The sequence below is a fragment of the Tamandua tetradactyla genome, chromosome 7, assembly GCF_023851605.1.
Source record: "Tamandua tetradactyla isolate mTamTet1 chromosome 7, mTamTet1.pri, whole genome shotgun sequence".
NCBI lineage: Eukaryota > Metazoa > Chordata > Mammalia > Pilosa > Myrmecophagidae > Tamandua > Tamandua tetradactyla.
Window position 1 is genome coordinate 116059195 of NC_135333.1, and position 56210 is coordinate 116115404.

Below are 56210 nucleotides of genomic sequence, written 5' to 3' on the forward strand. Positions count from 1 at the left end.
CATATTGTCCTTGAGTTCCCTGATACCCTGTTCAAATTTTTCCATTCTTTTCCCTATAGTTTCTGTTTCTTTTTGGAATTCAGATGTTCCATCCTCCAAATCACTAATTCTATCTTCTGTCTCTTTAAATCTATCATTGTAGCTATCCATTATTTTTTCTATGTTTGCTACTTTATCCTTCACTTCCATAAGTTCTGCGATTTGTTTTTTCAGTTTTTCTATTTCTTCTTTATGTTCAGCCCATGTCCTCTTCATGTCCTCCCTCAATTTATCGATTTCATTTTTGAAGAGGTTTTCCATTTCTGTTCGTATATTCAGCATTAGTTGTCTCAGCTCTTGTGTCTCATTTGAGCTATTGGTTTGTTCCTTTGACTGAGCCATATTCTCAATCTTTTGAGCGTGGACAGTTATCTTCTGCTGCTGGCGCCTGGGCATTTATTCAGATTTCTCTTGGTGTTGGACCCAGCAAGGTTGTAATATTTTTCTGTGAAATCTCTGGGTTCTGTTTTTCTTATCCTGCCCAGTAGGTGGCGCTCGTGGCACCCGTTTGTCTGCGGGTCCCACCAGTAAAAGGTGCTGTGGGACCTTAAACTTTGGAAAACTCTCGCCGTCCTGGGGGTTCGCTAGCCGAAGCGGCTTGAGCCGGCCCGGGGTCCGAACGCAGGGAGGGTTGCTGGTCGCCGCAGCCAGGGAAAGAGCCCGTCCGAATTTCCTAGTCGGCCCTGGGCAACAAGCGTGGCGGGAGGGCACCAGCGGCAGCGGCCCGCCCGAGAGAGTGCACGTTCCCCGGGAGTCACGGGGTCACCGTTCTCCGCGGCCTGGGGGTTTCCGATCCAATTCTCTCAGTTGGTCCGGGGGCTGCGCTTGGTGTGGGCGCCAGTCGCCTTGGTTTCAGGGGACCACCTCTCCAATTCTCCCAGCCGGCCCTGGAAGGGGGAAGGGAGTAACTCCGGCCGCTTGCCACCCCGCCCGGTAAGGCCCGCGCGCCTCGGCGATCTCACCCGAGCTGCTTCTCTCAGCCAGCCAGCCATTCCAGGATGGGGTACGCTGTCTTTTTTTATCTCTGTTGTGGCTTTGGGCGCTTTCTGTATTGTTTCTACTCCCCTAGTAGGTGTCCTGGAGAAGAAACTAAGATCCGCGCGTCTTACTAAGCCGCCATCTTCCAGGAAGTCCACACAAACACTCTTAACATACGACCATTCCGTTCTGCATATATAATCAGTAATTCACAATATCATCACATAGTTGCTTATTCATGATCATGATCATTTCTTAGAACATTTGCATCAATTCATAAAAAGAAATAAAAATACAACAGAAAAAAATTCATGCATACCATGACCCTTACCTCCGCTTTCTTTTTTTAATTAATTAATTTTTAATTTATGATACATAACCACATACAAACACAGACATTCTTATACGATCATTCCATTCTTGTTATATAATCAGTAACTCACACTATCATCACATAGTTGCATATTCACCATCATGATCATTTCTTAGAACATCTGTATCAATTCAGAAAAAGCAATAAAAAGAAGACAGAAAAAAATTCATACATACCTTACCCCTTACCCCTCCCCTTCACCAATCACCGGCATTTCAATCTACTAAGTTTATTTTAACATTTGTTCCTCTTATTAGTTATTTATTTTTAATCCATATGTTTTACATGTCCATTGATAAGGTAGACAAAAGGAGCATCAGACACAAGTCTCTCACAACTACACAGTCACACTGCGATAGCCATATCATCATACAATTCTCTTCAAGAAACATGGCCACTGGAGCACAGCTCCACATTTTCAGGCAGTTCCCTCCAGTCTCTCCATTACATCTTGACTAACAAGGTGATATCTATTTAATTCATAAGAATAACCTCCAGGATAACCTCTTGACTCTGTTTGGAATCTCTCAGCCATTGACACTTTATTTTGTCTCATTTCTATCTTTCCCCTTTTGGTCGAGAAGATTTTCTCAATCCCTTGATGCTTAGTTCCAGCTCATTCTAGGACTTCTGTCCCACATTGCCAGGAAGGTCCACACCCCTGGGAGTCATGTCTCACATAGAGAGGGAAAGGCAGTGAGTTTGCTTGCTATGTTGGCTGAGAGAGATAGGCCACATCAGAGCAACAGAAGAGGTTTTCTTGGGGGTGACTCTTAGGCCTAATTTTAATTAGGCTTAGCCTATCCTATGCAGGATTAAGTTTCATATGAAAAAACCCCAAGATTGGAGGCTCGGCCCATTGCTTTGGCTGTCACCACTGCCTGTGAGAGTATCAAGAATTCTCCACTTGGGGAAGTTGAATTTTCCCCCGTTCTCATCATTCCCCCTAGGGGACTCTGCAAATACTTCCCTATTCACTGTTCAAACTGTTCTGGGATTTATCTGGGAATCACTCTGTACAAACCTACAAAATTTCATGCCCTACACAAGCTTCCAAGTACTATGGTGTTTGATTAAGCTGTCTACATAAGTTATATTAGGAAATGCACTAGTTAAAATATAAATTTTGTACCAAATAAACATTTTTTGCTTGTTTCACACATACATTAAAGTTTTAAAATGTTAATTACCATCTATTTTCAACACCCTGCACTATTGACATTCCTTTGTTCTTCCTCATGCAGAAACATTTTTAAATTTGCAAATTTAGTCACTATCATTATACACTCTAGACATTCCTATGTTTTACCATCTTAGTCTTTATTGTCTATCTTTCCGTCTGGTTTCATTGTGCTCCTCCCTCTATCATTCTCACATTCAGCTTCATTCAGTGTTCTGACATTATTGTATTAAAATTAGGCAGTATTATGCTATCTATTTCTGAATTTTTACAATCATTCCTGTTGTGCAATCTGTATCCCTTCAGTTCCAATTACCCAATATCTACCATATTTCTATCTCCTGGTGGTCTCTGTTACCAACTGAAATTCTCCAAGTTCATTAGCTAATGTTAGTTCATATCAGTGAGACCATACAGTATTTGTCCTTTTGTTTCTGGCTAATCTCACTCAGCATAATGTCCTTAAGGTCCATCCATGTTGTTACATACTTCATAACTTTATTCTGTTTTACAGCTGCATAATATTCCTTTGTATGTATATACCACAGCTTGCTTAGCCACTCATCTGTTGATGGACACTCAGGCTGTTACCATCTCTTGGCAATTGTAAATAATGCTGCTATAAACAGTGGTGTGCAAATGTCTGTTTGTGTTCTTGCCCTCATGTCCTCTGAGTAGATACCTAGCAATGGTATTGCTGGATCATATGGCAATTCTATATTTAGCTTCCTGAGGAACCACCACACTGTCTTCCACAGCAGTTGTACCATTTAACATTCCCACCAACAGTGGATAAGTGTGCCTCTTTCTCCACATCCTCTCTAGCATTTGTCATTTTCTGTTTTATTACTAATGGCCATTCTGGTGAGGGTGAAATGATGTCTCATTGTGGTTTTGATTTTCATTTCTCTAATAGTCAGGGAAGTTGAGCATCTTTTCATGTGCCTTTTGGCCATTTGTATTTTCTCTTCTGAGAAGTGTCTGTTCAAGTCTTTTGCCCATTTTGTAATTGGGTTGTCTGTCTTTTTGTTGTTGAATCGAACAATCTTTTTATATATTCTGGATACTAGACCTTTATCTGATATATTATTTCCAAATATTGTCTCCTATGTGTAGGCTGCCTTTTTACTTTCTTGATAAAGATCTTTGATGCACAAAATTGTTTAATTTTGAGGAGTTCCCATTTCTTTCTTTCTTTCTTCAATGCTCATGCTTTGGGTCTAGGAAACCACCTCCTATTATAAGATTGATAAGATATTTCCTTGCATTTTTTTCTGAGAGTTGAATGGTCTTAGATCTAATGTTTAAGTCTTTGATCCATATTGATTTAATTTTCACATAGGGTGTGAGATATGGATTCTCTTTCATTCTTTTGCATATGGATATCCAGTTCTCTAGGCACCACTTACTGAAGAGACTGTTCTGTCCCAGGTGAGTTGGCTTGACTCTCTTATCAAAGTCCATAGATGAGAGGATCTATATCTGAACACTCTATTCGATTCCATTGGTCAGTATATCTATCTTTATGCCAGTACCATGCTGTTTTGACCACTGTGGCTTCATAATACACCTTAAAGTCAGGAAGTATGAGGCCTCCAGCTTCATTTTTCTTTCTCAGGATATTTTTTAGCTATTCAGGGCACTTTGCCCCTCCAGATGGGGGGGTGGTTATTGGTTTTTCTATTTCTGAAAAGTAAGTTTTTGGGATTTTAATTGGTATTGCATTGGACCTGTAAATAAATTTAGGTAGAATTGACATCGTAACTATATTTAGTCTTCCAGTCCATGAACACGGTATGCCTTCCATCTATTTAGGTCTTCCGTGATTTCCTTTAACAATTTCTTGTAGTTTTCTTTGTATAGGTCTTTTGTATCTTTAGTTAAGTTTATTCCAAAATATTTTATTCTTTTGGTTGCAGTTGTAAATGGAATTTTTTCTTGATTTCCCCCTCAGATTGCTCATTACTAGTTGTTCTAGTTTGCTAGCTGCTGGAATGCAATATACCAGAAACGGGATGGCTTTTAACAAGGGGAATTTAATAAGTTGCTAGTTTACAGTTCTAAGGCCAAGAAAATGGCCCAATCAAAACAAGTCTATAGAAATGTCCAATTTAAGGCACCCAGGGAAAGATCTCTTGGTTCAAGAAGGCAAGTGATGTTCAACATTTCTCTCTCAGTTGGAAGGGCACATGGCAAACATGGTGGCATCTGGTGGCTTTCATGTGGCTCTACCAAAAGAGGGACTCTCTCCAAAATGTTTCCTCTTTTAAAGGATTCCAGCAAGCAACTCCACCTTCAGTGGGTGGAGACACGCCTCCATGGAAATCATCTAATCAAAAGTTACCACCCACAATGGATGGGTCACATCTTCATGGAAACAATCAAAATGCTCCCACCAAGCAATACTGAATGAGGATCAAAGGGCATGGCTTTTCTGGGGTCCACCACAGATACAGTCTGGGACGCTAGTGTATAGAAACACTATATATTTTTGAGCATTGATCTTGTAACCTGCCACTTTTCTGTACTCATTTAATAGCTCTAGTAGTTTTGCTGTGGATTTTTCAGGGTTTTTGACATATAGTGTCACATCATCTGCAAACAGTGAGAGTTTTACTCCTTCCTTTCCAATTTTGATGCCTCGCATTTCTTTTTTTTTTGTCTAATTGCTCTGGCTAGAACTTCCAACACAATGTTGAATAACAGTGGTGTTAGTGGATATCCTTGTCTTGTTAGGGGGAGAGTTTTCAGTTTTTCCCCATTGAGGATGATGTTAGCTGTGGCTTTTTCATATATTCCCTTTATCATTTTGAGGGAGTTCCCTTCTATTCCTATTCTTTGAAGTGTTTTCAACAGAAAAGGATGTTGAATTTTGTCAAATACGTTTTCTGCATCAATCGAGATGATCATGTGTTTTTTCTGCTTTGATTTGTTGATACGATGTATTACATTAATTGATTTTCTTATGTTGAACCATCCTTGCATACCTGGGATGAATCCTACTTGGTCATGATGTATAATTCTTTTAATGTGTTGCTGGATTCAATTTGCTAGAATTTCGTTGAGGATTTTTGCATCTATATTTATTAGAGAGATTGGTCTGTAGTTTTCTTTTTTTTGTAATACCCATGTCTGGCTTTGGTATGAGGGTGATGTTGACTTTGTAGAATGAGTTAGGTAGCTTTCCCTCCTCTTCAATTTTTTTGAAGAGTTTGAGCAGGATTGGTACTAATTCTTTCTGGTATGTTTGGTAGAATTCACATGTGAAGCCCTCTGGTCCTGGACTTTTCTTTTTGGGGAGCTTCTTAATGACTGATTCAATTTCTTTATTTTTGATTGGTTTGTTGAGGTCGTCTGTTTCTTCTTGCGTCAAAGTTGGTCATTCATGCCTTTCTAGAAAGTTGTCCATTTCATCTACATTGTCATATTTATTAGCATAAAGTTGTTCATAGTATTTGGTCATTACTTTCTTTATTTCTGTGGGGTCAGTGGTTATGTCTCCTCTTCCATTTCTGATCTTATTTGCATCCTCTCTCTTCTTCTTTTTGTCGACCTCAGGAAGGGTCCATCGATCTTATTGATTTTCTCATAGAACCAACTTCTGGTTTTGTTGATTTTCTCGATTGTTTTCATGTTCTCAATTTCATTTATTTCTGCTCTAATCTTCATTATTTCTTTCCTTTTGCTTGTTTTGAGGTTAGTTTGCTGCTCTTTCTCTACTTTTTCCAAGTGAACAGTTAATTCCTCAATTTTTGCTCTTTCTTCTTTTTTGATATAGGCATTTAGGCTAATGAATTTCCCTCTTAGCACTGCCTTTGCTAAAATCCCATAAGTTTTGATATATTGTGTTTTCATTTTCATTTGCCTCAAGATATTTACTGATTTCTCTCGTAATTTCTTCTTTGTCCTACTGGTTGTTTAATAGTGTGTTGTTGAGCCTCCATATATTTGTGAATTTTCTCACACTGGGCCTGTTATTGATTTCCAACTTCATTCCTTTATGATCTGAGAAAGCATTTTGTATGATTTAATCTTTTTAAATTTATTGAGACTTGCTTTGTGACCCAGCATATGGTCTATCCTTGAGAATGATCCATGAGCACTTGAGAAAAAGGTGTATCCTGCTGTTGTGAGGTGTAATGTTCTATAAATGACTGTTAAGTCTAGCCCACTTATTGTATTATTCCAATTCTCTGTTTCTTTATTGATCCTCTGTCCAGATCTTCTGCCCATGGATGTGAGTGGGGAATTGATGCCTCCAACTATTATGGTAGATGTTTCTATTTCTCTTTTCAGTGTTTGCCTCATGTATTTTGGAGCATTCTAGCTTGGTGCATAAATATTTATGATTGTTATGTCTTGTTGAATTGTTCCTTTTATTAATACATAGTGTCCTTCTTTGTCTCTTTTAACTGTTTTACATTTGAAGTCTAATTTGTTGGATATTAGTATAGCTACTCCTGCTCTTTTCTGATTGTTATTTGCATGGAATATCTTTTCCCAACCTTTCACTTTCAAGCTATGTTTATCTTTGGGTCTAAGATGTGTTTCCTATAGACAGTATATAGATGGGTCCTGTTTTTTAATCCATTCTGACAGCCTATGTCTTTTGATTGGGGAGTTTAAATCATTAACATTTAGTGTTATTACTGTATGGGTAGTACTTTCTTCTACCATTTTGCCTTTTGGATTTTATATGTCATATCTCATTTTTCTTCTTTTTACCTTTACTGATAGTCTTCCTTTCTACACTCTTCTCCATACCTCTCTCTCCTGTCTTTTTGTATCTGCCTCTAGTGCTCCCTTTAGTATTTCTTACAGAGCTGGTCTCTTGGTCACAAATTTTCTCAGTGAGTTTTGACTGAAAATGTTTTAATTTCTCCTTCATTTTTGAAGGACAATTTTGTTGGATATAGAATTCTTGGTTGGTAGTTTTTCTCTTTTAGTAATTTAAATATATCATCCCACTGTCTTCTCGTCTGCATGGTTTCTGCTGAGAAATCTATGCATGGTCTTATTGGGTTTCCCTTGTATGTGATGGATTGCTTTTCTCTTGCTGCTTTCAAGATTCTCTCTTTCTCTTTGACATCTGACATTCTGATTAGTAAGTGTCTTGGAGTACATCTATTTGGATCTATTTCTTTGGGGTACGCTGCACTTCTTGGATCTGTAATTTTAAGTCTTTCATAAGAATTGGGAAATTTTCAGTGATAATTTCCTCCATTAGTTTTTCTCCTCCTTTTCCTTTCTCTTCTCCTTCTGGGACACCCACATCATGTATATTCATGTACTTCATATTGTCATTCAATTCTCTGAGTCCCTGCTCATATTTTTCCATTCTTTTCCCTATATTTTCTTTTGCTTGCCAGATTTCAGATGTTCCATCCTCCAGTTCACTAATCCTATGTTCTCTCTCTCGAAATCTACCATTGTAGGTTTCCATTGTTTTTTTCATCTCTTCTACCATGCCTTTCATTCCCATAAGTTCTGTGATTTGTTTTTTCAGACTTTTTATTTCTTCTTTTTGTTCATTTCTTGCCTTCTTTATATACTCTCTCAATTCATTGATTTGATTTTTTTATGAGGTTTTCCATGTCAGTTCAAACATTCTGAATTAATTGTTTCAACTCCTGTATCTCATCTGAATTGCTGGTTTCTTCCTTTGCCTGGGCCATAGCTTCAATTTTCCTAGTGTGATTTGTTATTTATTTGTTGGTGGCTAGGCATTTAATTACCTTAATTAGTTTATTTTGGAGATTATTTTCACTTCTTTTATGTAGGATTTTCTTGCTGTATGAATTTGTCCTCTATCTGTTCTTTGACATTCAGTTCAGCTTATTCTAGTACTCTAGCTCAGATTTTGTTTACTAGATCAGAATTTTTCAGTTCTTGTTTTTTTGTTTCTTGCCCTGCTGGTATGGTGCCTTTCCCTCACCCCTCAGGAGGGTCTACTTAGTTATTATGGGCCCCAGTCAGATATTCCCAGACCAAACTGGTCTCCTCTCAGGAGGAAAGAGTAAATGCATCATTTTTCCCTGAGGGTGAGACCCAGTAGATGAAAAGACTTTTCTATGAAGCCTCTGGGTTCTCCATTTTTCCTATCCTTCCCAGTATGTGGTGCTCGTCTGCCTGCAGGTCCCGCCAGCGAAAGGTGATGTGGTACCTTTAACTTCAGCAGACTCTCCCTGCTGGGGGATGGTGGAGACAGAGGAGAGGTTGTAGGGTGGATTTAATTGCTTCCCTTTTCCAGACCATGGGGTTTTAATTCCTTGACAGAGGGATTCCACCTGAGCTGGGCCCCACTCCTGTTCTGGGGAAGGCACAGGCTCCAGACAATCTCTTCACCAAGCCTGTTTCTGCCTATGCCTGGGACAATGGAACCTGAGAAGCCTTGCAGCTGTATCCAAAGAGTAATCAATCCATAGAAACACAGCCACAAAAGAGAAAAAGAAAAATCCTTTTCCAAGCAGGATCCCATTCCCCAGGTTTGCCAATCAAGAGCTTAAGTTGGTACGTTTCTCTGTGTATCTCTAGGTCCTATGTGCCCCCTCCTTTCCTGCAGGGCTGAGACTTTTCAGATCCAAAAAACCCTGTTTTTTCTCTTTTTTTCTTTTTCTGTCAGCCCTGCCCTCTCTGTGCTGGGGCAAAAACCAGCGACCTCCACTTTTACTCGAGGTTCAGCTGAGCTGGGGGCCTATTTTTAGAAGTCAGAATTTATTAATTAATTCCACAATTGGCATTTGGTTGGGCTCAGCCCCTGCTGCTAGTAAAGTCTCTTTCCTTTCCCCTCTGGGAAGCAGCCTGTGGGGGAGGAGTGCAGGCCACTCTGACTTGGGTAACTCATGGTTCTGGGTAGGCTTGCAGCTGGTCCAGACTGGGGTACACTGTGTGTCCGGTCACTGACATGGCCCCAGCAGTTGTTCTGTGTGGTTCCTGGTTATTTATTAGCTGCTCTGGAGGATGAATTAAATCCCACACCTCACTAAGCCACCATCTTGGCTCCTCCCCCTCGCTCAATTTTGAAGGACAGTTTGGCTGGGCACAGAATTCTTGGCTTGAAGTCTTTCTCTTACAGGATCTTGAATATATCATACTGCTGTCTTCTCACCTCTGGGGTGCTAGTTGAGCAGTCTGAACTGTCTTATTTGGTTTCCCTTGTATATAGCAGATTGTTTTTCTCTTGACACTTCCAGGGTTTTATGCTTCTTTTCAACATTTGACAGGCTGATTAGTATGTGCCTTGGGGAAGGCCTATTTGGATTTATTCTGTTTGGAGTTTGTTTGGCTTCTTTGATTTGTATTTTTGTGTCCTTTATGAGGGTTGGAAAAATTTCCCCCAATGTATCCTCAACTACTCTTTCTAGCCCTTTACTCCTCACTTCTCCTTCTGGGACACCGATGATTCCTATATTTGTGCACTTTGTTTTGCCTATCATTTCCCTGAGATCCAATTCAATTTTTTCCGTCTTTTTTTGCCATTTGCTGTTTTGGGTCTTCGAAGTCAGTTATCCTATCCTCTATATCACTTCTTCTTTCTTCTGTTTCTTCACATCTGGTGTGCGCCTCTAGTATGCTTTTTGTTTGGTCAACACATTCTTATCTCTGTGAAATCTGCTATTTTTCTATTCTTTCAAATTCCTCTTTATACTCTTCTACTGTCTTGTTGCTCTCCTTTATGTAATTTCCTATCCCACTTATTTTATTAAGTAGAGTTGTATGAACATCTTTGATTAGTTTTTCCAATGTCTGTGTCTCCTCTGGTGTTTTAATTTGGTCATTAGGCAGGGCTTTATCTGTCTGCATTGTGATATGCTTAGTGATCTTTTGCTGCCTTTATGGTATTTAAATATCTTGATTGATTTACTTTGGGAGTTGATTTCTTTTGGTAGTCTAAGGCCTTGTGTTTGCAGGGTGCTTGTACAGCAGAGAGCAGGGTATGGGGTGGGGCACTCAGTGTGGTGATTTCTTTCAGGGCAGGTACAGGCGTAGGCTGAGGATGCTATGCTTATGCTTGTGAATGTGGGCACCCAGCGGTCAGGGAGGATGTAGCTGTGTGGGTGCATCGGTCTGGGGGCATAACCCTGGTGTGCATTGGTCTAAGGTACTGGGCCCTTTATGCATGTGCATGGAAGTATGAGAGGTCGGCATTATGCCTTCACAGATTGGGGGCAGGTGTGACTTGTCTGCGTAGGTCAGACCCGCACGCATATGGGGGTCTAGGAGTGCCATAAACTGATGCGCAGACCTCAGGGGTGGGGTGGGGTGAGGCTGTGCAACACTATGGCGGGGTGGGGGGGTGCCCAGATAGCCTAGGTATGGAGGTAGTGCCCACAACCTTTATGAACTGGCAACAGCCTGCAGAGAACAGGGAGGGGGAGGTAGTACTCAGGAGGGGTGCAGGAGAGGTGGGTTGGACTGCGGGTGTGGGGCAGGTATATGCACTGGGGTCTGGTGGGGTGGGGGTACCTGGAGCATGGGGAATGGGAGTGGGTGATGGGGTAGGGTGCATGGGGTGTAGGGTGAGTCGCCGGTCATGGGGCTGCGCTGGTTAGCGCATCCAAGGAACATGGCCTGGCTTGCTTCCTTGTCCCTAGCTCCCATCTGTGCGCTCCCACGGGCTCTGTGCCTCCGTGCAAGGGTCCAGCTTTCCGCCTCTTAGTTCTTCAGCCTCTGCAACAAGGGCTGCCCCACATGGTGCAGAAGGCTCTCCCAGGTCAGCCGCACTCCCGAATTGCTGCCTCAGTTGCCCTCCTGTCCCTTCTCTAACTTTTCTGTGGAGCAGGGCTAATCTCAAGCTACTCTATTTGGACAGCTTCTTGGAAGTCTGTGTCTATTTATTTATTTTTAATCCATATGTTTTACTCATCTGTCCATACTGTAGATAAAAGGAGCATCAGACACAAGATTTTCATAATTACACAGTCACATTGTGAAATTATACAATCATCTTCAAGAAACATGGCTACTGGAACACAGCTCTACAGTTGCAGGCACTTTTCTCTAGTCTCTCTAATATACCTTAAACTAAAAAAGGGATATCTATAAAATGCGTAAGAATAACCTCCAGGATAACCTCTTAATTCTGTTTGAAATTTCTCAGCCACCGACACTTTATTTTGTCTCATTTCTCTCTTCCCCCTTTCAGTCAAGAAGGTTTTCTCAATCCCTTGATGCTGAGTCCCAGCTCATTCTAGGATTTCTGTCCCACATTGCCAGGGAGGTTTACACCCCTGGGAGTCATGTCCAGTGTATAGATGGGGAGGGCAGTGAGTTTGCTAGCTATGTTGGCTGAGAGAGACACAGTTCACATCTGAGCAACAAAAGAGGTTCTGTGGGGGTGAGTTTAGGCCTAATTTTAAGTAGGCTTAGCGTATCCTTTGTGGGGATAATTTTCATATGAACAAACCCCAATATTGAGTGCTCGGCCTATTGATTCTAACCACTAATCTTTTTTTCTCTTTTTTTAAATTTATTAATTAATTTATTAATTAAAAAAATTAACAACGAATAAACAAAACATTAAGATATCATTCCATTCTACACATATAATCAGTAATTCCTAATATCATCACATAGTTGCATATTCATCATTTCTTAGAACATTTGCATCAATTTAGAAAAAGAAATAAAAAGACAACAGAAAAAGAAATAAGATGAAAACAGAGAAAAAAAGATTATACATACCATACCCCTTACCCCTTGCTTTTGTTGATCACTAGCATTTCAAACTAAATTTATTTTAACATTTGTTCCCCCTATTATTTATTTTTATTCCATATGTTCTACTCTTCTGTTGATATGGTAGATAAAAGGAGCATCAGGCACAAGGTTTTCACAATCACACAGTCACATTGTGAAAGCTATATCATTGTTCAATCATCCTTAAGAAACACGGCTACTGGAACACAGCTCTACATTTTCAGGCAGTTCCCTCCAGCCTCTCCATTACATCTTGAACAACAAGGTGATATCTACTTAATGCGTAAGAATAACCTCCAGGATAACCTCTCAACTCTGTTGGGAATCTCTCAGCCATTGACACTTAGTCTCATTTCACTCTTCCCCTTTTTGGTCGAGAAGGTTCTCTCAATCCCTTGATGTTAATTCTCAGCCCATTCTAGGGTTTTTCTCAATCCCTTGATGCTGAGTCTCAGCTCATTCCAGGATCTCTGTGCCACATTGCCAGGAAGGTCCACACACCTGGGAGTCATGTCCCATGCAGAGAGGGGGAGGGTGGTGAGACTGCTCGTCGTGTTGGTCTAACCACTAATCTTTTGAAACACTGGTAAGCATGATCTATCTCTCTTTCTTTGCCCACTCTTCAGTCCCCCTTATTCACTTACCTTTTCCTCCCCCTACAATGTTCTGCAGGGTTCTTTTCTTACCCCTTTTCTCCTCTCCTTTTACACATTCTCCTTGAGCACTTCCTTCTTGGAATCATGTTTATGGCGCCCAACTTTTCATTCCAACCCAGACTCCTCCCTGAATGTAAATATCCATAAACCAATGGGCAAAAAATGGATGGATTAAAATTCCACCCAACCCTATAGGTAGAAAATCCACCTTCCCTATCACATGCTCATCCCCCTCCATTGTTTTCTGTTCTGATTAACAGCACTAATATTCAGCTCATGATATAAATAGAAATCCAAGAGTAACTTTACCCTTTTTCTTCTCTCTGGCTATCTACATTATAAGGATATGGAGGTCTATTGAGCCTCCCTCTTCACATGCTGCCTTTTTTTGTCATTTCCCAGGCCTCTTCCTCAGCTCTGGGCCTCACTGTTTTTAATCACCACTTAAAAAAAAAAACAACAGCTTTAAAAATGGTTTTCCCACCGATAGTTCCAGCTTCCCTTACCTGATGCTTAAGTGATTTCTACATTTGCTTTGTAGCAGAGAACACATGGCCTTTCATAAGCTGGTTCCTTCTGATCCTTCAATTATACTCCTCCTCACTCTCAAATCTGGATTCCGCCTCAGTCACATCACATTTCTTCCAGTTTCTTGCATAGATTTTTTTCCCTTGCTTCTGCCTATTCATGTATTTTCCTTCACATATTGCCTTTAATGCCCCCACAAATTTAGATAGCATGTGGCTTCTTCCTATTCTCCTTCAAGATTCTTTTCAGGAATATCTTTTTCCTGGAAGATTTCCTTGGCATTCTTGTTGTCTTCCTTCCTGTCCCTACCAACTTAGGTCAGAGTTCTGGGCTAGGTGCTCCTATAGGCTCCTTGTGTTTATCTCTGCCTTTTCTTCTATCAGCCTGTACTGGCACGGTCTGTTCAGTGCTGGGTCTCCCACACTTGATATTCAGCTGTGCAGTACAGAGACCACATTTAAATTGTCTATCCCCCAGCCCAAATCCAGATGCCTGATATATAGTAAGAATACAGTACACTTTTGATGCAGTGAGGACAAATGAATGGGATTAGATATCTTCAGCATTTGAACTAAAGAGAAATAAAGCTGGTGGGTAAAGCTTGGTTAAACTAATACCATTAATCTGTTGGAAACTGGGAAATTTACTTAGATACCTATCTGATTGTGTTGATGCACTATTTACTGGCCCAGTAGCCCCCTCTGTCTTTCTAGGAGTTTTTGTATCCATAGGAACTTCGGTACAAGGAAGCTTATAAACTTCCTTGAATCAGCAAAGAGAGCATACATGTTCTCAAAGGGGTGGAGAGTCTCTTTGGAGTTTCATGGTGAAGAGGGATAGTATTGGGCCTCAAATTCTATAGGGTTCCATGGTAGGATTCCTCAGGAAGATCTTGAGAACAGATGAAGATATGGGGAATACATGGCTTGGGAGAAAATGTTTCTACGTTGTTTAACTGATGGCTTCTGACAGGTAGTTCAGAAGAAGATCCCGTAGTTCAGGGTGGGAATAAAGTAATTAAGAGTTGGGAATTAGAGGGTGAATCAGTCTCAGATCAGAGGTGAGTGATAGAGACCTGGAAGGATTGGAGCAGGGAGAAATCAGAGAAAGGTAGACTGTGACTTCATTCCTTCTGCAGATACTGGGCACTGGCCTCAGAGAGATAAGTATAACCATGTTCCTGCCTTCATGGAGCTTACCGGCTGGTCTTGGTAATAAAGTTAAACTAAAAATATTGATATTATTATGGCCTGTAATGGCGAGTACCCAGGAGAGGAAAGAATGAAGGTCTGAATTAGTTCAGTGATGGTGAGGGTAGGGAGAAGAGGGGAAATGTTAGATGAAACACTCAGAGGCATTATGGTCAGGAGAGGCAAGGAGAGAGGGAATAGCCATGTTCCTGAAGATCTGAAACTTAATGAGTGGGAGGGTCAGAAGTGGGGAAGACCAAAGTGAGACAAATGTTCTAGTTGTAGGAGAGCACTAGTGTGTGTTTATTTCAATGGGAGGCATGTGTAGGTGGTGGGAGGAGCTCTCATCCTAAAGATCATTCTAAAAGTCATCTTGGTCAAATCATTACACAACTCACAGAGAAATTCCTTGCTATTTGCACAAGTCTTTTCCAGGATGAAATTAGCTCTCAGGAATCTGGAATCAGCACTGCCAACTTGCAGCTTCTCTGCACCTCTCTTTGCCTCCCTCCTTTTCTTGGGCCTCAGGAATTAAAAGGGAAAGTACTTCTAGGAGTAACAGTGAGGTTTGTATGGTAAATATATATTTTTTCATTAATTTAAAACAGGCCTGTAACCATCTGTTACCAAGTTGCAACGGTTACCCAATGTGGTAGTTAGATTCAGTTATCAACTTGGCCAGGTGAAGGCACCTAGTTCTGTTGCTGTGGACATGAGCCAATGGTACGTGAACCTCATCTGTTGCTAATTACATCTGCAGTTGGCTAGGAGGTGTGCCTGCTGCAATGAATGACGTTTGATTTAATTGGCTGGTGCTTAAATGAGAGAGCTCAACGTAGCACAGCCCAAGCAGCTCAGCATACCTCATCTCAGCACTCGCAGCTCAGCCCAAGGCCTTTGGAGATGCAGGAAGAAATCACCCCAGGAAAAGTTGTTGGAACCCAGAGGCCTAGAGAGAGGGCCAATAGAAACCATCCTGTGCCTTCCCTGTAAGGAAGAATGTCGGTTGAAAGTTAGCTGCCTTTCCTCTGAAGAACTAATGAAATAAATCCCCTTTTATTAAAAGCCAATCTGTATCTGGTGTGTTGCATTCCAGCAGCTAGGAAACTAGAACAGATTTGGTACCAGAGAGTGGGGTGCTGCTGTGGTTTGCAAACACCAGATATACTGGAACAGTTTTTTTGGATGGCTAAGGGGAAGATTTTGTAGGAACTGTAAGGAGAATGATGGAGATGTCCTGGAGTGCTTGACGAGACTGTTGGTATAAATGGAACCACTGCCAATCTGAACAAAGAGGGACACAAAGGGACAAGCTGGAGTTTGCAGAGTGAGAACCATGGAAGCTCAGGTCTGAAGCCAAGAAACCTCAGCCAGCAGAGTGGATGTACCCATATACATGGAGAGGGTGAGTTTGCTCTGAGGGCAGAGAATGAGTCTCCCCTCTCATTGCAGTGGAAGAGTTGTGCAGCCTCAGGCCTTGGAAAAGGTGTTGAATGCTCCTTGGGGGACTGGGGAGAGCCTGGCTGCCACCACATGGAGGGGTTGAGCGTGTGCCCCAGAAATGGCAGAGAGCCCAGATGTGGCCACAATGCCTGGAGAGGGTGGAGCCAAGGAAAAGGTGGTCTCCTCAATGTTCCCTGAGGTTGATTTGGAAAGAGGTGGGCCACTGCATACGCCCTTGGAAGGGGTGGGACTGCCACTTTCTAAAGCTGAAGGATAAATGACTTTCAGACTTTGAAATCCCATGGCGCTTGCCCTGCAGGTTTTCCATCTGTGTTTCTTCCAATTTCTCCCTATGGAAATGAAAACCTGTATCCTGTGAATATCATCCTTTGCATGTTGGCACCAGACAACTTGTTTTGAGATTCACAGGTCCCCAGCCAGAAGAGAACTTTTTGCACCTTAATATTGTTTAAGGTGATGGTGTAGTTGCCAAGTTGACAAAGGGTGGACATGTGGTAGTTGGATTCAGTTGTCAACTTGGTCAGGTGAAGGCATCTAGTTCTGTAGCTGTGGACATGAGCCAATGGTACGTGAACCTCATCTGTTGCTAATTACATCTGCAGTCGGCTAGGAGGTATGCCTGCTGCAATGAATGACGTTTGACTTAATTGGCTGGTGCTTAAATGAGAGAGCTCAACGTAGCACAGCCCAAGCAGCTCAGCATACCTCATCTCAGCACTCGCAGCTCAGCCCAAGGCCTTTGGAGATGCAGGAAGAAATCACCCCAGGAAAAGTTGTTGGAACCCAGAGGCCTAGAGAGAGGGCCAATAGAAACCATCCTGTGCCTTCCCTGTAAGGAAGAATGTCGGTTGAAAGTTAGCTGCCTTTCCTCTGAAGAACTAATGAAATAAATCCCCTTTTATTAAAAGCCAATCTGTATCTGGTGTGTTGCATTCCGGCAGCTAGCAAATTAGAACACCCAATATGGAGGAGATGGGAAGACATGGGATGGTAGTGAGGAAGTGGCCTCTCTTTAAGAGAATGGGAACAATGCTTTCTGTATCTAAGACATGGACATCAGTGCTTTATCTGGTCGTCTCATGATGATTACTTTGACTGCCATCACTGGTCTTTCTGTCATGCACCCACTGGAACTGAAGCAGTGAGGTATTTCCCTGAACTGGCAGAAGCTGACCGGTTACTTTGGTCAAGTGCACTAAGTATGACCTGAATGAAAAGAGGTTGAATTTTATATGAGCTTGCCAGAAAAATGTCCTCAGAATCAATGTTCCCAGCCTTGAATAATCTCAAGGTGACACATTATGCACCTCTGAAAATTGAGTTAATATTTGGAAACAGTCAACTGTTATTAAGAAGAATAGGCAAGGAAGGAGGGGGCAGAGATTTCTTTTAAAAATTCGACTCATCATAAGGCTACCTTTCTTTTTCTGGTTCCTAAACTGGTTCTGAAAGTTAATTCAAAAGGAGAGTTTCCACAGATAATTTTGGAGTAGTGGAGATCCATTTGATATGAGTATGGCTTCCAAAGGTGACTAGTTTGAAGAATATGGTGCTCATTTACATGTAGAAGTTCTGTTTTTTAATTTTTTAAAATTTTCTTTAAGACCAATGAGTTTTCTCTTTATTATCATCAAGTTTGGACTTGGCAAGTGTATAAGCACTCTGGCACACTTAGTACTTTCTAAATTCCTTTGTCTATGGAGAGTTGAGGAGTCATCAGACTTTGAGAAGTGACAGTGGAGGGAATTAATTTTGGGAGACTTCCTGAACTAAGAGGTTTGTGGAAAAGAGATGGAAGTGAGAGCCTTCAGTGCTGGGGACTTGTTAAATGTGAAGCTTGAATGCAGAACTGGTGCACATGAGGTGGTGGAATTGACTTTAGGAACTCTTAATATGAAGGAACAACAGAGCAGAGGGAGCAGATGATTGAAGGCTAAGATAAATCGTTACAGTGGAGTTTAAACAGGAAGAAAGGGATGTCATCTGGATCACTTGCCATTCCCTGCCATTGAATAATTGGAGCCAATTCTAAAGTACTCAATGGGGCCTGAATAGGGGTCTGGCTCTTCCCCAACCCCAACCCTTGTGACATTCTTCCTTAATCCCCAGAGTGGCCAGGGGTCAGGCTTAGCTGCAGGGAGAGCCAATTTCCTCATGGAAAAGATTTGGGCAAATAGGATTTTTATGTTTTTCTTAATTCATACGTAAGCCTGGGGCGCTGTGCAGCTCGAGTTGAGGAAAGGCGTGGCCGCTGAGGATCGCAAGAAGCAACAGATCTTGTTCTCTGCTGAGATTCTGAGAACTCCAGGAGGCTGCTGTCCTGAAAACACCCCCAATTATCCACCAGCCCTGGCTCCTTCTGGTCCTCTGCTGTCTCCTGAGTAGAATTCCAACTTCTCCATTCTTCCTGTTGAGAGTTAATGACAAGGAAGATGTCTGCTGGGGAAATGGGAACATTTAACCTCTTCAGAGACTTAGAGACCCAAGGGGAAGAGGCACTCAAGAAGATCTCATGCCACCTATTGCCATCAGACTGACAGAGAGAAGGGAAACAAATGGGCTAGGCCGTAGCATAAAGGAGAGGGCGAAAGAGTAATTTCTTTCCTTTGGCTCTGCCATTTACTGTAAGTGGGTAGTTCTTTCTGTATCATGTATTCTTTTTTTTTTTAACTTTTAAAATTGTATAGTACAACATATATGCAAAACAAAGAAATAAAAAAGCAATAGTTTTCAAAGCACTCTTCAACAAGTGGTTACATGACAGATTCCAGAGTTTGTCATGGGCTACCATATGATCCTCTCATATTTTTTTCTTCTAGTTGCTCCAGAATATAGGAGGCTAGAGGGCTTAAATACTTTTTCATCATCACAATTGACTTTTTTTCCTTCTTTTTTTGTGAACAATAACATAAATATAAAAAAGCTATAAATTTCAAAGCACAATACCACAATTAGTTGTAGAACACATTTCAGACTTTGACATGGGTTACAATTTCACAATTTTAGGTGTTTACTTCTAGCTGCTGTAAAATACTGGAGACTAAAAGAGATATCAATTTAATGATTCAGCATTCGTGTTCATTTGTTATGTCCTATCTTCTATGTATAATTCCTCCATCACCTTTGATCTTTCCGTACCTGTCTTTGGAGTTGTTTGGGCTATAGCAATCCTAAATTTTTGATATTAGAAGGGTCTGTCACTAATATGGGTAGGGAAGTGGAACTATCTGATGTTCTGGAGAGGCTGGGCTAGGTTTCAGGACTTATCTGGAGGTTGTAGGTTTCTGGAAAGTTACTGTAGTGCCTGGAACCTTGTGGAATCTTATATATTGTCCTAGCTGTTCTTAAGGATTGACTGGAATGATCCTGGTTCGGAGTTGGCAGGTTATGATAGGTAGCAAGGTCTACCTTGCGTAAGAGCAACCTCCAGAGTAGCCTCTCAACTCTATGTGAACTCTCTCTGCCACTGATACTTTATTAATTACACTTCTTTTCCCTCTTTTGGTCAGGATGTAATTGTTGATCCCATGGTGCTAGGTCTGGATTCTTCTCTGAGAATCATCTCCCTGTATCATGTATTCTTGATTTCATACATTTGTAGTCCAACTTTTTCAATGTGGGGGTAGTGGAGGAAGGCTCTAACTCTACCTGCTTTCTCTAATATTTCTTTTAAAACATAATAATCAGGCTGGCCTTCCTTTCTATTGAGAGAAGTCCAGCTACCTTGTTAACTTTGGTGTTGGGGTGTGGGAATGGTAAGAAAGTTAGTCTTGTTAGAGAAGAACATGTGCATGAGAAGTGGGAGTGGTAGAATGGAACCCACAGGTAGATGGCTGCTGTCAGAACTGTGAAAGTATTCAGGGTCTGGACTGGGGCTGCTCCAAGCTTAAAGCAGCCAGCCTGGTTTTCTTATTCATCAACCAGAGCACCCAGTGCTACTTCCCCTCTTTTGTCTTAGAGTATTTTTAACTTTTGTTGTAGGTGATGCTTAGAAGCTGTACATTTCTGACTACTGGTAACATCAAGTGTCTGAAGTCTGGTTCCCCTTTGGTCTGTGAATGTCATTCCCTGGGAACCTGTCTGAGTGGCTGGGAGAACCTGGATCCTTCTAAAGACTTTGCCACTCGCTCCCTGGGCTCCCTGGGCAGCCATTCCCGCCCTCCCTTAGTCTCTGATACTTCCCATAAAAGAAATGGACTTCACTAGATCCCTCTCAGGCTTCTGCCAGTTCCAGCATGTGTGCTGGACCCTCACCAGTTCTCCCAGTGCTCTCTGGCTGACACAGAACTACTTGAGACTCAGGGGCTGGAGACCTGCTGAGTAGAAAGTCCACCTTTTCAGAAAGGATTGCTTACATGCTCTGGACTGACAGTTTTCATCCCTCTGTGCCACCTCCCCTAGCCCCAGCATACTTCTGCCTGAGAGAAATGCTGCTTTGAGAACAATTTTCTGCAAGCGTTGTGCATTTTCTGCTTTTCCTAGGTCCCAAGTGCAGAGGTTGTCCCTGTGTGAATGAGAATAAAAGTATGTTGGGGGCAGCACTTCCCAGGCTCTTCCCCCATCCAGGAGCATCTGCAGTTCTGTCTTAATAGCCATAGCACAGCCTGGACTGCACAGGGTGCTGCGGGAACAGGCTGACGGACTGTCAAGGCTGACTTGCTTGCAGAAAGTCACCTCAGGCAACGCTGGTCTTTAAACCATACTCTCTTTCACCCAGCTCTGTCCAACCCCTACCTGTTTCGTTTTTGTCATTCTCACAGTACACTGTTCATAGAAGGCACTTGGTGTATGTGTGCAAATGAATGAGTAAATGAAAGAAACAGAGATCCCTGTCTCCACCTTCTCTAGACAAAGAAGAGATGCCCTTTTCTCAGCTGGCCACCAACTGCCTCTCTGGCTTTGTTGGTATTCTGAGGTGTGACTCAAAGCCTGTTGCTTCAAAGTGGCAAGAAGGATAGGCTGCTACAGACCACAGAAACAGTTGAGTTCTGGAAAGTAGTATTGGCTCACTCCTCTGGGTCTGTGCAGGTTCTGTTCTCTACTTGACCAAATCCTAGAGAGCGCTATCCAACTTCAAGAATATCCCTGAGGGAGGCACCTATAGAGAGGCAGTATCCAGGGATATACACTTGGGTGATGAAACCATATGCAAACACAAGGAAATAATTATGAAAATTAGGATAGTGGTTACTTTTGGTGAGAGAGAGGGAGTTGTGTTTGGGATGTGTCACTTGGGCAGCCTTCTAAGGTGGGGGGCAAAGTTCAGTGATGTGAGTGGTGTGTTATATGTGTGTTTGCCTGAAAATAAATCATTAAGCTATACATTAATTTTGTGTAGTTTTCTGTATGTGTGTTTTATTTTGCTATAAAAAGGATTAAAATAAGACGAGCCCTTTTCTAGAAAGTTCTCCTTTCCATACCTTAATCCCATTCTCCCCTTTGACTTCTCCATTCTGAGCACAGATGGCCCTTCTGATAGTATTCTTTCCCTACATGGCTTTGTATGACTGCTCCTTTTGCCTGGAAAATCCTCCAGGTCACTCAGCTAATAATGGCACTGCACCCCTGGTTCGCTGATTCCAAATCTTGGCACTTTCCACTGTATTTGCATGGTTCCTCTTTCATAATCTCAAATCAATCCAGAAACCTGCCATGGCCAGCTTTACTACTTCTTAGGTGATAAGTCCCCTGCATTTGCTATGTGGAGGATATTTCACTGCCTGCTTAATTTCTAATGAGCCCCATCTTCTTTCAGGGCCTCTGGCTCTGGAACTTAGGACCACATTTTCTGTCCCCATTTCCTTTTAAGTTTATGGTTTTTGGCACCTCTCTCCTTTCTCTTGGCAAGCTGGGAAGTTCTAATCTTCTTAGTTTTAACTTCAGGCAAGGACACACCATATGTAATTTGGCCTGCTTTTCAATCTTTAGGCAACTCATTTAGCAATTTCCTGCCTTAAGTTCTTGCATTAGAGGGGCAGCCTGTGTGGTATATGACTAAGAATCACACTACAGGAGCAGGGCCAGATGCCAAAGTCATGGCTCTTTTTGTTGACTTTGCACCCTGTCCATGGTCTCAAAACCCAGCACCAGGCCAGGGTTCTGGGCTAGAGGGTTTGTTGGCCTCGGCCACATGCTGAGCTGCAACCAATTCCTCCCACTCCCCTGGCTCTGGGTCTTGTATAATAAATTCCTTTTTGGGGTGCCCTGGTGTTCTTTCTGTCAACAGAACCTTGTTGGGGTGACCTCTGTCAATGAGAGGGGAGTATACTTCTATTAAATGCCACGGGGAAGGGGCAGTGTCCTGATCCTTTTCTTCTTAGATGCCTTGTTGCCCTCTGTGCATATTTATCCAGATTCACTTCGGGGATCTGCTCTTACTATTGAGGGTCATGAATCAACTGGCCTTTGTCCAGTCACAAATAAAAGACCTGATGACACCATTTCCCAAGGACAGTGTGCACTTATTCATCTTGCAACTGCATAATGAAAATAACTCTTTAGGGTTGCATGATGTGTTCAAACCATTCACTAAGTTGCGGGCCTGTGGATTTCTGCTACTAGTTCGTTGATCTTTTTCTTTGCTTATTGAGTTTAAGTAATTACATGAATGCCTGAAATACCCCTTCACTTATAATTTCCTGATATGTTAGTTTTTTTTCTCATTTTCTCTAACAACTTTGCCTTCAAATGAACTTTGATATAAATAAATCTAGGGAATCTTTTAAAAATGAAGAGCTATTAAGTGATTCCTGCCATAATAAGAAAATCTGCTTAGAGGTGACACTCTTCTCTGTAGAATTAGAAGACTCTGAAATCTTAAGCTCTGTGTTCTAGACACCCCATTAGATAAGTAATAATTTGATCTAATATTTGTATTAACCAAAGCATTTATATCTTGATTAGTATAAGCTATTTAGGATTGCAACATTGATTTTACATAATTTAAAATGAAAGAAGAGATGTTTTATATTTTGTTTTCTACGCATTCTTATTAGTTGCATGTGTGATTATTGTTAGGGTTTTTGAAACACTGTAAATGATTGAGGAAATATACATCATCACCTCTATGAACTACTAGAGACCTGGGTAGCCCAGGTAAGGAATTGTTTTATTCGACATAGAGCTACAATACGCTCCACCTCAGGGCTTCCTACAATGATGCACTGCTGGTCCTGAAACATCAATGTCTTGCTCTGCATGATGCTTGTTCATGTCTGTAGTGAGACCCTGCTGGGGCTTTTGGACTGGACACACAAGCCTGTGTGTGTGTGTGTGTCTTTGTGGTATATATATTTTGGCATGAACATAATGTTTATGTTATAGGGCATTCATGGGGGAAATAGTAACTAATATTTCTAAAGTAATTTAGAATTTCAAAATCAACATAATTTCACATACATCAGATTATTTGAATCGTCTCCACCACTACCACCACAACTAAAAAGTTCTACAGGAATGGAGTAAGGCTTGAGGTTCTCCAGAATTTAGTCAGGCTTCTAGGGGCCTGAAATGCTGGTGTTGAGGGAGTGGGGAAAAGTGCCCTATGTGCACATATGTTTGTGCGTGTTTGTGTGCACTTGTGTGCGTGCCCACATATCAGAGGACTCACCAAGAAGGGCATTACTCACATGGTAATGGCACCAGTGTGTGCTGGTTTGAAATAGTTATGTACCCCAGAAAAGCGTTGTTCTTTAATCCTGATTCAATATTTTAGGGTGGAAACTTAGATCGAATCATTTCCATGGAGATGTAACACATCCAATTGTGGGCATGACTGTTTGATTAGAAGTAGATATGACTATACCCATTCAAGGTGGGTCTTGATTCATTTACTAGAGTCCTTTAAAAGGGAAATATTTTGGAGCCCATAGAGAGTAGACACTTGGAGAACAGTTGCTTCAGAATCGACAAAGGTGCAGACATTTGAAGATGCCTGGAGTGCTGACAGAGAGCAGATGCCTAGGCACTGATATTTGGAGATGCAGAGCCCAACAGTCGTCACCATGTGCCTCCCCATGAGATGCTACGCAAGCCAGAACCCAGAGTTGTGTCCTGGGGGAGCTAAGTGAAGGCCCACAGACACTTAGAGAGGAAACCACTGACATAAAAAAACTGGAAGCAGTGGAACTGGGAACAAGGACCAGCAGATGTCAACCATATGTCTTCCCATGTGACAGACATCAGCTTTCCTTGAGTCAAGGTATCCTTCTCCAGATGCCTTAGTTTGTACTTGTTTATGGCCTTAGAACTGCAAACGTGTAACTTAATAAATTTCCTTTTTAAAAGCTGTCCCATTTCTGGTATATTGTATTCTCACAGTGTTAAACAAAAAACACAGGGGTTGTGAAAACCACTTGAGACCAAGAGTCCACTTGGTTGGAGACTCCCTCTCTCTCCCTCCCTCCCTTCCATAAACAGTGTACACTCATTGAGCTTCCACTATGTGCCAGGCATTGTATTGGTCCTGGGGATTCAAAGAAAAAGAGACTCATTTTCTGATCTCAAGAGTCATAGTCCAGGGGGAAAGACAGACAAAACCCATGACTATAATACCATTTAAGAGAATCTACAACTTATTTGCTGGATAATCTTAGGAAAGTTACTGAATCTTTCTATGCTAATGGGTAGAATGTAGCTCATAATAGCATTTCCTTCTATCTGTGTTTTTCTAAGGATGCAACTAATCATGGATGTAAAACACCTACCATAGCACCTGGCATGAAGTTAAGAGCTCAATAAATCATAGCTCTTATATTATGTGCTAAGGCAAGGCCAGGGTCTTATAGGTATATTAAACCTTGGAAGACCAGGAAGAATGTTCAAGGTGATGTAATGCTTGATTTGAAATTTGTCTGTGGTCAAGCCATTTAATCTTCCTGAGTCTCAGTTTCTTCCTCTAAATATATAGTATGCCCTCTTCTCATTAATGTTGTCATGACACTTAAATGAGATAATAAATGTAATATCTGACCCAGAGGATGTACCTAGTGCATGACAACTTCTTTTCTTCCTCTCCCCCCTTCTCTTCCTTTCTGTAGGAAGGAGACCAGTGGTTTACATGTGGCAGAGATTGTAGATGTAGGGGACAAATTTCTTGAGGAGAAAAGCTTTCATACACTGTGGCTTCTGGTAGCAATGGATCAAAAACTATTGTACCTCTAACTACTCTGGAATTTTGTGACTTTCCTTATATTAATTATTATTAGTTTTACGCCTAATTATTAATTTAGTAAAACCTTTAAAAGAAAAGGATGTCAGAGGTAGCTAGCTGGGGAGATGGCACCCCATTCCACAGCCAAAGTTGGGGGAAGAAGAGCCCCTAAAGGGCTGGGTAGGTGACAGGGACATGGAGGTGGAGTGCAAACCAGAGTGTCAGGAATTGAACCAGAAGGAAGCCCATTCATGTGGCTTCTCAAGATTTTCCTGCCTCCCCAAGTCTCCTAAGTGACATTCTGGGCTCAGGGCTTAAGCCATGTAGGTTATCTTTGGAGGGGAAACCTGACCCTAGAGACCCAGGTGACTCAGAAGAAAGGTCTATTACCCCCAGATCCATGTCTCTACCACTACCGCCAGCCCAGCCCAGTGCTGCTCTGACCTTGGCCACAGTGAACTTCAGGAATCAGGACTGCCAAGGCAAATACCAGGCTGGGGCTGACTCTCGTTCCTGGCGGGAAACTTGGAAAAGAACAAACAAATGTCTTCAGGCAGCGAGAAATGGATCAATGGATTTTTGGGGGGTGGGGGAGGAAGGTAGAGAGGGGAAAAGGAATAGCAAAGTTTCTTTGTGTGATTTGGATGGTGCCCCTCATCTGGGGAGGACTCTCTTGGGCTTCCAGTGAAGATTTCAGAATGAATGTGTGTGCTAATAATAGAAAATGTTTGGATGAAGCACGAGATAAAAAACATAAACAGAGTTTGGGGTGGGGCTGAGTGAAGGAAGGTGGGGATGAGCAGAAGCATGGAAAGAGACAGAGACACATGCAAAGAGGGTTAAGAAGAAAAGAAATGGAAGAAGTGAGTGGGAGAGACATGCGGGAATGGAAAAGGAGGAGGGATCCAGAGGGAAAGAGTCAGCAATGGAGAGGAAGAGGCAGTAAGAAGGAAATTCTCCCCACTTCAGGCTTGGCTTCCTGATAGAGACCTTTGTGATTTGTCCTAAAAGCCCCAGCTCTGATAATCTTCCCAAGTCCCTGAGAATTAAAACGGTCCTGGAGAATGATAGAGATCCCATTAAAGGCTGTAATGGATCCCATTAAAGTCCTGGAGGAGAGAAGATGAGGTTGGGGATGGGATGAATCATTTCACTGAGGTTGAGGTTCTGCTTCTCAATGCCTAGAATTTAATGCTAGATGGGATAAATTTGAGGGGCACATCTCCCTACTTTGATGATAGGGAAACAGATCCTGGTGATTGAGGGAGGTGATAAATATCACCTTATTAGGGTGGTGGTAGAACTTATAAAGGAACTCTGTACCTTCCCCCTTTTCTCCAGGGTTTTCTTGGGAACAACTGACAATGTTCAGTACTCCACTGAGTATGTGTTATATACCTGCTCTGTTTATACCCAAACTATCTGTGTAATCTGAACTTGAATCTTTTGTATAATACCATTAGCAGGCCCTTCTCGCTTTCCTGAGAGAGACAGTATGATGAAGCATCAGAACAACTCTGGACTAAAGTTCCACTTAGAACCGTGAGGCTTTCCATGCTCTGCCTCATTTTCCTCTTCCATCCTTCCACAAGTCACATCAATAGCTTAGGGAACAAACTTACTAAATCACCCAACTTATCCTTTTTCTTTTTTTTCATCCTCTGATAGGTTAGTTAACTTTATCTTCCATATGCCTAACTTCCTGCAGGCTCTTTACAATTCCCTCCTTAAACCATATTTTATCACCAAGAATCTCTTCTACAAACTGCCCTTCCCTTGGGACTTTCCTCCACCACCTAACTTGACTGATACTTGCCTACGTTCTGGCAAAAAAGCAGTAGCAATGTGGTGTTGTATGAAAACTTTGGGCTTCCCTGACACAGATGTGGGTTTGAATGTTAGTACAGCCATTATAATTTTGAGCAGTGCCTTTTCTTCTCTGAGTCTGTTTCCTAATCTATAAAATAAAGGTAAATGCAACCTACCTCTCAAGGTTTTGTAAATTAAATGATAGAATGGATGTAAAGTGTCTGCCATGAATCCCAGTTCTACCCCTCAGTAGACAAGTGGTCTCAGGGAATTTATTTATCTCTAAATTTCATTAAAAAAATCATTAACAGTGGAGATCCTAGTAGTTTTTCCTTCATAATTTGTTTTGAGTATAAATGAGATAATCCATTTAAATTCTTGATATGGTGCCTTGCCCAGAGAATGTGCACCGTACCTGGTAGCTAATGATGATGATGATGTCGATAAGTTTCTGCTCCATTCCCTCCAAGTCCTCTGGGGATGAAGCAGTTTCTCTCCCACCTGTCATCTCCTTGGGTTGATGAAGTGGAGCTGACCTCTTCTTATCCCCACCTTTCTGCCCTTTCCTCAATGCCTTCCTGACCATAGCTCTACAATATTCCCTTATCAATCCCTTTTTCTAAGGGACAGCCTAACTCCTGTGCCAATTTCTCGGTCTGGAACTTCTAGGAGTGGGAGGGTAGAGTAGAACAGAGTGTGATCTATTATTCCCCTCAGATCCAAGTATTACTCAAGAGGCCCTGCGGGCCATGCAAGCTAGGGTCTACGGTTAATAGTAACATTGTAATACACTTCCATTGAACGTAACAAAGGCAACATGTCAAAACTGAATGTCAACCAGCAGGGCATATGGGGGAGGGGTATGAGATTCTTTGCAGAATAAAGGGAAATGTCCTCAGATAGATTGTGCTGGTGAAGGCATGGCTGTGTGATTATACCAGGAACCACTGATTTTTTTTTTTTAACTTTGGTTGGATTGTATGATATGCAAATAAAAATGTTTAAAAATAAACAGAGATACAAGTGCTGAAGAAAATGTGGAGATAGAGAGGTACCTATTCACTGCTGGTCGAGAAGCAGAGTGATGCAGCCCCTCTGGAGGGCAATGTGGTGGTTCTACAAGAGGCTGAAAGTGGGGTTGACATATGATCCTGCAACCCTGTTGCCAGGTACATACTTGGAGGAACTAAGATGGGGGACACGGGTGGACATTTGCACCCTGGAGTTTATGGCGGCATTCTTCATGATTTGCAATGGATGAAGGTGATCTAAGGATACAGCGACTGGGGAATGGAAGGGGGAACTGTGGTACTTTCACACAACAAACTACTGAGTAGCTGTAAGAAGGAATGAAGTTGTGAGACATGCAACTAGGTGAATGAAACTTGAGGACAGTATGTTGAATGAAATATCAGAAACAAAAAGATATTATCATGCCTCACTCATATGGACTAAGTATAATATATAAACTTGGAGAATTGAAGTTGAGGGCATGGGTTATCATGTTGTGGCCTATTGTAAAGGGTCCTAGACTGTAAGATCTTACAGGAGTCACAGCTATTCCAGAGTTGTAACTGTATTTTCTATTTGTGTACAACCTGGTTGTTGGGACTTCAGGTATTTGTGTGACACCTGAGACTCAGAGTTAGAGCCTTGAAGCTATGAAAGTCTGCATTACCCCATACAGAAACTGTTAAAAAAAAAGTAAAAAAGTTATCAGGTTACAAGTAGAGATATGAATGAAGTTTATGTGATTAGGACTAAGGTAAATCAGAATACAGGGTAAAGGATAATGCGGTCTATATTTTAAAATTTCAACTTCTGTGTGAGATCAAAGGAAGATATATTTACTTTCTACAAAATTTGAGAGCGTATTAACGAATTTAATGTATGTGGTCAACTTATTCGAACATCATAATTACATGGTATCTTGCATAGGGAGTGAGATCTTGTTGGTTTGTACAGGTTTGTGTAATGCCTTAATACATCCCAGACTAGTGTGGGTAGAGAATAAAAAGGTATTTGCAAAGCCCCCTTGAGGGGCTGGGGAGAAAAGAGAAAATATTAAACTTCCCCATCTGGGGAATTCCCGGTATTCTCACAAGTAGTAGGGACAACCAATTCAATAGGCTGGGCCCTTGATCTTGGGGCTCACCCCTATGAAACTTATTCTTGCAAAAGAGAAGCTAAGCCTACTTATAATTATGTCTAAGGGTCACCCCCAGAAAACCTCTTTTGTTGCTCAGATGTGGCCTCTCTCTCTAAGCCAACTCAGCAGGTGATCAAATTGCCCTCTTGCCTATGTGGGATATGACTCCCAGGTGGGTAAATCTCCCTGGCAATATGGGACAGGATTCCCAGGGGTGAACCGGAACCTGGCATCACGGGATTGAGAAAGCCTTCTTGACCAAAAAGGGAAATAAAGAAATGAGACAAAATAATTTCAGTGGCTGAGAGATTTCAAACAGAGTTGAGAGGGAATCTTGGAGATTTTTCTCAAGCATTATATAAATCCCTTTTTAGTTTGTGGTGCCTTGGAGTGGCTAGAGGGAAGTACCTGAAACTGCTGAACTGTATTCCAGTAATCCTGATTCTTGAAGAGGGTTGTATAACTGTATAGCTTTTACAATATACCTGTGTGATTGTGAAAGCCTTGTGGCTGATGCTCCTTTTATCCAGGGTATAGACTTATGAGTAAAAAAAAATAAGGATAAAAATTCATAAATAATAGCAGGGGATAAGGGGTAAAAAAATTGGGTAGATTACAATGAGAGGTCAATGAGAAGGAAGGGTAAGGGGTATGGGATATATGTTTTTTTTCTTTTGTCTTTTTATTTCTTTTCCTGGAGCAATGCAAATGTTCTAAAAATGATTATGGTGATGAATACACAACTATGTGATGAAAAAAAATCGATATGCACAACTATGTACAACTATGTGATGCTACTGTGAGCTAGTGATTGTATACATTCGATGGTTTGTATGGTGTATGAATGTACCTCAATAAATTGGAACAAGAAAAGGATGGGAATTAACCGAATAATTCACATAAAGAAAATAAATAAGCCTGTGGGTATAGGCTGTATGAAAAACTAGGGGCTCATCAGTGGGAACCAGGTCTAGCTCTTATACAGTGTTGTTCATATCAAGCTGGAATTTTTGCTTGTATCTCAGACATCCAATCAGACGACAATTGTACTGGGAGATCTGTACAGGCTGGAAAAACCTTAGCAATGGAAAGAACCTATTCCAGTGGGGTAGGGGTGAGGGACTGTAGCCTGGGGTTCCATTCCTCTGCTCAGTCTCACAGTTTAGGATGATTCATGCAGATTTTTGCTAGGACACAAGCAAAGGAAGAAAGGAAGGTGGGGCAGACAGGACAAAGTCCTGGACACCCTGCTAAGGTGCTCTGCTCACAGTTTTCTCTCCACCAGAAGTGCTGATCTTATCCATTCAACTTTATTATCTATGTGGATGATCCATTCCACATTTTTCTCTCAGAGATCCTTGCCCTCTTGAACTAAGGTGACCCTTTTTTTCAGCTAATATCAGCATGACAGATAATTAGCTTGGTTTGTTGGAAGCAGAGTCTGCTCTTTGTTGAAGGTCATCTGACAAGAGGTAAACAAATCACCAGGCCTCACGTAAGCCATCTGGGGTTTTGTGTACGACCTGGAGTTCATTTTGTATTTGAATTGTTGTTACCTACTGGCTTCTTAGTAAGCCCCGACATTCATCAAAGTCATTGGTATTTGGTTCATAGTATTCATCTGTATCATAGGTTTTGACTTCATGCTCTGTGATTTCATTATCCATTTGGATGCACCAATTACACGTGAACTCACAGAACATGACTGCCTTAACTCCAGTGACTTTTCTCTCCCTTGTTTCAGCTACCCACAGCCATGGCCAAACTCTGAATCTTTTACTACCAGTAGTTGCTCCACCTGGCGATCTTAAATCTAAAATCTACTCTTGAATACTGTCTAATCTTTCCCACTCTCTCCTGTTATCATTTTCACTATGTTTGCTTTTCCATTTTATAGGCATGTCTCAGTTTTTCTTGGGTTTTCCCATTCTTTCATTCATATCTCTTGATCTCACTTACTTTCCTAAGTGTTCTTAGCACAAACAGCTTTTTGTATTCCTGTCTATAGGTCATTGTGGTAGATTAGATCATGTCCCCCACAAAGACATGTTCAAGCCATGACCTCCAGTCCTGTGGGTGTGAACTCAATTTGTAAATAGAATCTTTGAAGATGTTAAGACCAAACTGAATCAGGGTGGGTCTTAATCCAATATTATTGGAGACTTTATAAGCAGAGGAAATTTGACACAATAGTCAGTAGAAGCCACGAGAGGTGAAAGGAGACAGATGATCATGTGATGGAGGAGTGCCAGAAAGCCACACCAGAACATTACAGAGTTAGGAGAGATCATCAGCTTGCCAACATCTTAATTTTGGTCCTCTAGCCTCCAGAACTGTGAGCCACTAAATTCATGTTGTGTAAACTGACCAATTTGTGGTATTTGTTACAGCAGCATTGGCAAAATAAGGTAGTCCCAATGGATGGCAAAAACCAACACTAGTTTGCTAGTTTGTGTTTTGGGGTCAGTATGCTTTTGTGATCTTGAATCTCCTCATTATCTCTTGACAGTTGTACAGCTGTTCTTTTCTTCTTAATTGATTTTTTATTATCAAACCAAAACTACATACAAACATGAACATTCTTAACATGCAAACATTCTGTGCATGGTGTACAGTCAATGGTTCACAATATCATCACATAGTTGTATATTCATCACCATGATCATTTTTTTAGAACATTTGCATCACTCCGGAAAAAGAAATAAAAAGTAAACAGAAAAAACTCATACATGCCATACTCCTTATCACTCCCTCTCATTTACCACTAGTATTTTCATCTACTCAATATATTTTAACCTATGTTCCCCCTGTTTTTTTCTATAGCCCTTACCACTCCCTTTCATAGACCACTAGTATTTCAATCTACTCAATTTATTTTAACATTTGTTACCCCTATTATTTATGTATTTTTAATCCATATTTTTTATTCATCTGTCAATATCATAGATAAAAGGAGCATCAGACACAATGTGATTTTCACAATCTCATAGTCACATTGTGAAAGTTATAACATTATACATTCATCTTTAAGAAACATGGCTACTGGAACACAGCTGTACAGTTTCAGGGACTTCTCTCTAGCCTCTCTAATACACCTTAAACTAAAAAGGGGGTATCTATAAAATGCATAAGAATAACTTCCAGGATAACCTCTCGACTCTGTTCGAAATCTCTCAGCCACTGACGATTTATTTTGTCTCATTTCTTTCTTCCCCCTTTCAGTCGAGAAGGTTTTCTCAATCCCTTAATGCTGAGTCCCAGCTCATTCTAGGATTTCTGTCCCACGTTGCCAGGGAGGTTTACACCCCTGGGAATCATTCCCACTTAGAGAGGGGGTGGGCAGTGAGTTTGCTTGCTATGCTGGCTGAGAGAGATAGGCCACATCTGAGCAACAAAAGAGGTTCTCTGGGGGTAACTCTTAGGCCTAATTTTAAGTAGGCTTAGTCTATCCTTTGTGGGGATAAGTTTCATATGAACAAACCCCAAGATTAAGGGCTTGACCTATTGATTTGGTTGTCTCTACTGCTTGCGAGAATATCAGGAATTCTCCAAATGGGGAAGTTAATTTTCCCCCTTTCTCACCATTCCCCCAAGGGGACTTTGCAAATACTTTTTTATTCACTGTTCAAATCAATCATCTATCTTTCCTTCTGGTTTCATTTGTGCCCCCAGCCCTCCTCTCTCTATCATTCTCACATTCAGCTCCATTCAGTGTACTAATATTATTGTACTACATTAGGTAGTATTGTGCTATCCATTTCTGAATTTTTACTGTCAGTCCTGTTGCACAATCTGTATCCCTTCAGCTCCAATTACCCAAAATCTACCCTATTTCTATCTCTGATGGCCTCTCTTAACTGAAATTCTCCAAGTTCATCCATTAATGTTAGTTCATATCAGTGAGACCATACTGTATTTGTCCTTTTGTTTCTGGCTAATCTCACTTGCATAATGTTCTCAAGGTCCATCTATGTTGTTACATGCTTCATGACTTATTTTTGTCTTACAGCTGCGTAATATTCCATCGTATGTATATGCACAGTTTGTTTAGCCACTTGTCCGTTGATGGACATTTTGGCTGTTCCCATCTCTTGGCAATTGTAAATAATGCTGCTATAAACATTGGTGTGCAAATGTCCATTTGTGTTCTTGCCCTCATGTCCTCTGAATAGTACTGCCAGATCATATGGTAATTGCATACTTACGTTTAGCTGTTCTTGATCAATTCCTTCTCCCCTTCCCTTCAGACGATTCTGAACCTTCCCACTATGTAACTCCTGCTTTCTTCCTTCTCAATGGTGGGTCTCACAGATGAAGGGAAAATCAGAGGCTGGTGCTTTTCTGGTGAGCAGATAAAGGGGGTCAATGGGGGCAAAGTAATGGAGATAGTGAGAATAAGCACTGTCAAGAAGTTTGGCCTGGGCGATGACAGATTTGGGAAGTACTCTGTCTGTTCAGGGATGTGCTGCTGAGGGAAGGTTTTTTCCAAGACGGAAGAGCCATGGTTATATTTAAATGCTGAAGGAAAAAATGTTATTGTTTTCTTATTTACACAGTCAGACATGTTTCATTATATAGTCAATCCTCATTCATGAATTCAGTATTTGTGAATTTTCCTACTTGATGAAATATATTTGTAATCCTCAAATCAATACTTGCAGTGCTGTTGGGGACATGTGCAGAGTGCTGAAAAATTTGAGTTGTCCAAAGTTCATGTTTCCAGCTGAAATCAAAGTGACACTCTGCTTTTGTGTTTCAGCGCTCATGCTGTAAACAAGTGTCCTTTTTTACTGTAAATCTAGTGCCACTTTCTTTTTTCATTTTTGCGCTTTTTTGTTGGTGATTTTGCTGTTTAAAATGGCCTCCAAGTAAAGTGTTGAAGTGCTGTCTAATGTTTCTTAGCATAAGAAGGCTGTAATGTGACTTACAGAGCAGATATGTATGTTAGATAAGCTTTATTCAGGCATGAGTTATATTACTGTTGGCAGTGAGTTCAATGTTAATAAGTCAGTGATATATAATAAGTAAAGTTTCTTTAAACAGAAATACACATAAAACAAAGTCTTGTTTGATCAATTGACGAAAGTGTTGTAACCAGAGGGTCATGGAAACCCAACCTTGTATTTCTCCTAGGAGCAAAGGGTCAGTATCCAATTCACTGTTCAGAGTGATTTTACAGAATTTAACTACTGCATATAATAAGAGTTGACTGTATTTCTGTACATATGAATATTATGGTAAATTTAGAAAAATTAAAAGTAACATATAAAGAAGCAAAAAAGAGTAAAGAAAAGAATGAAAATGAAAAGGGAAAAAGACAGTTGGAATGTTAACATTCAGAGGTAGCTGTTAAACATCTCAGTTTTTCCCTGGATATATATGTGTGATGGGATACATATGCATGGTGGAATGTATCTATGCCCTCGCAAGGATTTATCTTGAAATATTAATGTATGTGCTCTTTCTCCAATTTTTTTTTTTTTTTTTTTTTTTTGCATGGGCAGGCACCGGGAATTGAACCCGGGTCTCCAGCATAGCAGGTGAGAATTCTGCCACTGAGCCACAGTCACACTGCCCCTTCTCCAATTTTTTTAACTAGTACCTCAAGGACTGTTTCTCCCCTTCCCCCATTCCACATTGGAGTAGATAAAAAGACTTAAATCTCCACCTAAGTTCAAGACAGAAAGATATAGACACATACTTGCAGAGCAAGGTTTTCCTCTCGCAGAGACCAGATGAAACAGGGCTGGAAGAGAGAGGGAGGTGTGGGAGTGGAGTTGAAGAAGAGGAGGGATTGAGGTCTTCCTGCAGGACCTAGGATTTAGGGCTGATCCGGTCCTTGAATGTGGACCTCCCATTCCACTGACTCTGCAAACAACTGCAACAATCCTGGACACTCAAAAGCCTCCCTGAGCATAGGTCTGTAATGCCTAAGTATCTAAAATATCCGAGCCAGAAGGGAAACCCTCACCTCTGGATCGAAGGGTAGCTATAGATACTTTGGGAATTTTCCTGTGAGCTGGCGCAGCAGTATAATCAGTGCCCCTGTTATATGTTTAAATGGTTTATTGAACGAGTTGGACTTGATAGAAGGGTACAAGAGAAGCTTTATTTTTTCTCACCACCATCTTTGGAAATTTTCTCAGTGGAATCATTCCTCCTATCTGTGGATGAAATTGTGAACAGTTTTTATAACTTTTCAAACACTGACAGATAATACAAAGTCTAGTTGAGTGTAATGTCAAAACTCTAAACTTATCCAGTTAAAGTGTTAACCTTCCTGTTGGGAATGTTTTTGGCTTGGAAGCTTATAGTGGGTGAGGGAAGGATGGGTAAACTTTATCTCTTTTACCACCTTGTTCTTCTACTCCTTCCCCATCCATGAGACGGCATCCTGCTCTTGTATGTGTGGACTAAGGCAAGGGGTGGAGATAAGAGAATGAAAGGTCTTAATGTGAAGCGGGGAAGCATGTTCTTCCTCGGCAGCACTCAGTGGGTCCTCTCCATGGCGGCACTGCTGCTCTCTCCCTTCTCTTCTGCGTTTTGTTGATTTTGGCTTCTTGCTTCTGTGGCTTTCTCTCTCTCTCTCTCTCTCTGTATCCATTCTGTTTATAAAGGACACCAGTAAAAGGATTAAGACCCGTCCTGAATGAGGTGGGTCACACCTTAACTGAAGTAGCCTCATCAAAAGGTTCTATTTATAATGGATTTACAGCCTCAGGAATGGATTAAATTTAAGAACATGTTTTTCTGGGGTTCATACAGCTTCAAACAGGGAATTTTACCCAAAGACAAAAGATCTCCCTCAAATATCCAAGGACCTACACAAAAACAGATACATTCGAAAGAAAATTGTCATGCTATAATACTGTTTTGTAACCTTTTTTTTTTAATCAATGGACATTACATTGTAAATAATTTTCAATGCTAAATAACTACATGAGTACATACCTATCTTAATGAGGTATGTGTTTTTTCATTTTGTTCAAAAATTCAAATATTTTTACATTTGTCTCGTAAAAATTCAAAAGATACGGAAAGGTGAAATTTCCCTTTTCCTTCACTATTGAAATTCTTCTCTATGCATAACTTCTTTAATTTTACATGTATCTTTCCAAATCTTTTCCCACCAATTTACAAACATACACACACACACACACATACATATAACTACTTAAATAAGAACAGGATTATATTTTTATCTACTGCTCAGTGTCTTAATGACTTGACTTTGGCTTCTCATCTTATATATCTTTCATATTATACATATTTTTGGTTGTTTCCAATTTTCCCTATTATAAATAATGCTGAAGTGGAATTCTTGTGTACATGTGTGAATATTTTTTGAAAGATAGATTCTTAAAAGTAGAAATGATGGGTCAAAACATATGTACATTTAACATCTTGATAGATATGCCAAATTGTCCTTTAAAAGTTATTTCAGTGATAACTTGACCAACAGTGTAGAAAGTGCTTGTTTTTTACCATTGCCAGATACTATCAATATTTAAAATTTTGGCCAACTTAATGGACAGAAATTATTTTGTTATTTAATTTGTATTTCCCCGATTACCAGTGATTTTGAACATCCTTTGATAGGATTATGTCTCTTATATTTTCTCTTCTGTGGATCATTTGTGTATCTCCTTTGTCTTCTTTGCTATTGGTTTGTCTTCATTATCTCTTTGATAGCAACTCCTTAAATACTTTGACTACTAACCTTTGTCCTGTGTTATTGGAAGAGGGATCAATTTTCCTGCATCCTTAAATTTTCTTTACATGTTAAGAACTCCCCATGCATAAAACTTGTGGTGCATCTTCATCCTTAAGTAGGAGTGGCTTAAAATTATAACAGAGTTTGGAAAAAGAGACTGGGTAGGTGTGGTGGGCCAAATGCCCCGTTCTCCTCTTTCCCTTTGAACCCAACCTGCAGTGGGCAGTAAAAGTATTCTGCTGTTCTCCTTCATGCTAGCAGCCTCCTGTGGTGGAGCAGGAGAACTACTAGTCAAAGAAGTAACGGAAAGAAATTTCCTTTTGTGAAACATACACTAAGGATTAGATCCAAAGTAACCACTGAGGGCTAGGTATGAACACTGAAAGAAGACATTCATACCTAAACATGCTGGGTCAAATTTCTGAGTTTTTGGGGAAAGAGAAAATCTCATTAGTTTCCAGGAAAAAAGCAAAAGTCATATTGGTCTTCAGGCATCAGATCTGCTCAGATGCTGAAAGCTAGTGGACAATGGATCCAAGCCTGCCAATTCTGAAACTAGAATTCCGTAGGCAGTTAAGAATTATGAGGGCAAAATAAAGAACTAGGGAAATATATTGCTTATACTCCTTTTCTGAAAAAAAAATTGTTCTATGAACAATAAAATTTCAAGAAAAAGGAACATGCTATGCAAGAAATAGTGGTAAGGAGAGAAACCAACAGAATATATAGTTAATTCTAAAAAAATTATATTTGTAAGAAATGATACCTAAAATAGAAGTATAGTACAAAAGTTAACAATATCTGAAGTAAAATTTTAGATAATTTCATTAAAATTTGGATTCACTGAGTGGGAAGAGTGGCAAATTATACCTGACACAGGTCTCAATTTTGGGAGTGGGGAAGTTAGGAATATTAATCAACTATTGATACTAATACAAAATATATTTGTTAGAAATGTAAATATATCTATTAGTAAAATGGATATAGCATGTAGATTGTGGTAGTGATGTCTACCTGTTTACTCAGTATCCATTCTCACTTTCTTCCTTAGTAATAGAGTTTTTATTAGGAAGGTGTTTTGATTTGTTAAAGCTGCTGAATGCCATATACCAGAGATGGAATGATTTCTAAAAGTGAATTTATTAAGTTGCAAGATTACATTTCTGAGGCATAAAAATATCCAAACTAAGGTATCCAGAGACAGATACCTTGACTCAGAAAAGGGTGATGTGTCCAGAACACCTCTGTCGGTGGCTGGCATCTGCTGGGGCTTTGGCAAACAGCTTCCCCAGAGTGTTTATTTTCTGCATCTCCAAACTTCTGGGACTCACGGTGACTCTGAACTGTCTACAAAATGTTTCTCTTTTTAAGAGTCCAGTGAACTAACCAAGACACACCTTAAATAGGGGAACCACAGCTCTATCTAATCAAGAGGTCATGGTCACAATTGGGTGTGTCACATCTCCATGGAAACAATCCAATCAACATTTCCACCCCACAATATTGAATCAGGTTTAAAAGAAACATGGCTGCCCCCACAAGATCCAATCAGGAAAAAGAACATGGCTATTCTGGGGTACATAACAGCTTCACACCAGCATGGAAGGTAATATGGCTAATTAAGAGACAACTTTTCTCAGCCATGCTTGCGGTCAGTAGTAGCTACGTGACTAAAAGTAAATGGAAGTGCTGTGTGAAATGTCAGGAAAGGCTTCTTAAAGAAAGCTAACAGACCTTTTGTGCCCTTCTCCTTTTTTTCTTCTTGGAATTTGGGCATGATGGAGGGAGCCCTAGCAGCTGCCTTGTGACTTTGAGAATAGAAGTTATAAGAGTGGTGGAGGAAAAAGAGAAGTGGCTGGATTCCCGAGGACAGTGGTCTCTCCCTACTGGCCCTGGTGTGTTTCTCTAGATTTCTTTTACTTGGAAAAAAAAAATGTCTTTAAGACATTTATTTTGAAGTTTCTATTCCAACTAAAAGGAATTCTAACTCATTTATAGATTTCCCGAACTGGTAGAAGAAAAAGAGAAACAACAATAAAGAACTCGAGCAAACCAAGCAAAGGTTAGGAAGGAAAGGAAAAAAAAAAAAAAGAAATAAAGAAAGCATAATAAATAAATGGCAGGGTTAGAAAGTGAACTGCAGTCCTAGATTTCTTTTATTAGAGACTCACAACATGCAAAGGTTGAAAATAAAGGGATGGTTAGAGAATGTTAGGTAAACGAGGTGGCATTATTAATATCTGGCAAAATATAATTCAAGGCCCAAATAATTAAGGGAAATGCAAAGCCCTCTTTTAAATAACATAGATATAAAAAAGGTAAAATTCTCCATGGAAATATAATACAAACTTTCACACACCAAACTTGCATTGAAATAAAGCAAAAACTGTTATACATATGAAGACTATCTGTCAAAACCTCAATCTCTGTAGGAGACATCAATCTATATTGTCAGGAAGTGACAATTATGTGGACAAAAAAATGCAACTTTGTATATAGGAGGATTTAAGTAACACAATGAACAAGCTTGCTTTGAGTGTTATACCCAATGAAAAGAGAATAAACAGTTTTCAACACCCATGGGGCTTTACAAAATGGATTAAATGTTATTTACCAAAGAAAACCTCAATCGATTCTCCAAAGAAGAAATTGTACAGGACAGATTCTCTTACCACAATATAAGACATATTAGAAATTTGGAATAAAAGGGAAATGATAATAAAAATAACTAACCACCATGGGGGAAAAATAGTTTTTGGAGTAATTCCTGGGTCAAAAAGAAAACCAAATCTTAAATTGGAAATGGACATTTATGAACACTATACACCTTTATCTGAATCACACCAATGTGGTGCTTAGTACTTTTATGAGAAAAAAAATGTAGCAAAAATGAGTTCAAATTTAGAAGCTAGAAAATAACCAACCAAACAAACGTAAACAAAACAAAACAAAACAAGAGCAGGGGATTAATATATAGAAAGAGAAATGAAGTAAAATTAAGAAAAGGAATCCCAGCAGGAACCAGCTGGTTCTCCCCAGGAGCGCCCCTTACCTCTGAGGTACCACTGACTCACGTGCTGCACCTGTGCTCCTCAGGTGGGCGCAGGAGAGAATCACCTTACTGAACTCTGCAGAGCCCAGGTGTGTCACTAACAACCCCTCCTCCAACGAATCCATGGCGACACTTCTACATTGTTTCACCTGCTGACCACCCATTACTCCCCTTCATTCACGGAAGACTGACTCCTGGATCCTGGATTTCCTTCTCTTGACAACTTTGAGAATTCCGAGCATGACCCATCAGCAGTCTGGCTTCCCAGTTCCTTGACCTCATCATGCATAGTGACTCTCTATCAACTCTCATGGCCAATCCCCTAGAACCAAAGCCCTTCTGGAAACACCTACTCCCTGACCATAAACTCTTATCTTTCCAACTCTCTTATTTAGATACTTCTTTCATATGTATTCTTCAAATTTCAGTTCTTTGGCCTTTAAATTTTCTCTTTATATGTAGGTATATAGTATGGATAATATACAATAATTAATAATTTATATATAATATAATTATATAATTACATAAAATAAAATTATTATATATATATGTAATATACAGCTACGCCGGTTTTCATTTGCTTCCTTTTCTAGGTTAGATTATGTGGTCCACCACTTAGACAATTCTTCTGCCAATGTATGTAGCTGGCCCCATTTTTCACAAAGTCTGGCAAAACTCCTACCCTCTATTAATCCGGTTATCCACCTTTTCCATCCTATTCCAGGTTGAGCACTGCTGGAAACGAAAAGACACAAAGCTATAAAGCTGGTCTATTATAAACCTCTGGCCTGTACCCTCACTGGGCCCTCAGCTCTTTCCAATCAAGTCCATAATGTTCCCGGTTGGGGCTGCCTTCGGTTCGCCATCGCAGCTGTATCAGATCTTCAGTCTCCTCAGCCACCCACCCACTACGTCCCCTCTTCCCCTCAGTTGGTGACCTCATCTGCTTACCCAAGAAAATAGAAGCTTTTTGACATAAATTCTCTTAATCTCCTGCCAATAAATTTATAATCTTACATGTACCTGTATCCACCATTTGTCCTTCTTTCCCGTATCTATGTGAAAGCTTTTCTTTTTCTTATCTAAGACAATCCTTCATTTGTGCTCTGAATCCTCCCTCCTTCTGCCTCCTTAGATTCCTTGCTCTGTAAATATCTCTCTTACTCTCTTCTGCATTTTAATTTCTCTTAGTGCTTTAAAAAATAACATAGTGGCTGACAAGTTTCTGACTAATCTGCCTCATCCTATCACCTCACCAGCTTTTGTCTTCTTCCACTTCTCACCTCTTGGTCTGTGCCCTAACCATGTAGGTTTCCTTTCCATTTCTTGAGCATTCCTTGTTCTTACTACCCCTTTGCACATGCTGGTCCCTTCTTCCAGAATATTACCTTTCCCTTCTCCTCTAATCCCTACAGTCGAGTAATCCTTTTGTATCATCTCATAACACTTTCTCTGAGAAATATTTTCCTATCCTGTAAGTTTCGGCTAGGCATGGTTTTCATAGGCTTTGCATGCACTGTATATACATAACCTATCATAGCACTTATTTTTCTGAAATATAAGATATTTAATTTTTAAGATATTTAATTTTCTGACCATCCCTCACCCTTGTTCCTCTGTGAAGGCAGAGGTAGAAATTGTCTGTTTGGTATTGAATTCCTGGGATCTAGAACATATCTGGCACAGAGGAAGCATCAATATATTTTTACATGGTAAACCTGAAAGACAGCTAGTCATGAACTTTCTTCTTTACAACATTTGTACGTGCTACTTGGCTAGCAACTATAAAACACCTGTAGCTATTCCATTTCAAAGATGGCATGTAGGGTACTTCCTGATTAAAAAATAGTGTACATAGTTTGGGCAGGTAGGGTCGGCCATCTATTTGAGGTCCTGGATGGTGGTGGGAGAAGTATTTGGCACTGTTCTTCCCCGTGTCGGCCACTTGGCTTGATGGCATGTGAAGTGATCTGTGAAATGTGCAAGGACATCAGAGTTTAGGCGGACAGAGCCAGTAGGAACTTTGGGAAATTGTATGAGGTATTTGTGGAAAACAGAGACTGCTGAGTTTTGCAATGGGCATACAGAAAATAGTCTGATTGTTCTTGATTAGGTAGTTTTATCGTTTATTATATGAGACAAATCTCATTAACTTATTATCTTTCTGTTTGGTATTGCTTTTTTATTTGGTAACATATATATAACATAAAATATGCCATTTAATCTTTTTAAAGTGTACAATTCAGTGGCATAAATTACATTTGCAATGGTGCGCTACCATCATTACCAAAACATTTTGATCATCCTAAACAGAAATTGTACCCATTTAACAATAACTCACCATTTCTACTGCTCCCTGTCCTTGGTAACCTCTAATCTACTTTCTATCTGAACAAATTTGCTTAATATAGATATTTCATCTAAGTAGACTCATACAATGTTTGTCCTTTTGTGTCTGGTTTATTTCACTTAGCATCATGTTTCCAAGGTCCATCCATGTTATAGCATGTAGCAGAATTTCACTCCTTTTTATAGCTAAATAAAACTTCATTGTATGTATATATTACATTTTGTTTATTCATTCATCTGTTCATGGACGCTTAGGTTGTTCCCATCTTTTGGCCACTGTGATTAAAGCTGCTGTGAACATGGGTATACAAATATGGCCTGGCTTTTAAAATTTTCAACACTTTTGGCAGCAATTAGCTAAAACCAAAACCAAATCAAACCAAAACCAAAACCAAAACCCAAAAATTAAATACTGGATTTAAAAATATGTATTTTTATTGTAAAGAGCAAACATACAAACATTCTTGATATGGTCACAATCAGTGGCTCATAATATCATCAGAATATCTTCAAACCATGATCTTTTTTTGAGCATTTGCAAAAAATGTTCAAAAAATTTGTAAAAACTCAAACATACCATACCCTTCATCCCTCCCTCTCATTGACCGCTAGTATTTCAATCTACTCAATTTTAAATACTAGATTTTTAAAGAAGATTATTGATGAAACTTGTAAAAAATACTTCTTAATGTTTACCGTCTGCTATGAGACCTTTGTATAATACTCTCACTGCCCACGTGAAAGCCGTAAGATGCAAGTCTATTGAAGAAATATCACTTCATATTAGTAGTTATTTAAGAAGACTATATCCAGAGACAATAATTTAACACCTGCTGTGCTGTGAAAGGTGTTTTCATATCATTCTGAGGAAGCATGATTTTTCATTTACATTAAATGGCTGTTTTAAATAAATTTTGCTAATTTTCAATTCCGTGTTTTTTTGTGCATGTGTTAAAAGTAAACGTGCAGTTGTTAATTTATTGTATACATTAGAAAAAGAGCTTTGCTGATTTTATATCAGTGTTATCAGAAGTCTCAAATGGAAATTCAGTTAATTACAATAATGGTTCCATTTTTCCCACATGCAGTTCATGGAATCAAAGTAAGGCTTTTAGCAGTTCATCTGACGTTATTTAAATGTTATTGTAAACTTAGTTAAAAGGTTTAACTTTGAAGAATAAAACTACTTGTTTTTTTGGTGATAATATCAATAAAAATTTTGGTGGAGTATCATGTTGCAGTAGAAATTTAAAAAAATAAAAAAATCTGTAGAGTACAAATGTATTTGAAGTGTCCACATAATTTATAATTAAGGCCAAAACAGTAGCAATATTCTACCAATCCACATAAAGCTGAAGTTATCAAAATTAAAAAATACTGTTATATATACACAGAATATAAAATATGTAAGGAAGGTGATATCAGTCAATTTAAGCTTTTTATAACGGTATTGAAAATTAAAAAAAGAAGAATTATTCTTGGTACATATTCATGTGAATTGTGGTTGCATTTTGTCTACTCTTCACTGGAAATCTTTAATTGAAATATTCATCAAATGAAGCGCTAAAAACTACAGTGATTGAAGTTTTAGTAAATTGCAAGATTGAAAGCAAGCTTATAAACACAAGAACACTGAAATGTATCTCCACAAAAGCAAGTGAAGAACTGAGCAAATGAAATGATGAGCACTCAAACAGTTTACCAGATTTAATTTTGAGATTTTAGAATATCTTGGCCTTCTGGGAAGAATCTTTTGATGGAGTTTCTATATTTAAATGAACAAATTGGCATTCTGTACTGGAATCAGATGAAATTAAGAAGGCTTAGATTTTGTTTCATCTAAATTTGATGAAACATTCAAAGAATCATAAACAAAGACAACTTAATTCATTTTGCCTCGTGAAAATATTTTCCAAGCAATGTTACTCAGAATGGAATAAAAAGTCAATACCAGAGAAAGTATTGAAGACTAAATTTTAGACATTTCAATCAGAAAAATATTAGAATGGAGCAATGTATTTAACAGAATTTTCCCTGAGTTTACCCAATATTTCAGCAACTGCAGAGAGATTATTTTCTCACTCGAAAGTATTATTGTCTATAGAAAAGAATTAATTGAAGTGTCAGCAATTCCAAACTTATTAAGCATAAAATGCACTTTGCCAAAGGTTACAGTCAATTTTAATTAAAAACAGAATCATATTGAAAAAAATATTCTTTCAGAATAAAACCAGCGACATGGCTGTAGAGACAGATATAGCTAAGAAATAGCTGGAAGTTCGGGAGCACATACACAGAATAATTATTCTGCTTATGCTATATTTTAATGGATGGTATCGAGGTGTGAAATGTTTATTACATTCTAGCTATTTCAACACTTGAATTATATTAGAACTTATTAAAAATTATTAGGCAATTGCTCTTCTGCAATTTTCTGGGTTCCTTTCCAGAACTGTTGAGCATCACTCGTCCTTCAGAAATCGTTTACCTTGAATTCTCTGGGTGACAGATGTTTAATCATATCGTTTGCCAGTTTCTGAGGACCTCTGGGAAATTATCAGATCATCAGAATTAACACATCAAGATGTATAGCTCAAAACAATTTCTTTGTCAGAGAAGAGCCTCTGAAGCCTGTACAAATACTGTCCTTGGAGCAGGCCCAGTTACTTCAGACCTTCAACTGTCTGTGTCTTACTGTTTAGAACAAGAGGAAAGCACCAGCGGAACTTCCAGCAACAAAGATGACACTTTGTTGTCAGTTCTGGCCCCTGTGGAAGAGGAAATGTCAAAGCAGGATTTTGGGAAATTTCTACAGCCAGAATCCATGCCTTACAGAAATCAAAAGGAGTGGAGAATTCAGGAACATAGCTCTATGGCTATATTTCACAAAATGTAAGCAATAAACTCAACCTTTTCTACATTTTTTGATTGTCATATCTATGTCTGTCAGAGATCCTAGCTTGAGTCACCTGGAGAGCAAGAGATTTACCACATATTAACCTTCTTTCAGGGGACCAAAATATTGAACATATTTGATTCCTTCTTTAAGAGTGACATAAATTTCATACAAATTGTTACAGTGGCATGCCAAGACCCCCCAGCAGGCAGAAACCCTCTAAAGAATGGGGCTGCAAAAATCTGGGAAGGATACCAAAGATTGTTCATGACACTTAGAGTATGTGAGAATATGCAGTATTGTTTATTCTGTCACATGGCAAGGCACATGATGGTGCTTTCTTTCTCCTCTGGGAGCTATTGACTGTGGCTTCTTCCTGTGTGTGTGTATTTTTTTTTTTTTTTACCCCTTATGTCTGAATTTTATTCTGTTTATAAAGGACTTCAGTAATCTGAATTAAAGCTCAGCATAATTCAGTTGGGCCACACCTTACCGAAGTACCACCTTCAAGAAATTCTGTTTCCCGTGTGTCTCCACCCACCAGCAAGAAGACCAAGACCGAGGCCAGGCTTGAAGTGGGGTACATAATTCAAGACACCACAATGTCTGTATTCCTCAGTGGAACATTGTTGGAGAAAATCATATGTTGACTAGCCTTAGTTTAAATTACGTACCACATACCTCATCAGCTCTATAACATTTCTCCAGTAAAGATGCTTCCCCACTCACCCAGACGATTATTTCACACATCGTTTTATCTCCTTGAATCATCCATGAACTTACCCTTACACCTATGTAACCTTGCCCAAGATAATACTTAATCAATACTCATATATATATATAGTCAATATATAAGTAAAAATAAAAGTATAAGACTAGAACTCCCTTATTTTCCCATTACCAGAACTACCAACCTGTCAGTATCTTTACCACATGCTTTGCCTTCCTTCCTGTTCTAGCTCCAGCTAAAACTAATCCACCCTTGTGCACTAGTCAAGGGAGACTCCTGAATTCTCCTCTTTCTCTCTTGAAAATTGATTTACCTTTTTTTGTAGGATCATTTTTTATTTCAAACAAACATAGTTTAATATTTCCTTTCTTAAAAAAACTTTCTTAACACATACTCTTTATTTACCACTACATTTCTCTACTCTGACACTAGTAATATGTTCAAGAATTACCTGCAATTATTAATTTTATTAGCATTAGTTTTAATATCCCAGATTCCAATTTGCATGGTCTTCGTAGTGACTGGGTTATATACCAAATTCCTTTCCATGCTCAGGTCCTTTGCATAACTTCATCCATCTTTCCCTGCTGATGACTCCCACCTCTTTATCTCCATTTCAGGGATCCCTTCTGACATCTAGACATTTATGTACAATTCCCAGTGGGCCTCCACTTAATGTTCTGCAGAGATCTTAAAACTGACAGGTAGAAACTGGCCTCTTTATTACTACCTGTCTTCACCCCCCATAACTGCTAATCTGTGTTTCTCAACCTGCCTGATGGTATGAACACATTCTCAAATGGTGAAGTCGGAAATCTTGGAGTTATCCTAGATTTCTCACTCATATCCACATCTAATTAGTCATGCTCTCCCAATCATGTTGAGTCTTCTTGGTTCTTCCCCTTTCCCTATTTTCAGTATCACATTTTAACCCAAGCCCTTTTATATCTCATCTAGTGAAGAAATAGCATTATAATGTTTTACACGTGGGATGTCTCATCTACCTTCCAATTGTTGCCATATGTTTTTTTTTTTTAACATGGGCACGCACCGGGAATTGAACCCAGGTCTCTGGCATGGCAGGTGAGAACTCTGCCTGTTGAGCCACCGTGGTCCACCCTGCCAGAATGGTTTTTAAAATGCAGATACCATCCTGCCACTCATCTGCTTCTAAAGCCTCCCAACTGCCCTTAAGAGTCAAACACTAGTATATTGCAGAGAAACAGGAACTTTATAATCTGACCTTCACATACATTTTTAGTTTCTTCTCTCCTCAATTCTGCTTTGGACTTCGTGCTGTTGATACTCCAAAATTTAAAAAAAAAAATTCCTCAATAGATCAAGGTTTTTCATTAGCTTGAATTTTTCCCGTGTTGTTCCCTCCACCTTGAGAGCCCTTGCCTTATTTTAGTAGGTTGTCTAAATCTACTAGTCCTCTAAGACTTAGATCAGGAATCATTTTCTTCTCTAAGTCTGCCCCCTTCCCTCCCGGCCTGGATCAGGAATTTTGGCTGTGGGTTGCCATGGAACTCTGTGGAACATGGCCTGTGTTTCTCCAGGAACAGCCTGATGGGAAACCCCAGAAGGGAGTTAAACCATCTTGCTTGACTTGGTGAGAGGAGCACTGTCCCAACTGAATGGCTACTTCTTGCAGGGGCCAATACAGAAGGAGAAAGGTCAGGTAGGTCTATAGTGATCAGGAATTGGAGGGCCTGGGGGTCAGTTGGTTCTTTGATCAAGAGCATTCAGGAGAGATTCTGCTGGTATGGGGGGAGAGAGAGAGAGAGAGAGAGAGAGAGAGAGAGAGAGAGAGAGAGAGAGAGAGAGAGAGAGAGAGAGAGAGAGAGAGAGAGAGAGAGAGAGAGAGAGAGAGAGAGAGAGAGAGAGAGTATGTGTGGTGCAGATAGTAGAAGATGGGACAAGGTGTGTAGACTTGGACACTGTTTATTCATCAGATAACCTTCTGTCAGTCACTGGTTATAGAAAGATGAACATGGCAATTCCTATCCTCAAGGAATTCATAGTCAGGACTGAGATTAACTTGAAATAAAGAATTTGAGATTCATCTGGCTTCTAATGGGGATCCCCCAGAAGAGGGAGAATGAAGGTTTGATGTACTTTATGATCAATGGATGGAGAAAAGGGGATGTGTTGGATAAATATTCAGAGGAAGCGTGGATTTGGGAGTTGATTAGAAGAGGAGAGTGATGGAAGTGGATGAGTGCTGCCTGTCTGTGGGTTTGAGCCGGGTCTGCACTGGTGTGTGTGAGTGTGTGTGTTTTCATGTCTGAACATGTGCATGTGTAGGGTGAGCTGAGGGAAGAGTTCTTCTGAATCCAGGACCTACACAGTTTCCAGCAGCAGAGCATTAGGATCAACCATTGCAAACTTCACAGTTCGTGTGAATCTTTTCTAAGAGGAGATCGGACCATCTCTGGCACCAACATCAGAACTGCCACAGAGCAGGGTCTTTCCATCCCTCACTACTTACCATTGCTCCATTCTTCCAGTTGCCTCACTCCTGACCTCAGGAGTTAATGGGAAATTATCTACAGGATTGGGATTGAGAAGTAGAGGCATGTGTTCTGTAGTATTTTTTCCCATTACTTTATAATAAATCCCAGGTTCAATGTTATTTAAAAATGTAAGAAAAAGGAAGGAATTGCATGTGTGTGTTGGGAAGACTGTCATCTCTTAAGAAGGGTCCTCCCACCTCCCACCCCATATCTTGTCTTGGAGAAGAACTGTTCTCCATGAAGTCCTGGTAGAGCTGATGAATATCTATCTGTTTGCAAAGCTGTGGGATCCTCTATCCACTACGCTTTTCTGAACATCTTTTCCCACTCCTCTGCCCCTCTGTGCAGATCTTGCCTGGAAGTGGGAGGTGAATAGACCCCAAATGGAAGAAGTAACACACCCATTGGGGCAGGCAGTTTATGCTCCAAAGGTACGTGTAAGTTGTAACTAGAAGGCCACTTGACCCTGACTACTATTATCGGCAGTTTTCTCTGCCAAGCACTTGTTGGCACTGCTTTGCTCTCCTCACCCCTTTGACCCTTCACCTTGGCCAATGAGAGGGTGGGGTGTATGAATGGAAAGCAATGGAGCTGAACTTCTACTCAATGCCTTAGAAGATCCTTGGTTCAGCCCTTAAGACTTATCATGTGGCAAATCTTGGTCTTTTCTGAGTTGATTTGATATTTGGAGACAGTCAAAGCAAGTTTATTGAGCAGTTTGACTCTGATGTGGTGAAAACATCAGTTTTATTTTCCTGCAATCATTGCCTCCTGGTATGCTTTGTTGAATCATCCTTCTCATCCTTTAATGACACACTGGGCAGATTCTGTAACTTTTTTTGATTATTAAGAATCCATCCTTGAAACTTTACTATCAAGCTCAATATGAACCTTATCGTCTTCCCTCCTCGCAGCAGAGGCTGGGGGGATCTGGAGAGGGGTGTGCGTGGTCTGGTTCTAGGATATCTAGTATCTGCAAGCCTATGAGACCCAGCCTACATTTTTCTGTTCAGCCTCATACTACATTAGTCCCCTTGCCATTTTCCAGCTGTTGGGCACTGGGGTCAGAGACATCAATGTAATAAGATTCCTCCTTTCAAGAAGTTAAGAGTCTAGGAATGATATTGAATTCAAGGAAAAGATTTTGAGATCATTCTAACCTGTAACAGGGAGCCCCTAGAAAAGAGGGATTGTATGGGGGTGGAGAAAAGAGGATGCATTGAATAAACACTGAATGTCTGCAAGGACAGGACTTGGCAGCTGGCTGGTCATGGGGAGTGTAGGAGGCACGATGCTCCAGGCCCGAGGATTTCCATATGGTGAGTAAGAAAGTGACAGGACTTTGAAAGAAAATAGGGAGCCTGAGATGGAGTATTCCAGGTGGTGTGTCTGCGTGTGCCCATGTACGTGAATGCGAAGTGGAGATATGTGGGCAGGGATGGATACTCCTCTTTGTAGTCTCCAAAGCTAATCTTGACAGATCACTAAAAATACAACTGGAGCAGGTCCTGAGAAATCTTTTCCAGGAGGAAATTAGCCCTCAGAGCTCCTGACTCAGAACTTGCAGCAAGAAGAACTTCATCAGCAGCAGCCCTGCTTGCCTTTCTCCCTTCCAAGGCCCGGGGATTAAAAGAGAATATACTCACAGGAATAAAGCTGAAGGGCAAGTACCTGTGTGGTAAAGACTTTCATTAATTAAAAAAAAGGGCCCAAGTTTAATATCAGGCCTAAATGGGGTCAAGGAGGGAAGGGATAGGATAGGAGAAGTAGGAGTTACTCCAGAGAGGGTTATTCTCTTTTTCTCCTGAGATGGTTAAGAAAACACCCCGTTGTGTCTGGTGGCCTGATTGGTTTTCCTTCATGTAGACCTGGTTGGAAATCCTAATGATTGTACTTCTGACCTTCCTCTTGTCCGGCATATTGTTTCTCTAATCTTCTTACCTGTTTTGTTACTCATTGCCCAGGGAACCTCATCTTTCTTTCAGAGCCCCTAAGCAACAAAACCACTCATGGATTTCCAGTGTTCTACCTCTTCCCCTACGTGTTTAGAGAGACATCCCAGGTTTAGGGTTTGGGGTTGTGTGGGTTGTGCTGGAGGGTAAGGTACACCCAGGTTTCTTGGAAAGAGCTTATATTACAGAGTCCACATTTCTACAGCTGCCCACTGCCCGTCCTGAGCCCAGTTTTACTATGACCTTGGGGGAGTGAAATGCAGGACCACAGTAAAGCCAAAGTAAATGCTAAGCTGGTGCTCACCTCAAACCTGGGAAAACGTTGCTAAAGAGCAACACAGAGCCTTCAGGCAGCTGGGGGTGGAGGAGTGGGGATCAGTGGATTTGGCGACAGGTGGAGGATAGAAGGAAAAAAGAAACTGAAGGAGCAGTCTTTTGGGGAAGTGGTCTGAGCGCTTAATGCATTACTGAGGATGGTCCCCTGGGGTTTAAGGGTAAGGCCCTGGGTGAAGACTTTGGAACTGACAGTACACGCTCATAGCATATTTTAGTGAATAAGGAGAGAGGGAAGATTGGGTTTTATTTTACATTTTTATTAGAGAAGTTGTAGCTTTATGGAAAAAAATCATGTGGAAATTACAAAGTTGCCATATACCCCTTAATTGTTATCACTTTGTAGTAGTCTGATATATTTGTTACAACTGATGAAAGAATATTATTATAATTGTATTATTAACTATAATCCATGGTTTACTTCAGGATTTGCTGTGTTGTATAGTCCTATGTTTAAAATTTTAAAAAAATTTTAGTAAAATATATACAACATAAAATTTCCCCTTTTAGCCACATTGAAATATATAATTAAGTGCTGTTAATTACATTCACAATGTCGTGTTACCATCACCCCCATTCATTACCCAAACTTTTCCATTACCCCAAATAGAAACTCTGTACAATTGAAGTACTAACTCCCCATTCCCTGTATCCACCCAGCTCCTGGTAACCTGTATTCTAGTTTCTCTATAAACTTGCCTACTCTAATTATTTCATGTCAATGAGGTCGTACAATATTTGTCCTTTTGTGGTCTATTTCACTCAACATGATGTCTTCAAGGTTCATCTATGTTGTCATACATAGCAAAACTTCCATCCTTGATGCCTGAGGTTTGGTGTGGTAGTGAGGCATAGAAAGTATGGATGAGCAGAGACACACAAAGAGGTGGTAACACCAACAGATAGGAAGAAGAAGACTGAAAAAGAGAGGGAGAGGTTTGGGAAGATAGGAAGTTAAGAGTGATCCAGAGTGGGAGACTTGGAGAGGGAGATGAAGCAACAATAGAATAAAGATCCTGAGACACTCCCTCCTCTTAATGTTTGGTTTCATGAAAAGAAGATTGTGGTTTATCTTGGGATCCTTAGCTTGGAGAGGCTTCCCAAAGTGTCTGGGAATTAAGATAGAACTGGGGAAGGATAGAAAGCTCACCAGAGGCAGCTGGCTTTACCTGATGGAGGTAAAAAGTTGGAGTTGGGGGTGGGGTAAACAATTTCTTTTGATGGGTGTGAACCTATGTCTCTACCTCTAGAGAGAATGGTTTGAGGTTTCAGGGATGCAGCTATATACTTGGAAGACAGGTATGGACAGGGCTGAGTGAAATCATTTTCCATGGTTGGGGTGGGGGCTTGACATGGACTCCCAGGTGGTTTCCTTGTCTCATAAAGTTGGTAAAGAATAGCTAAGCAATGAGTAATGAGCACTTGTGCCGTAAGATGTGTCTGTGTCTGTGTCTGTGTATACTTGCGGCTGTCTGGATCTGTGACTGGCACACTCATAGGCTCTCCTACATATTTGGGACAAACACACATTGTGGAAGGACCTAAATAACTATTAACATTCCATTTGGAAATTCGAGACTGCTTAGCTTCTCCAAGGGCTCTCTGTCTGCCTCCCATTCCTGTTTCCTTTCTTGAGAGCCATAGCCCTAGGCTATAAATGCCCTCTCTGATATTTTCACTTTTGTTCCCTTAAATTGACTTGTCTTTCATCTTGAAGATGGAAGTCAATGGAACCCAGAAGAGAAAGGAGAAGACACGCTCATGTACATTGCTGTGTGATGGAAAAACCAAGGAACCCCAAATGTTGCCGGCCAGCCAGAAGATACCAACCCCAGAAGGAAACAAGTCTTCTAGGCTTAGAAACTGTGAGCCAATATATTCCTGTTGTTAAGCCAATTCATTGTATGATTTTTGTCGTAGCCTGGAAACTAAGACAAAAATCAAACATGAAAGTCTCAATGATTTCAAACAGCAAATTTTTCTCTCACTCACACAAAGTTCACTCACAAGTCTCAATGATCCTCCGGGAAAGTATCCTCTATGTGGAGGCTGAATGTTCCAGGATATTATTTCAATCTTGTGGAAACTTCATTTTACCCTGATGTTTCAGGATTTACTGTGGAAGGGAGAGAGAGCAAGGAGAATTGTGTTCCAGCTCTTAGATGCTTTGGCCTGGAGATGGCCAACTGCTCATTAACCAGAAGTATTCCAAAATCCCACCCGACAGCATAAGGGGTTTGCAACATAGTTGTCTTTGTGTCTGGATTGGGGAGGAAAACTGGATATGTGAAAAAAAGCTTTTGTTATGTCTACCACACGTGACTTTGGACCTCTGGGTTTTCTACACCTTCTTCAAGGAGAAAAGTTGTGCTTTTTTCTGTTAGATATGTTAATTCATTCAAAATTATAATTTTTCTTAGGTTTGATAAGATATACTACGTGCCAGGCTCTTTTCTAGGTACTAGGTGTGCTGGTCCCATTTTTTGCTCTACTGCTTATCTCTGACCCTGTAGGCTTCTTTTCTCAGTCTCCAGTATCAGCTGGCTTCTGCTGGATTTGGCAAAGGTAAGAGGAACTGGTAAGAAATGGAGCAGGGTTTCCCACCCCTCACTCCCCACTCTGCCTTCACTGGGCTTCTGGAAGTCACTGCATATCATTCATGGGGTCTGCTCCCCGTGACAGGTCCAGCATTTTCCACTTCTGTCAGGTGGCCCAAGTTCTTGGTCTTTGGCAGCACCTCTTGCTCCCTCTGTCCCTCCAGTTCAAGGGTGGTGATGACTCGATGCTATTGCTAATCTTTGAGTTGTCTCATTATCTCATGGGTGTTTTCTCAACCTCTTCTATCATTATTTATTTCTGTTTTCTAAATTAGACTCTGATCAGGATAGAGTAGTGATCAAAACAGATGAGGTCCTAAGTCATGGAGCACATGAGCTTCTTGAGGGCCATGGAAAATTAAAAAAGAAGCATAATATGTCAGGAGGTGACTATTACTATGATGGAAACAGGTAATAGAGATCCCATGCTGGGATGGGTTGCAGAAAGTGAGGGAGTGAGTTTGGCAGAAACCTGAGAGACCAGCATGCCAGGCCAGGGTCCTGAGATGGAAGCATTTCTGACATGTTGGACACTAACAAGGAAATCATGTGCCAGAAATGGAGTGAGCAAGAGCGGTAGTTGTGTGAAATGTGCTCAGAGAAGTGGTGGGGACAGACCATTTAGGATGTTGTAGATCATTGCAAGGACTTTGGTTTTTACTCTGACTGAGAAGGGAAACCAGAGGAGGATGTTGAAAAGAGAAATAGGATCATCTGACTTACAATTAGAAAGGATCATTTTGGCTGCTGTTAGCAAATAGACTGTAGAAGCAGAGAGACCAGACTCTCGGTTAGGTTTATTGCATGTAACAGAAAGCCCAAGATACATTTATTTTTTTATGTTAAAAAATTCCAGAGGTGCACAGTTTAGAGCTGGTAAGGAGGCTCCACAAAGCCATAAAGGATTCGGCTCCTTCTATAGTTTTGCTTGACCATCCAGAGTTCCTGGCTGCCATCCTCATAGATGGACGACAATGCAGCCACTGGGTCCACTGTGAAGGCAGCAGAAGAAGCAAGAGAAGAAGACGGGAAAGGCTGTTTTCTTTAATGACTCTTCCCAATAGTCTCATACAGCACTTCTGATTACATCACGTTGGCCAGAACTTAGCTACATGGCCACACCTAGCTGTAAGGGAAGCTGGGAAATGTAGTTTATCTGTTCCTCATGTTGTCATGTGGGAAAAGGGGAAAATGAGTAATGGGTGGTAGTTAGCGCCTCTACCACACAGGTGGAAGGCTGTTGTAATACTCCATGTTCAAGGGTTCCTATTTACGAATGGGTTCACACCCACAGATCTGGGGATTAGGATTTGAACATGTCAGGGGCATGATTCAGTCCCCAAAATCTGATATGGTAATAGGGTGAACTATGGAATATTGACAGGATAGGGCCCCCCTTTCTTTGCATCCCCACCTCTGCCAATGAAGTCTGCAGCAGTCTAAGAGGCTGTGAAAGGTACAGGGCACTGCTGCCTGGGTGCTAACTTTTCTAGAAGTATTAAATGATCAAAATGGATGAAAATAGGAAAACGAACAGACCAATTACAATAGAAGAATTTAGAAAAGTGATTAAAAATCTACGTTAAGAAGGCTCTGGGTTCAGCTGGATTATATCTAAATTTTAAAGCAGTATTTCCAGGTTATTGCAGACTGATAGCTGTATTAGTATCATTTTACTAGAAAAATGAAATAAAAAGGCCTACAAAATACAAATTCAATGTTTTAAATTATTAGACCCAGCAGACACGACGCTACTCTGTCAATTTGCTATGAAAATTCCTGAACACTCACTCTCAATTTGTGTATATGGTAGGCAAAGTAAAGGCCCCCTAAAGATGCCCATGTCCTAATCCCTGGAACCCATGAATATGTCACCTTATATGGCAAAAGGGACTCTGCATGTGTGATTAAGGATCTTGATATGGGAGAATTATCCTGGATTAACTGTGTGGGCCCAATGTAATCCCATGGTCTTTACACGGAGGGGAGAGGCAGAAGAGTCAGAGAAGGAGATGTGAAGCGGGAAGCAGAGGTCGGAGGGAGGGGAGGCATAAAATACAGGCAGCCTCTGGAAGCTGGAAAAGGCACGAGTGGATCCTCCCCCAGAGTGTTCGGAAGGCACACTGCCCACACCTTACTTTTAGCTGAGTGAGACTTCTGGCCTCTAGAACTGTAAGGTGCCAAATTTATATTATTGAAGTCACTAAATTTGTGGTAATCTGTTACAGTATCATTTGGAAACTAAAACACTGCGCTCACATAGCCGTGGACCAGAGATGCACATTGTAGAGACTGGCACTGTTTGGGGACCGCACTTTGAGAAAAGCGCTGCTTTAAAGAACAGATGATTCAATGCCATTTGAAGTATTCCAGATCATAGAAAAAGATGGCAAATCCGCAGTTCATTTTACAAAACTAAGATAAGTGAATACCAAAATCTAATAAAGAGAGTATCAAAAGAAATCTATAGGGTGCTGTGACGGTGGCTCAACAGGCAGAGTTCTCGCCTGCCATGCCGGGGACTTGGGCTCTACTCTTGGTGCCTGGCCATGCGGGAAAAAAAAAAATCTATAGAGAATTTCATTTCTGAACATAGAGGCAAAAATGTGAAATATTCAGCAAATGAAATAGGCACTGTATTAAAAGAATAGTATTCTATGAAAAAGTAGGGTGTATCAATGAATATAAGGATATTCTTTCTAGGAAAACTTATTAAGAAATATTTCAATACATTCCATTACATAACAAATGAAAGGAGAAAAAGTATATTAATAGCATTAATAAAAGTTAATAGATATTCTTTCCAAAGGCATTATTATACTCATTAGCCATTCCTAATTATGGTCTAAGTAAAA

At 40.4% G+C, this 56210-nt stretch overlaps 1 long non-coding RNA gene across 1 annotated transcript; it reads right to left on the minus strand.

Moving 5' to 3' along the window:
• Positions 1-18198: 18198 nt before the first annotated feature.
• On the minus strand, positions 18199-34999 carry LOC143689994 (uncharacterized). Its single transcript, XR_013178984.1, has 3 exons — positions 34918-34999; positions 33422-33557; positions 18199-18514 (listed from the first exon to the last, which is right to left on the minus strand). It is a non-coding gene; the product is annotated as an uncharacterized LOC143689994 (long non-coding RNA).
• Between the last annotated feature and the right edge of the window lie 21211 nt (positions 35000-56210).